The 72,089-nt window shown below is 44.9% G+C and overlaps 1 protein-coding gene across 1 annotated transcript; it reads left to right on the plus strand.

Annotated features, from left to right (window-relative positions):
• The first annotated feature begins 28,644 nt into the window (after positions 1-28,644).
• Positions 28,645-52,595, plus strand: LOC148522961 (uncharacterized). The gene is made up of 7 exons (XM_088473533.1): positions 28,645-28,995; positions 32,122-32,235; positions 44,252-44,308; positions 44,558-44,661; positions 44,706-44,772; positions 48,860-48,976; positions 51,657-52,595. The coding sequence occupies exons 1-7, from the start codon at positions 28,780-28,782 to the stop codon at positions 51,693-51,695; spliced, it is 714 nt and encodes a 237-aa protein (XP_088329659.1). The 5' UTR covers positions 28,645-28,779; the 3' UTR covers positions 51,696-52,595.
• The last annotated feature ends 19,494 nt before the right edge of the window (positions 52,596-72,089 follow it).

Here is a 72,089-nt window from a genome sequence, read left to right on the forward strand (position 1 = left end):
TTAGAACTACAAAATTTATTTACAAAACGAATCAAAAAAAAAAAAACTACTGGCGAAGGATGCCAGACAGCCGGTCAAGGGCCACAAGAAGGCCAATTACATGTTGCCGCATCTGGCCAACACAATCCTCCACCTCTTGACGACGCCTCTGTTCCTCTGTGGGTGAGAAAAGTGTGTGGATTAATAAAACAATAGGGAATCCACATTAAAAAAACAAAAACACAACGAAATCACTCCTAAACCGAAAATAAAAAAAACAAAACAAAAAGGGGGTGCTGGCAAAAATACAAGGCCTATGTACAAATTCACACAGGTGTGATATGTGTATGTTGAAATCAACAGGAAGAGGTAAAGGCAAACTGCTAAATCAACAAAAGTAAACCAAACAAGCACGAATAAAGGCACGACACATGATTACATACAAACAGTTTGTGGTTAAAAAAAATGAGAAAGAAAAACATACCGGGAGCCAAAACGGGAGCTCCGGAAGTCCATCCATGTTCCTCCTCGGAGGAGCCTTCATTCCCCAAAGAACGGGGAGGGGTAATGATGGACTCCGGGGAGGGGGTAATTGGAAGAGGGGTGGGTGGAGGAGAGGGGGAAGTGGGACGGAGGGGAAGGAGGCCCGACAGTTCCGGGAGAGGGTCTGGGAAGGCTGGGGAGGAGTGGGGTATAGGGGAAATATTTGGGGTGGAGTGTTGGCTGGGGGTTGGGGATAGTGGCCGGGAACGCCGTCTGGCCGGACGGTGACGGCGTAGTCTTGGCTGTCCTCCTAAAATATGTAAAACAAATTGAGGTTAGTTTCTGGGCAAATCCGGGGCCCAAATTTAAAAAAAAAAACCAGCAACAAAAAACATGCAAAAAGGAGTAGAATGAAAAAAACAGAAATAGAGGGAAAACATGCACACGCAGATATGAGGACAAATAATTAATAGGACAGACAGGAAAACATGCACACGCAGATATGAGGACAAATAATTAATAGGACAGACAGGAAAACATGCACACGCAGATATGAGGACAAATAATTAATAGGACAGACAGGAAAACATGCACACGCAGTTTGCCCCACAAACACAAACATGAAAACCACAATACATAACACTTACTTTCAAGGATCTGCATGCGAAAGCATGCCAGCAAGCGGGGCGTTCGCCGTTGCAGGTCTGACCACCTGCGCTCAAGCTGCCCGATGTTGCGGCGTGAACCCATCGACCGCAGGCGGGACCGTGCCTCCGCATACGCGGAGCGCTTCTGCCGGTTGGTGATGGGTGGAGGCTGGCTGGTGATCCGCCTATCCATCACCTCCGTAAGCACCAGCAGCTCGCGCCTGGTGAATGCGGAGGCTCTCATGATGGCAATGGAGTTTTTCATACAAAACATTTTTGATAAAGTGTGGCCCAAATTTCTGATTGGCTAATGTATTTTGGAAATTAACAGGAGCAATTTTATTGGTTAGTGTATGAGTCATGTGTTCAACAGGGCCAGAAATCTCTGGAGAGTTCTGATAGGCTTGATGCAGTGACATGCGTTTGCAAATTTAAATAAAGAAATGAACCCCGGAAAATATGCGGGGATCCACAGCAATAGAACAATTGTTTAATTGTGGTTCACATGTTTTTTGAACAATAAAAGCGAATGTTCCATCCGTACGTATTCTGCGGGTAAACACAAACACGGACAAGAGTAAAGTTTCTTGCATTGTGTTGAAAAAAAAAAAAAAATGAATTAATTGATACATTGATTGGCATGATACGATTGAGGGAGGTAGGCAGAATAAAGGAGCAGGTCATCGACATCTGACAAGGCCACTTCCGGTTTCACTTGTGCGTGCGTTCCCTTCAAGCCATTTCGGGGATGTACGCTCGCTATTTCGCACGCTCGTTAGTTAGAGGAGGGGTCGCCTGAGTTTAGGGAGGAATTTTAGATGCGAACGAAAATACGAGCGAGCCATTGAATTTAAATAATTTTGTACGTACGCCTAATGTACGTGTGCCCGCTTGCGAGTGGGTCTGAATGAGGGCCAAGGTGCGTACACACTGGGCGATTAAAGGGCAATATCGTTATCGTTCAGTCGTCCACTTTATTATTAACACCAAAACGATGAACGATAATGACGATGCGTGTTCCCGCAGGTCGTTTGTCATTATCGGTCATCGGGTAAACATGCAGGCCAACCTGACGATATCATCAGGTTGCTGCATGTTGGGGAATGGGGGAGAGAGCCCAGCGCTGAACGATATCGTTAATGATATCGTTCAGCGGGTGTGCTCAATGTCATGAACGACATTGAGCACACCCTGCCGGGGACACACTAGACGATATCGCTCAGGGAGCATATAGACTACCCAGCTGGTGCACAGGTGTAGTCGTTACTCACTAACACATTTGAAAAGATCCACAGGTGGATCTAATTATTTCACTTATGATTCTGTGAGGAGACCTGGAAAACATGCACTGTTGGTAGCTCTCGAAGACCAGGGTTGGCGTACCTCTGTTCTAGATAATGATTAATCTCATACCTCCATACATGACCTAATCCAGGTGGGATGAAGCGCTCTATTCCTGGACTTCCCTCCTAGCTCATGATTGCCATCACCTGTGGTGAACTACATAATTGACTGCAAACATAAATAAAGCGGGAAGTCCAGGAACATAGTATTTTGTAAAGACCCACTGTATGTTAAATATAGTGGACCTTTACAATTACAATTTAAACTAATATAAATAACCGGTCAAACTGTATATACTGTATATATGACCAGGTTACCCATTCTTTGCACTGGTTTTCTAGATTATTTTTTTTTAGTTCTTCATTTACAAAGTATTCATATATGTAATTTCAATATTTCCCAGTAAACAAAGTGATGGGTTCTTTCAAAAGGGGTGAGGATGTGTAGTCTTCAATCTAGTTCCAGCGCGGGCAAGGGTGGCCGCATCTATTGACTGGAGTTGATCGCTGCACCGCTATTTTTCATACCCGCGGGACACTGCGGCCTTTTCATCACTCTTGGCGCGTGCCCACAATGCACGGACATGCCGTGCTGCCCCGAAGCTCATCCCTCTCGAAAGTTTTCACTCTCTGTTAATAGATGCCGTGCGAATGCGTATGGCATCTATTCACTGGCGGTGATCGCTGCACTGCTATTTTTCACACCCGCGCCTGTGTGTGGGCACAGCATTTGGCATATTGTTTTAGTGGGGCACCACCAAAAGAAACAAGCCTAGCAGGAACGCTAAGTCACCTAGATGAGGTGGGCAGGCCCATAATTATGGCCATTTTTATGCTAAGATCCTCTTTGATGCAATTTAGCAGAATTCTTATCAGGAACGCTAATGAGCATGTTCACTTTGTTGCTGGGTGACCCTGCAGGTGACGTACACCTGTCCATGTGAGATTTCCTCAGGTAGATCCCAGTCACTCTGTAGGACTGAGACTGACTGGTAGTAATGGCAAAACAGCATGATGGGAAATACCAAATGCTTGACCTAAAAGAGGTAGTCTCTGGGCATGAGTAGTATGAAAACATACTGTCCCTTGGCAGAGTGTGTTAGTGAGACTTCAAGCAGTTTGTTGAGTTGCAGACCTGTGGAAGTTATGCTGTGCCAGTCTTCACTGCGCATGCCCCCAAATCAGGTACAGGCGATGCAGAGTCATGCACATTCCAACTGCATTTACACTTGTAGGTAAATGAAGCAAGGTACTGTAGGTGTATTAAAAGAAGCTACTTTCACACAGTTGTGGCTCTTGATTTCAAAAATGTATTACTTATTATTTGATATCATGGTAGTTGTTATTTTATGACTCCAGGCTGACATCCCATGTGTGGTAATAGTAGACAATGGGAAGGGACCTGAGGGAACAGTGACGTTCCTCCTTAAGAAAACATTGGACGCTTTTCACCTCAGCAAGTGTGATTTTTCCTGCAGCTCAGCTCTCTTCCATAAACTTTTTAACTATCTCTCTTTTACATGAGAATTATGATACATACAGTATACTACATGATTCAGCGCTGGATTATGAGACAAGATCTACCCCGTGAATAAAAAGTTGGTCTTTGTGCCCTTAGTTAAAAGAACAATTAGCATGATATGATAATTGCAGTTATGTGTAAAACTGTTAGGCATCCAAAGTCTACCATGGTTCCCAGAGAATCGGGTACTGACGAGAGAGATAACTGTTGGGCTATGGTCACCAGGAGCTACAGAGATGAAGACTCTTCAATTGTTGATGTGAGCATAGTAACCAAAGCGATGTTGGCATGCAAGTCTTAACAAATACCATCAGCCAGAGACTGATGTTTGTGAGTGTGTAAACTCTGACTGTTATATGCATTTTCCCTTAATATAGAGCAGGATATGGGGCAAACAAGGTGGGTGCTCTCCATGGGGCGTGGTGTTGGGAAGCAAAATGTTTTTTTTACCCAACAGTGGATGAGTAGAAAGACAGAAGAGGTTAGGTGGACAATCGCCATATCCCTGCTCTTATGTTCTCTTTTCCCTATTGTATGAAACTGCAAATTTGATGGCACTTTACAAATAAATTATAACAATTATAATATAGAGTAGTCAAAATGTGTTGACCCATAGAAGGGAACAAAGCACCTGTTTAAAAAAGCCTACCAGCCCCCCTCATAATCCCCTCTCATGACTTCTATCGTACCTCCTTATCTCTTCCCAGTTCAGCTCCCAGTATACCACCATTCCCTTAGACTGTATGTTCTCATGGGCAGGGCCCTCTGCCCGCTTGTTCTCATTCTGCACTTTCCACGGTTCCAATTTGCCCTCCTTCATTCAGCAGCTTTGATCCTGTCTCTCTGCTCTCACAGCGTGCTGGGTCACTGACTGATGTTGTTACTACCTGTCAATAGTTGTTTTTTTTACCTCTGTACTGGCTGTTTGAATATATTGTATTATCAGTGTGTTCTAGTACAATTTGCCTGTAGGCTGCCATGAACACTTTGTGGTGTCATGTAAATAATAATAACAACAACAAAGGTAACTTGTCTCTACAAGGCAAATGTTGAGGGGAGGAAAAGTGGGGGGAGGCGAGGTTGATTGTGTATTGTAGGTGGACGGAAAAGCTGGTGGTCTGTATAGAGGGAAATGTGGGAAAGTTTGGTAGGAGACTAGGAGAATGGATTGAAAATTGAAGACAAGTCGGTTGTTCCCATGGATAAGTCAAGGAAGGTGACCTCAAAGGAGAAAGGCAATGGGCCAGTTGTCTGTCCCTATAAGTTGTTGAATGGTTTAATGCACAAGGTATGCGTACCCGTTAACCTGGCAAGGAATGTCACAAGGAAGTAAGGTAGTTGCCTCCTAATGGGTAAGGAATTGGGGGAGGAGGCAAGATTAGGAATGGTGTATTCTCCATAGGGGAAACAAGTAAATTAAATGGAAGAAAGGGATGAAATGTAGGTAGTCCATGTAAATGAGTTTATGTGGGTGATATCAAATATGGGTGTAAAATTGGGCCAAGGAGATAATGTGGGGTTACTGAGGAGCAAGTTAGTCATCATCATTATTGCGACTGTAAAAGTTTACATTAAAGCAATGTGGTTGACTCCGCTGAGGGGAACACGGTACTGAGGCAAAAACAAGATAGGTAGTCTAAAAAGGTAGAAGTGAAAGGTGGTATTAATTGAGTGGAGCAAAAATATATGCTTCCCAAATAGGGAATAGGTCAGGAAGAAAGATTTAGTGATCTCTGATTGATTATTTGCTCTTTAAAAAAAAAAGTCTCAAAAGCAGTGGTGTAAGGCTGGCAGTCCTGAGATGTGCTGAGAATAAGGTGGGTGTAATCTAGAGGTGGTAAAAGGTGTAGGATAAGGCGGATTGGGGGTATATAGATCACCTGAGTGTGAAGCCAGTTGGATTGTTTCTATATATCAAGATATAAGGGTATGAAAGTTAGGTGTATACTACCCAGCAGATGTAAATAGATATGTAAATGATGCCTTTGGTTGAGCTAAAGCGGATCTCTACACTTGCAGAGATCAACCAAAAAGTGCTTGGAGGGGAACTAAGTTCCCCTCCTTGCACTGTTACCCAACACATGTGCCCTGTAGTTCCATTCGTACAGCATTCTGGGGTGTGGTTCCAGAAGTGATGTTGGCAGTCACAGACTGCTGCATCACTTGTGGGGGTTCCAGGGAGTCAGGGGAGATCTGTTCTGCACAAGAGCAGAATGGATCTCCTCTGGAAAAGCCGGGGGATTAAGCAGGCCATTGCATTTGCATGTGATGCAACGTTGCCAGCTGAAGGACTGCTGGCTGCAGTCGCATCACATACGACATTGTCAGTTAACTGGTTAATTAGAGATTAGCGTGAAACCCCATGTTTTGGTTTTGGTTGTGGCTAAACCATACTCAAGTGTTATGGTTCAGTTTTGGTTTTGTATTTTTCTAAAAAGTGATAAAAATAGCTAAAATCATGTAACTTGCATTAACAACATCATTAATTTCCAGTCATTTCGAGTAAATTTTGACCACCTCTCAGCACCTGAACTCACGAGGGAGGGACTTAAATGCTATCCAATACACACAAGATCCGGTTTTTAGAACTGAGTTCCGACCTTGGGAAGAAGACCTTAGTCGGGACTTGGTTCTACAGGAAACCCCAAAGTGGACCGAGCTGGGACTTGGTTTGACTCGGATCCCAAAGTTCAGATGTGTTCGGTTTTCAGCAAAACCGAAACTCTCATCTTTATTGTTAATATTAGAGATGAACGGGTTCGGTTCCCAGAGAACCGAACCCACCCGAATTTAGCATATCTGAGTCGGATCCAGGCAGGCTCGGAGGTTCCCGCCTTACTCGGTTCTCGAAACCGAGGCAAAACAATAGAGACGGAAATCTTGCAGTTTGCGAGCTTCCGTCTCTATGATCAATGAAGTATATAGGGACCACGCGACAGATGCCATTTCACTCCGGCTGTGGAGACTGAACAGGGAAGGTGGGTAGTGTAGGGCTGGGAGAGGTGCTTGTGCTATCTGCTGTGTTCTGGGCTGGTGTTGATCCATTCTGGTCTCTGGTCATGGTGCTGTCACTGTGCTGTCTGCTGATCCATTCTGGTCTCTGGTCACGGTGCTGTTACTATCACTGTGCTGTCTGTGCTTATCCATTCTGGTCTCTGGTCACGGTGCTGTCACTGTCACTGTGCTGTCTGGTGATCCATCAGGGCTGTCTGCTGTGTCCTGGGCTTTTGCTGTGTCCATCTCTGGGCCCAAGTTCTGGATTCCAAGAAAAAAAAATTAAAGTGTCTTTAAAGTTTTTATATTTTTCTGTGTGTGCATGCATCGTTAACAGGCTTAACCACAGTAGCGCACAAGAGCCAGCCAACAACGCACGTTGCAACCTTGTGCTGCCCGCATACAGTTGTTCTTAAAAAAACAAAACAATAAAAGTGTCTTATTTTTTTCTTGTTTGTGTGGGTGGGTTTTCACCTTAACCACAGTAGCGCACAAGATCCAGCCAGTAACGCACATTGCAACCTTGTGCTGCCTGACTCCATTCATTCTCAAAAAAATAATAATAGAGTCATATTTTTTTCTTGTTTGTGTGGGTGGGTTTTCGCCATAGCAGCAGTAGTGCACAAGATTCAGCCAGTAACTCACGTTGCAACCTTGTGCTGCCTGATTCCAGTCATTCTCAAAAAAAAAAATACAATAAAAGTGTCATATTTTTCCTTGTTTGTGTGGATGGGTTTTCGCCTTAACTGCAGTAGTTCACAAGAGCCAGCCATCAACGCAAGTTGCAACCTTGTGCTGCATGACTACAGTCGTGATCAATCGTTACTCTGGGGCCAAGTTCTTCTGGAGCTGACAAAAAATATAAATCATCAATTGTCATTTTTTCTAATATTTTTGTGTATGCGCACGACTCCACGTGTGTGAATTTTGTAACCGCACCTTGGCTACACTATTGGTGACTGTGACACTGCTTGTAGACTGCATAAAAAATATGGAGGGCTGTCACGTGACCGGAGAGCAAGGCCAAAACCACATGTTTTAGCTGCCGCCAGCAGTGCAAGGCCATCAACTTCCTCGACCTCTAGGAAGGCCCATGCCCCAGGGCTTAAGTCACGCCATCAATATGGTAAAGCAGGTTTTAGTGAAATTAAGGAAAACAATTGAAAGGATATTTGCTTTAGATAACAAAAAATTGACAATATGCCATTCACTACACAAAGCGACAAAGAAAAGATAAGGCCTTGACCTTCTTACTTTATGAAGAAGACTGCTGATTCTGATAGCCCTTCTGCTTGTAGTAGTAGTGGTGGTGGTCCAATTAAAAATGTGAAAGTTGTTAAGACAGCTCCGGAAAAACCAACTGTGTGCCCTAAGAAATCTAAATCACAAATCCCCGCTTAGAGTGCAAGTGTATCCGTGGTTGCCATGTGTGAGCCCGACCTAAATATTAGTGTACTGGAGGATCCTCCAAGTTCCAACATTTGTGTGCCCTCTGTAAATGTGGGGGAGGGCAGTCAACATCTTGCACACGTAATCATTGAGGATGCTTCTGTGGAATTGCACATGGAGGAAGAGGATATTTTGGTGGATGAAGGCGCTAAGGATGATGAGGATGTTGATGATGAAGATGTTGGTAATGAGGATGTTGATGCCAAGGATGTCCTTTGTGTATGTAAGGCATCAGCTGTTGCCCATACTTTGAAAAAGCCAAAGCCCATTGTTGTCGTGCCGGGACAAAAGACAAAAAAATCTACTTCTCACGTGTGGAATTATTTCCATCCTGATCCGGACAACAGTTGTCAAGCCACATGTGCCTGTTGCCATGCAAGAGTGAGTAGAGGGAGGGACCTAAACCACCTAGGAACCTCCTCCTTGTTATGTCACTTGGAGTGTATTCATCAAATATCAAAGTGTACGTCGCCAAGTTCCAAAACTCAAAACGTAACAAGTCCATTGTCACCTACCTGCTCCCTCTCTGTGGGATCCAAGCGCCTTCGATCTCCAACACCAACACCTGCATCATCACCTACATCCTCATTCATGATCGGAAGTAATTTAAAAAAACAATTGAACAGTCCTTTGATAGAGGAAGTAAGTATAACAGTGTGAGGTTCTGGTTTTGTTGTGGACCCGGGGTGGTGATAGGAGCAGACACAGAATCAAATTTAAATGAAAAAGTGGAACTTTTAATGAGTGACTTGGTAGACATGGGAATGGCAAAAGAAAAAGTCCAGGTATAGCACTGAAGTGCACTTGATAACTGTAGTGAAGTAAATGGGAGAATGTCCAGATAGTGACAAGAAGGTACAGTCTTGATTGACCCTCTCAGTGGATCCATTGCTTTGTGGGTGATAAGCCGTAGAAAAATTAAGTTTCACTTGTAGTACAGAACTTTAGGCTCTCCAAAATTTTGCTGTAAACTGAACACCACGGTCAGAGACTATCTCGGCAGGAAGACCATGGAGACGGAATATGTGTTGAATGAACAGGTGAGCTAAGTCAGGAGCAGCAGGCAGTTTCTTTAGGGGTATGTAATGGACTATTTTGAAAATTGGTCTACTACGACCCAGATGGTAGTGAACCCTTGAGAGTTCGGCAGATCCGTGACGAAGTCCATGGAGAGATGCATCCATGGACGTGATGGAATAGGTAGTGGCAACAACTCACCAGCCGGAGCCTGACATGAAGATTTATGCTGGGCACAAGAGGAACATGAAGAAATGAACTCCAACACGTCCGCTTTCATGGATGGCCACCAATAGCCTCTCTTTAAAAATTCCAAGGTCTTCTGAGTACCTGAGTGACCTGCAAAGCGAGAGGAATAAGCCCAGGTGAGGAGCTGCTTCCTTAACTCCAGGGCCACAAAAGACTTCCCAGTAGAGGGCTGTAACTGTAAGGTGGCGAACACTCTTGACTCCAAGACAGGGGTATTATGTTGATTCTCCGATTTGTCATCACAGAGGAGGGATCTGGACAGAGCCTCTGCCTTTTGATTAAGGGCTCCAGACCGAAAGGTCAGAGTGAACTGTAACCGAGCTAAAAATATTGCCCTTCGGGCCAAATGAGGACTCACTCACTGGAGATTCTTGAGGAAGAGGAGGTTCCTATGGTCTGTGAAGACAGTGAAGGGAAGCTTAGCCCCTTCCAGCAGGTATCTCCATTATTTTAATGCCAACTTCACTGCCAAGAGCTCTTGTCCACCTATAGCATAATTTCTTTCGGCAGGAGAAAATTTCTTGGAGAAAAACCCACAGGGATGAACTCGATTGTCCTCATAACACTGGGATAGAACTGCTCCCACGACCTCTGATGACTCATCCACTTCCAATAAGAAAGGCCAATCCAGATCTGGTTGTCGTAAGACTGGAGCAGAAATAAAAGCCTGTTTTAGAAGCTTAAAGGCAGTCTATGCCTCATTTGACCATAGGGCAGGATTAGCGTCTTTATGGATCAGGGTGGTAATGGGAGCCAATAATGATGAGAATCCCATGATAAAGCATCTATAGTAGTTGGCGAACCCAAGCAGTCTCTGGATGGCTTTCAAAGTTTGAGGTCGGGACCAATCCAAAGTCACCTGCACCTTCTTGGGGTCCATTTCTAGACTGGAGCCAGAGATGATGTAACCAAGTAATGGCACACTGGGTACACCAAAGACACATTTCTCCAATTTGCAGTAAAGGTGGTTCTTTCTTAGACAGGATAATACTTCCTTCACATGTTCATGATGTTTCACTACAGAAGACGAAAAAATCAGTATATCGTCCAGGTAGACAACAACTGAGACTTACAACAAGTCCCAGAAAATCTCATTAACAAAGCCCTGAAAAACAGCAGGGGCATTGCACAACCCAAAGGGCATCACAAGGTATTCAAAATGTCCATCTCTAGTATTAAAGGTGGTCTTCCATTCATCACCAGCGTGAATACGGATGAGATTATAAGCCCCTCTCAGATCCAGCTTTGAGAATATGATGGACCCCTTAACTCTGTCGAACAACTCTGTGATCAGTGGAAGTGGATATCGATTCTTGACCATTATATCATTAAGGCCCTGGTAGTCTATACAAGGTCTTAGGCCACCGTCCTTCTTGGTGATGAAAAAGAACCCAGCTCTGGCAGGAGAGTTGGAAGGTCGAATAAAACCTTTCGCTAGGTTGTCCTGGATGTATTCGGACATGGCTTGAGTCTCAGGCAAGGATAGAGGATAGGTGCGACCACGAGGTGGCATCTTGTCAGGCATCAGCTTGATTGGACAATCCTATTCTCTGTGAGGAGGTAAGACATTCGCCTGTTGTTTGGAAAAAACATCAGAGAACATCTGCTACGCTTTGGGAATAGCTGGAGATAGTAATGAAACTGTCTTCCTTACAGGTCGTATCTTGTGAAGACATGATTTCTGACAGTCAGTTCCCCATTAAAGAATCTGCATTGAACACCAGTCTATCCTGGGATTATGCTGGCGTAACCAGGGTAGTCCTAAAATGATTTCTTGGGAAGTCTCAGGTATCACTAAGAACTTTAAAGACTTGGAGTGGAGTGCCCCAACACGGACTAATACTGGTTGAGTTTCCTTGGTGCCCACTCCTTTAGCTAGAGGCCGTCCATCTGTAGAGGTCAGGGAAATTATGTGATTGAGAGATGAACAAGGAATCTGTAGTTTATCAACTAGGCTGGAAGTCATGAAGTTTCCGGCTGCTCCAGAATCTAATAGAGCAGAAATGAAGACAGGTTTAGGCTTGAGATCTAAAGCTAAGGAAATTTTGAAATCTTTAGTATTTGGGTACGGTCTCATAACTCCTAACTTGATGTCCCCAGAATCAGTTAGGAACAGGCGTTTTCCCGATATACGGGAGCAGGAGGCCACCAAGTGACCCGAATCTCCACAGTATAGGCAGAGGTTTTTTAGTATCCTTCTCTGACATTCCTCTTTGGAGAGATGGGTTTGGTTCACTTGCATAGGCTCTTCATCCATAGGAGAAGGGGGTGAACGGTTAGGCAAGGGAGGAGTAAATTACCTTTGCTGGTCAGTTCTGTGCTTTTCAGCCTGACGTTCTCTGAAGCACAGGTCAATTTTGTTGCAGAGTGAGATCATCTCATTTAAATTTGTAGGAAGCTCACGGGTGATCAGATCATCCTTTAGTCGGTCCGAAAGTCCATGCCAAAAGGCAGAAGTTTGGGCCTCCTCATTCCACTTAAGTTCTGATGCCAAAATTTGAAACTGTATGGGATATTGGCTGACAGGACGGGTCCCTTGTCTCAGGGTCATGATACTGGACGATGCTGACACAGTGCGTCCAGGTTCGTCGAAAATCCTCCTGAATGATGATACAAAGTCCGCATAGTTATCCAGCAGCGAGTCTGAACGCTCCCAGAGTGGGGAGGCCCAATCCAAAGCCGAGCCGGACAACAGAGACACAATGTATGCCACTATAGTTCTAGCGGTGGGAAAGTTATCAGGCTGTAAGGTAAAGTGTATATCACACTGATTCAAGAAACCACTACAGAGCTTAGGATTGCCGTCAAATTTGCTTGGCATAGGTAGGTGTAAACGGGGAGATACCCTGTTCCCTGTATTACCAGGCACAGGAGGAGGTGTAGTTGCTGATACCCCAGGGGTGGATAACGAGGTTTGCAGATTATCTTGTCATTTAGACATCTCCTGTTAAAACTGAGCCATTTGGTGCTGCATAGTTTCTAGGTTTTCTAAACGGCCAGCAATACACCGGAATAAATCCACTCCAGACTCCTGTTCCATGGCCAGATCCACGGGGCCAGTGCATACTGTGAGGTTCTGGTTTTGTTGTGGACCCGGGGTGGTGATATGAGCAGACCCAGAAGCAGATTTAAATGAAAAAGTGGAACTTTTAATGAGTGACTTGGTAGACATGGGAATGGCAAAAGAAAAAGTGCACTTGATAACTGTAGTGAAGTAAATGGGAGAATGTCCAGATAGTGACAGGCAGGAACAGTCCAGTTTGCATGTATGGTGAGCTGAAATGAAATGCAGGCAGAGGTGATGAAGTCCAGCTGGGTGTAAGTGAAGGCAAGGTGCAGGGAGACAGCAGGCTCAGGTACTCAAGCAGGGGAAAGGTAAATGGAGGGTGCAGGGTAAGTCCAGCAGGATGGAGCAGGCAAGGTAAAAGGCTAGGTAGTGTTTCCAAGGAGACAGGTAAAGCACAGGTACTCTCTCTCAGCTGTAGCTGAGAAAAACGTTGCACTGGCAAAGGCCTCGCCAGCCCCTAGTGACAATGTGCCTGCACAGAACCACGCGCAGCCAATGTCCCTCGCCAAACACCAGTGCCACCGCCAGACACCCCCCGCCATAGTGACCTCACAGGTGTTACCCGTTGACCACCATGCCGAGAACCCCTGGCCATGGCAAACAGCTGTCACCCAGTTTCACAGCGGATCACCGACGCCATGACGGCTGTGCTAGTATTAGATGGTGAAATAATAAAAAATGAGGCTGATAGTGTGGAGGAAGTGCAAAAGGAGGATGAGGGGGAAATTTGTGTCCTATCTGACACTAATGTGGATGTTGATGATAAGGATGTGGTTTGCGTAAATCAGCCACCAGTGGTAGCAGTTCTTGCTAATGATAAAAAGAAAGCCAGAAAATCAATGTCTTGGGTGTGGAATTATTTTAATGTAAATTCTGACAACAGTTGTGAAGGTATCTGTTCCATTTGTAAAGCCAAAATTAGCAGAGGAAGGGACGTTAACCATCTAGGCACCTCCTCCCTGTTACGTCATTTGCACCTAGTTCATGCAATTTGTTTAACAAAATTATAATTTGTAAATTAATAACAAGCAGTCCAGTATCAGCTACCAGCAGTTTGGACCATAACATGCAATCTCCACCACCAACACCCTCATCATCAACCTCCTCCTTAATAATTGAAGGTAGTCCTTCCAAAAAATGTTTTGTGGGGCCCAAACAAACCAAGGAGATCAGCCATTAAAGTGTCAGTCCTAGTGGCTAAAGTGCTAGGTTTGTTAAACTGTGCATGTCCTTTTTAATAACCCACATAAGAGTGGGTGGGAGGGACAATTCCATCTTGCACCTCTTTCCTTTACATTTGGCACAATTTGGGGTATTGCCGACTGACATTATTATAGTTTATTAAACTGCCATCCTGTCTGCCACTGCTGTGTGGCAATGTTTGTGCTGCTGCTCTGTTGCTTACTTTAGCCAGCCAGCTCACTGCAGCCTTTGACCTATATTGGTGAAAAATAGTGAAATCAATATTGTGAGCTGTGAGGTGGTGAAAAATGCCTAGAAATGCCTAAAAATGATTGTTATTAAGGTTAATAATACTGTAGGAACAAAAACAGACCCACATTATGTGGTTTTAGCTGTTTTTATGATTTTTTAAGAAAAAATCCAGATCCAAAACCAAAACACGAAAAAAAACACGGAGGAAATATACACATAATTCCTACACATGTTAATACGAAGTTGTGATTTTAGCACTGTGGACGCTCCGTAGCCAAGTGCACACATCTACAGGCGATTGTGAGTCGTATGCAAGTAATTGAACACTCCACCTGTGGCTGAATTGGCATAACTGGGTGGTAACGGGGGAATTCGCATGTTGGCTACACTGAGTGAGGGCATATCATTATTATGCAGAGATGTGTATATGTAGAGATCAGTCTGATTACAGATGGATTGCACCTTGCACCTGCTTTAGGGATAGAGCGAGTATGCACTGAAACTAATGACATCTATTTCCACAAGCGGTTGGCTAGGGCCTGGGCGGTCATATAAACTCACGCAATTCCACAACTGCAAATATATCCACAAGTTCCTTACTTCCAATGCGAGCATAACTGCTACCGACTTGCGTGCCAGTCTAACTAGTTTCATTTGTATTCAGGAAGGTGCAAAATAAATGCAAATGTATCATTTCATTTCAGTGTTGCTTTTATTTGAGGCACTTGTTTGTATAATCCTGATTTCTGATTTGGAAATGTTAATTGGGTTAGATACGGGATCCCGATGGTCAGAATACAGACATTGTCAGATTTCTGTAAGTATTATAACCCTTACCCTAACCCATATCCTAACATTAGCCCATCCCTCCTGCAGCCTCACCCTAACTCTCCCATCCCGCAGCCTAACCCTCCTCCCAGTGCCTCCATCCTCCCCTAGTGCCTAACCTTAACCCTCCCACAAACCCTAATACTCCCCTCCCGCATCCTCACACTAATCCTCCCCATAACCTTAACACTCTTCATGACCCTAACCCACCCATCCCGCAGCATTACCCTAACCATCGTCCTAGTGCCTAACTGTCCCCCTAACCCTAACCTAACCAATCCCGCAGCCTAACCCTAACCATCACCCTAGTGCCTAACACTCCCCCTAACCCTAACTCACCCCTCCTGAAGCCTAACTCTCCCATCCTGCAGCTTAACCCAAACCCCCCCTTTCCACAGCCTAACCCTCACTCTAGTGCCTAACCCTAACCCTCCCTCTAACCCTGTCACCCCTAATACTTACCTCCGCAATCTGTCGGGATTCTGACTACATCCCGGTTAAATGATACCAAATTGTAACTATAAAATTTTTTCTTATGAACTTTAGCATGAAAAAAATATGGTTACAGTTCACTTTCTTTTGATTTCAATATAAAATCAATTTGGGTATCTTTTCTTTCAGTTAGTAGGTCCAGGAGCGTACCTATAATGGGTGCAGGGTGTGCGTGGAACACGGGCCCCTGGGTCCAGGGGGGCCCCGCACCGCATACCCTGCACCCATAATATTACTTATCTCTCCAGAGTCCCACGTCGACGCTGGCGTCCGGCGCTGTAAATGGCCGCGACTGCCATTTTCCTGTCGTTTGCGCATGCGCAGTACAGGGAAAATGGCCATCGCGGCCATTTTCCCGGTGATCTGTGCATACACTATAGACTCTGGGCACACTCTAGTGCCCAGAGTCTATAACTCCAGCGCTGGCTACGCACAGCTCAGTGCACTGCCGGCCGCTGGGCGGAGAGCAGCTGGCCCGAATAGGAGACTGCACAAGGCCCCCCTCATCTCTACTAATGCCCCTGAGTAGGTGTAATAGAGAAACCAGGGGTATGGTTGGAAAACAGTCTTCTGTGGAAATAAAAATCTTGGTGATGCGATTGGTGTGGGTGCTGCAGAAAAAAATGACTGGCAATGATTATAACATGTGGTCAGAGTAAAAGTGTTACAAGACTTGTGACAGTAAAAAGTGTCACAAGGTGTGAGAAAAAGCCTCAGCAACGATAGGGTTAAGGTGCCTCCTGCACACACCTCTTGCACTTCCTATCTGTTTAAAACTTGCTTTTTCCTGTATTCTGATTCCTGCACCACGAGACAGCGAGAGGCACAAATACATATTCTAGTAACCAGAAGGAGACCTAGTTGAAAATGTAAGTCTACATTATACTCTCCGCATTTAATACCTAGCATTCAGCACATGCACAGAATGTATCTGATCAGTGACATTATATAACAGGACAAAAATAGTGGATGACAGCAACTCTTGGCAATGGTTCCACGAGTGTTGCTAGTTAGCGCAGCAGTCTTACCACTGAAGAGTAAAGCTGGGCACACATTATATGATGTTTTGAACAATTTGCCCAATTCCGACGGATCGCAGCGACAAATCGTTCAAATTATCAAGTGTGTATGCACTATGCGCACCCCCGCGGCATCGTCCATCGCATCTTCAGGTTGCCCCTACATGCTGCTCGTCAACGATTTTGCGCAAACTGTGCAGCATGTACACACTACTGGATGACCAGGCGATGTGTTAATGTTATATAGTTAATGATTGAATGACCAAACAACACACGATATATCGTTTGGTCCTTTGGTAGATTGCATAGTGTTTATGCAGTACTGTATATAGTTGGTCTGGGAGTTCAAGGGAAATCGTGACAACCATTGTGTTGTTTGCTCATTGTCTAATGACATTTTGAAAAGTGTTCCATGAAATATGGTCCTTATTGAGCGTGTGATCATGTGTTTCATAGCTGAAATTGTTCTTTAGGTGTCCAGAGACCAAACGCACCACATATCATAATCAAGTGATGGCTGTCATCTTAGTTCTAAATATAAACTAAAAATTCAACAAGTTGTGAATTTGGAATGCATGGAATGGTGTTGCAAAGGTGGATTTTGCAGTTTCTATAGCTGAAAATTTACACGTCTCTGTTACAGTTAAATCGACGTCTGATTTTACCACAATTTTGCTCATCTCAGGTGGGATCCTAATAAGCACGAGGCAACAAGATACTGATTAAAAAAGGGTCCTTACCATAGGCAAACGCAGGGGGGTTTCCGTCTGCCTGGAAATCCCCCTCCCCAGCCCACACGATTACCACAATAAAAATAGTAATATAATACAATTTGACTAGTGCTGCATCTAAAATAAAACATTCAGCTTCTGCAGGATGTACCTACTGCCACATCTAATGGATTACTGTGATCACTGGTCCTGTATAGGCTGGAATTATGACACACAATTCACTTTGTATGTTACATTTTACAGCTGGATAAGTGCTAATTCTACCCTCTTCATGGACTGGCCACGCTCACTCTAAAATCAAGCATTTGGAAACCCCCCCTCTAGAAATCCTGCATTGGCCACTGCTTACAAAGCAAATAAAAATGTCAAATTTCAAAATCATATGTAAAAGTTGTGTGAGTCTGTTATGCTGCAATACAATTTACATTGTGCAGATAAAATGCTCCCATTGTTAGTGAATAGCTTGTTACTGTTTAAAGTTTACTGTGTTGCTCTAGGGTGTCACACTTCTGTAGGGGTATGCAGTGGCGTCTCTACCTTTTGATGCACCCGGTGCGGGTAGGAGTGTGCAGGTTAACCGTAGCTGGGGAAAGGGGGCGTGGCCCAGATGTGCGGGCTGCCCCCGAGGACCAGTGTACTTGTAGTGCCAGCTCCCTCACTGTGACAGGAGCCGAGTGCTGCACGTAATTTCTGTCATTCCTGGCTCCTGTCACTGAGAGCGAGTCTGCACATTGGTATACACTAGGGGTGAGCGGGTTCGGATTTCTGAAATCCGAACCCCCCCGAGCCCCCCCGATCCGAGTCCGATCCGAGTCAGGCTCGACTTTTCCCGCCTGACTCGGATCTGAAATCGAGGCAAAACGTCATCATCCCGCCTTCCGAGTCTCGCGGGTTTTGGATCCTATATAAGGTACCCGCGTCGGCGCCATTTTCTCACTCGGCTGTGGACAGTGAAGAGGGAGGGTGGGAGTTAGGGCTGTGTAGTGTAGTGTAGTGTAGTGTAGTGTAGTGCTGCTGTTGTCCACTACTTCAAAGTCCATAGGGGCTGGCTGTGTTGTGCTGTGCTGCTGTTGTTAATAGGGGCTGTGTCCACTACTTCAAAGTCCATAGGGGCTGGCTGGACTGTGTTGTGCAGTCAGTTCTCCATAGGGGCTGTGTCCACTCCAAAGTCCTGTGCAGTGTCCCAGTCCTAAAGGAGTGCTGTAGTGTTGTCCAGGGGGTGCTCTGTCCATCAGGGGTGCTCCCCCCAAGTGCTAAAAAAATAATATATTTTCTGTGTTTGTGAATTGTGTGCGCAGTAGCCGCACGTGCATCAACAAAGTAGTGCCAAGCGTGCGCCTGTGTCATAAGTAAAGGGCCGGCTGGCTTGACCGTTAAAGGGTGCTGTAACCCCCGAAAGTACACTCCAGTCCAAACCAAAAAAAAATTATTTTCTGTGTTTGTGAATTGTGTGCGCAGTAGCCGCACGTGCATCAACAAAGTAGTGCCAAGCGTGCGCCTGTGTCATAAGTAAAGGGCCGGCTGGCTTGACCGTTAAGGGTGCTGTAACCCCCGAAAGTACACTCCAGTCCAAACCAAAAAAAAAATTATTTTCTGTGTTTGTGAATTGTGTGCGCAGTAGCCGCACGTGCATCAACAAAGTAGTGCCAAGCGTGCGCCTGTGTCATAAGTAAAGGGCCGGCTGGCTTGACCGTTAAGGGTGCTGTAACCCCCGAAAGTACACTATAGTCCAAACCAAAAAAAAAATTATTTTCTGTGTTTGTGAATTGTGTGCGCAGTAGCCGCACGTGCATCAACAAAGTAGTGCCAAGCGTGCACCTGTGTCATAAGTAAAGGGCCGGCTGGCTTGACCGTTAAGGGTGCTGTAACCCCCGAAAGTACACTCCAGTCCAAACCAAAAAAAAAATTATTTTCTGTGTTTGTGAATTGTGTGCGCAGTAGCCGCACGTGCATCAACAAAGTAGTGCCAAGCGTGCGCCTGTGTCATAAGTAAAGGGCCGGCTGGCTTGACTGTTAAAGGGTGCTGTAACCCCCAAAGTACACTCCAGTCCAAACCAAAAAAAAAATTATTTTCTGTGTTTGTGAATTGTGTGCGCAGTAGCCGCACGTGCATCAACAAAGTAGTGCCAAGCGTGCGCCTGTGTCATAAGTAAAGGGCCGGCTGGCTTGACCGTTAAGGGTGCTGTAACCCCCGAAAGTACACTCCAGTCCAAACCAAAAAAAAAATTATTTTCTGTGTTTGTGAATTGTGTGCGCAGTAGCCGCACGTGCATCAACAAAGTAGTGCCAAGCGTGCGCCTGTGTCATAAGTAAAGGGCCGGCTGGCTTGACCGTTAAAGGGTGCTGTAACCCCCGAAAGTACACTCCAGTCCAAACCAAAAAAAAAATTATTTTCTGTGTTTGTGAATTGTGTGCGCAGTAGCCGCACGTGCATCAACAAAGTAGTGCCAAGCGTGCACCTGTGTCATAAGTAAAGGGCCGGCTGGCTTGACCGTTAAGGGTGCTGTAACCCCCGAAAGTACACTCCAGTCCAAACCAAAAAAAAAATTATTTTCTGTGTTTGTGAATTGTGTGCGCAGTAGCCGCACGTGCATCAACAAAGTAGTGCCAAGCGTGCGCCTGTGTCATAAGTAAAGGGCCGGCTGGCTTGACCGTTAAAGGGTGCTGTAACCCCCAAAGTACACTCCAGTCCAAACCAAAAAAAAAATTATTTTCTGTGTTTGTGAATTGTGTGCGCAGTAGCCGCACGTGCATCAACAAAGTAGTGCCAAGCGTGCGCCTGTGTCATAAGTAAAGGGCTGGCTGGCTTGACCGTTAAAGGGTGCTGTAACCCCCGAAAGTACACTCCAGTCCAAACCAAAAAAAAATTATTTTCTGTGTTTGTGAATTGTGTGCGCAGTAGCCGCACGTGCATCAACAAAGTAGTGCCAAGCGTGCGCCTGTGTCATAAGTAAAGGGCCGGCTGGCTTGACCGTTAAAGGGTGCTGTAACCCCCAAAGTACACTCCAGTCCAAACCAAAAAAAAAATTATTTTCTGTGTTTAGCCGCACGTATATATCAAATCGATATAACATAAATGGAGGACCAAACTTTCTCCGATAAAAATAAAATAGAGAAAGATCAAGAACCATTTCCTCCTAGTGCTGAAGCTGCTGCCACTAGTCATGACATAGACGATAACATGCCATCAACGTCGTCTGCCAAGGCCGATGCCCAATGTCATAGTAGAGGGCACATACAATCCCAAATGGCAAAGTTCAGGAAAATGACCTTGAAAAAGACATTTAAATCAGCTGAAGAGAAACGTAAACTTGCCAATATGCCATTTACGACACGGAGTGGCAAGGAACGGCTAAGGTCGATCCCTAGTATGTTCATGACTAGTGGTTCAGCTTCACATGACGATGGAAGCCCTCCTCCCACTAAAAAAATCAAAAGAGTTAAGCTGGCAAAAGCACAGCGAAGAACTGTGCTTTCTAAGAAGATATCACAAATCCCCAAGGAGAGTCCAAGTGTGGTGGTGGTTGCGATGCCTGACCTTCCCAGCACTGGACGGGAAGAGGTGGCTCTTTCCACCATTTGCACGCCCCCTGCAAGTGCTGAAAGGAGCACCCACAGTCCACTTGCTGATATGCAAATTGAAGATGTCACTGTTGAAGTACAACAGGATGAGGATACTGGTGTAGCTGGCGCTGAGGAGGAAGTTGGCGAGGAGGATTCTGATGGTGATGTGGTTTGTTTAAATCAGGCTCCGGGGGAGACAGTTGTTGTCCGTGGGATGAAAAAGCCCATCACGGTCATGCCTGGGCAGAAGACCAAACATTCCACCTCTTTGGTCTGGCAATATTTCTATCCAAATCCGGACAACAACTGTCTTGCCATATGTACCATATGTAAAGGTGAAATAAGTAGGGGTAGGGACGTCAACCACCTAGGAACATCCTCCCTTATACGGCACCTGCAGTGCGTTCATAAAAAGTTACTGTCAAGTTCAGAAACTTTGGCTAAGACCGTAAGCAGTCCAGGGACACCTAAATCCCGTTGTCCTGTTGTATCCAAGCGCCTGCAAACCACACCGTCAACTCCCTCCTCGTCAATTTCCTCCTTAGTCAGGATCGGAAGTAGTCCTGCAGGCCATGTCACTGGCATGACTGACTCTCCTATCCGGGATTCCTCTGGAGGATCCTGCATTGCTACGCCTACTGCTGCCGCTGCTGCTGTTGCTGCTGCTGGGAGTCGTTCATCATCCCAGAGAGGAAGTAGGAACACCACTACTTTTACTAAACAATTGACCCTCCAACAGTCCTTAGCGAGGAGGATGAAGTACGACAGCAGTCATCCTGAAGCAAAACGTATAACTGAGGCCTTGACTGCTATGTTGGTGTTAGACGTGCGTCCGGTATCCGCCATTAGTGCAGTGGGATTTAGACAATTGATGGAGGTAGTGTGTCCCCGGTTCCAAATCCCGTCTAGATTCCACTTCACTAGGCAGGCGATACCGAGACTGTACAGAAACGTCAGAAAAAGTGTCCTCAGTGTCCTGAAAAATGCCGTTGTACACAATGTCCACTTAACCACGGACATGTGGACAAGTGGAACAGGGCAGACTAAGGACTATATGACTGTGACAGCCCACTGGGTAGATGTATCACCTTACGCAGCAACAGCGTCACCAGTAGCAGCATCTCAGAAATGCCAGCTCGTTACAAGGCAGGCTACGCTGTGTATCACCGGTTTCAGTAAGAGGCACACCGCCGACAACCTCTTAGAGAAACTGAGGGAAATCATCGCCCAGTGGCTTACCCCACTTAGACTCTCCTGGGGATTTGTGATATCTGACAACGCCACCAATATTGTGCGGGCATTACATCTGGGCAAATTCCAGCACGTCCCATGTTTTGCTCACACAATAAACTTGGTGGTGCAGAATTTTCTGAAAAGCGACAGGGGCGTGCAGGAGACGCTTTGGGTGGCCCGAAAAATTTCTGGCCACTTTCGCCATTCAGCGACTGCGTGCCGAAGACTGGAGCACCAGCAAACACTCTTGAACCTGCCCCGCCATCACCTGAAGCAAGAGGTTGTGACGCGGTGGAACTCAACCCTCTATATGCTTCAGAGGATGGAGGAGCAGCAAAAGGCCATACAAGCCTATACATCCACCTATGACATAGGCAAAGGAGGGGGTATGCACCTGACTCAAGCGCAGTGGAGAATGATTTCCGTGTTGTGCAAGGTTCTCCAGCCCTTCGAACTTGCCACACGTGAAGTCAGTTCAGACACTGCCAGCTTGAGTCAGGTCATTCCCCTCATCAGGCTTTTGCAGAAGCAGCTGGAGAAAGTGAAGGAGGAGCTAAGACGGAGCGATTCCGCTCGGCATGTGGGACTTGTGGATGAAGCCCTTCATTCGCTTTGCCAGGATTCCAGGGTGGTCAATCTGTTGAAATCAGACCACTACGTTTTGGCCACCGTGCTCGATCCTAGGTTTAAAGCCTATGTGGTGTCTCTCTTTCCGGCCGACACAAGCCTGCAGAGGTGCAAAGACCTGCTGGTGAACACACTGTCAGCTGAAGCGGAACGTGACACGTCAACGGCTCCTTCTTCATTTTCTCCTGCAACTGGGGCTGCCAGGAAAAAACTTAGGTATCCTAAGCAACCCGCTGGCGGTGATGCAGGGCAGGCAGGACCAAGTTTGGACATCTGGTCCGGACTGAAGGACCTGGCAACAATTTCTGACATGTCTACTGTCACTGCATATGATACTGTCACCATTGACAGAATGGTGGAGGATTACATCGGTGACAGCATCCAAGTAGGCATGGCAGACAGTCCATACCTGTACTGGCAGGAAAAAGAGGCAATTTGGAGGCCCCTGTACAAACTGGCTCTATTTTACCTGAGTTGCCCCCCCTCCAGTGTGTACTCTGAAAGAGTGTTTAGTGCAGCCGGGAACCTTGTCAGCGAAAGGCGTAGGAGGTTGCTTCCACAGAATGTGGAGAAGATGATGTTCATCAAAATGAATTATCAGCTCTTCCAGGGAGACCAGCCTCCAGAAGGTACAGAGGGACCTGTGGTGGTGGATTCAAGTGGGGACGAGTTAATACTTTGTGAGGATGAGGATGTACACACTGAAGAGGGTGAGGAATCGGTGGATGAGGAGGATGAGGATGACATCTTGCCTCCATAGAGCCAGTTTGTGCAGGGACACATTAATTGCCAGCTTGTTTTGTGGGGGCCCAAACGAACCAATCATTTCAGCCACAGTTGTGTGGCAGACCCTGGCGCTGAAATGATTGGTTTGTTAAAGTGTGCATGTCCTGTTTATACAACATAAGGGTGGGTGGGAGGGCCCAAGGACAATTCCATCTTGCACCTCTTTTTTTTCTTTGCATTATGTACAGTTTGGGGCCTAGTTTTTCAAACTGCCATCCTGTCTGCCACTGCAGTTTCACGCCTAGATGGGTCACGTGTTTGTGCCGCCCACTCGTGTCGCTTAGCATAGTCATCCAGCTACCTCGGTGCAACGTTTTGGACATAAAAACACTATTGTGAGGTGTGAGGTGTTCAGAATAGACTGGAAATGAGTGGAAATTAAGGTTATTGAGGTTAATAATAGCATAGGAGCAGAAAAACCTAAAAATTCTGTGATTTTAGCTGTTTTTATGCTTTTTTAAAAAAAAATACAGATCCAAAACACAAAACCCAGAACCCAAAACACGGAAGGGTGGTTTTGGCAAAACCAATCCAGATCCAAAACACGAAGAAAGATCCAGATCCAAAACCAAAACACAAAACACGAAAAGTGGCCGGTGCACACCCCTAGTATACACCCCTCGGCGGGTGACACCACGGTGCGGCTCACACTCCCCTTGTGATGCCACTGGGGGTATACAAAATGTTGACATTGAAATGTTTGACATCAGGATGTCAACATGGTCTGAAAGTCACTGTGGTCAAAATGTCAATAGTGAAAATGCCTAAATTCACAATATCAACATGGACATAATGTTGTTATTGTCATAATGTCATCAATGTGAATGCCGACATGCAAAATGTCGACAGTCCTTGTTAGTGTTAGGTTTAGAAGTTTAAGTTTAAGTTTAGTTTAAGTTAGGTTTATAGGTTTAAGGCTATGATTAGGGTTAGGTTTAGGGTAAGGCTATGCTTAGGGTTAGGTTTAGACTGCAGTTAGGGTTAGAGTTAGGGTAGTGTTAGGACCATAAAATTTATATCCATGTCGACATTCTGGTGTCAACATTCTAAATGTTGACATTTTGTACCACATCCTTTCTAGAAACTCCCACGAATGTCTTCTGTAAGAAATCAGATTTACCTTCACATAGTTAGGGATATATTTACTAAGCAATCGATTTTCATAACCCTTGATTGTTGCAGATTTTGCCTACTAGATTTAAAAGGGCAATACTATTTTAATGCAAAACACATTTAATGCAAAGCAAATGCCTCATTTTGCACTTACAATTATTATCTGCAAAAATCGTGGGCTTTGAAAATACATTGCTTAGTAAATACCCTTTAAGGTGCTTACACACTTGGCGATGTGCTCACGATCCGACATTGTGTCCGATTTCCCCTTGAACTCCCCCCAGCAGTCATGGGCATGATTTGGTGTTAAAAACTGTCCAATGTGACAAACGATCTATCGTGCCTCCTAACTATTCCTGTGCATCGTGACTGAAATTGTCAGATCTGCCCTACAGCACGGCAGATCTGAAGATGTGATGTACGACCTGCGGGGATGTGGGCATATTTTACACGATTTGTCGTCACAATGCGTCGGAATCAGGCAAATCGTGTAAAATATCACTAAGTGTGTAGACACATTTAGTCTTTGAGTGACTTAAAATATGTCCGAGACTTTCAGTTCTTTTCAAATAAATGTCCTCTCTGAAATGTAAGAATTTCCCAGGTAAAATGATTTTCTGTCTCATTACCACAGCATACTATTCTGAAAATGATTTCTTCAAAATAAAGTCTGACACCATGCTAATATACTTTACCGTTGATGTAAATTTATATATGTAAGGAAATAGAATATTAAAAGACGTTATTCACACAAAAAGGAGTAAAACAAAGATTTCACTATAAGATTAGAAGTTAAATAAATGTATATACACTAAAGTGCGTTTTTTTAGAAGTGGAGATGTTGCCCATAGAAACCAATCAGATTCTAGCTATTATCTTCTAGAAGGTGCTAGATAAATGATAAATAGAATCTGATTGGTTGCTACGGGCAACATCTACACTTGTAAAAGCTTGCACTTTAGTAATTATACTAGAGATGTGTGCCGACCCCCGTGTTTTTATTTTGCTTCTGGATCTCTATCTCCTCTTGTTTTGGATCTGCATTGGTATTGCCAAAACTGCCCTTGGTGTTTTGTTTTTTGGTATTGGATCTATATTTTTTCTAAATTTTTTTTATAAAAACAGATAAAATCACATAATTTGGGCCTGTTTTTGTTCCTACTGTATTATTAACCTCAATAACACTTATATCCAGTAATTTCCAATCAATTTTGACCACCTCACAATATTGATTTTTTTAATCTAGTTTAGGGCCAAAAGATTGCATCCAGCTAGCTGGCTGACTAAGCTAAGCGACAGCAGTGGACGGCTCTAACATGTGGAAGTTCAGCTTCCAAGTTCCAACATGGATACAGTGTGTTATACAGTGTGGGTTGGATACACCAATAGTGCACTTACTGTGACAGCAGTGTCGGCAGTGCAGGATGCTGGTGGTGTCCTCAATGCGAGAGTGCCAGTGGTGTCTTCAATGCGGAAGTGCCGTCGGTGTTGGCAGTGTGGTGGTGTTGGCAGAGTCGGGGTCCTGGCAGTGTCCTGAGTGCATAGTGCCGGCAGAGCGGCAAAGCAGGGGTGCCAGCGGTGTCCTTAGTGCAGGAGTGCTGACAGTGTCGGCTGTGCGGGGATGCCCTCGGTGTGGGAGTAGCAGCATTGCGGGTTCGGTGACGGCGTCCTCAATACGTGGGGCAGTAGTGCTGAGGTGCTGGCAGTATCCTTAGTGCAGGGTGCAGGGTGCCGGTGAATCAACAAAGCAGGGGTAACAGAGGTGTCCTCAGTGCATGTGTGCTGACAGTGTCGGCAGTGCAGGGGTGCCGGTGGTGTCCTCAGTGTGGGAGTGTCGGCAGTGTCAGCAGTGTGGGGTCACTGATGGTGTCCTCACTAGGTGGGGCTGCAGTGCAGGGGTGCTGGCAGTATCCTTAGCGCAGGGTGTCGGCAGAGTGGGGGTGCCAGCAGTGCCCTCAGTGCATGAGTGCCAGGGGTGTCCTCAATGCAGGGTGCCAGCAGTGTCGGCAGTAAGAGATGCTGCTAGTGGGGGATGCCGGTGGTGTCAGGCAAGGACGGCATCCTCCTAAATCCTAACTTTCTGAGGGCTTAACGCTGATTGGCTGAGAGCCGTGACAGACGGCTCTCTCAGCAAATAACTTTAAGCAAGCTCAATGCAAAACCTCGTTATCCGATAGCAGGATCGCGAGGTTTTGCCTCGGAGTGGGATCCGGGGCAGGCAAGGAGATCCGAGCTGTGACTCTGATCCCCTCGGATCCCAGAAATTCGGGAGGGTCCGGTTCCCGGAGAACCGGACCCGCTCATCTCTAATATATACGCCTTTATAGGATCACCAAACTCTAAGGGAAATTAGCTTTTTACATGTAAACAATAAATGATGATCAGTAAAATTGACAGTATTGATCAATTGATTAAAAAAAGAAAACAATAGAACAGGATATACAGTATGGCCAAAGCTTACTGCTTATTATTATATGAATCTCCATTGATTTGTGCTTTTTGCTGTGCCCACCGAAAGCAGGGTGACATTTATACCTTGCTAGCAGGGGTGTCAAAGACCGTTGCCTGTGTCTATTATTGTGTTCTCTGTGAGTTATTTAAGTAAGCCACTTTATTTTGTGTTCTAGATACTTGCTTGTGTGTACAATCTGTACCCATGTTCGCAGTACCAGGGGCAAAGCTGCAGAATAAGCCTGGTATAAATCTGGTAGAGCTGATTTTGGTGCTGGAATCCTCACCTTTTGGCACCAGTAGAATACAGTATGATGACATATATATAAACAATTTGCTAGCATCAAATCTAACCACAGAAATGGATATTGTAGAAGTGACTGAAGGGTCTATGTACTAAGCCTAAGAGAGAGATAAAGTGGACAGAGATAAAGTACCAACCAATCAGCTCCAAACTGTCATTTTTCAAACACAGCCTGTGACATGGCAGTTAGGAGCTGATTGGCTGACACGTTATCTCCGTACACTTAGGCCCTGATTCAGATCAGCTCGCAGGGTCTGTGGGCATTTTATTTATTTTTTTTCGTCTCATGCCGCTCGCAAAGCTGTGGGAAACCTCCCACAGCTTGTGCGAGCGGCCTGGAGACCATCGCGATTATCGCGACCATCGGCCTTGCGACAAGATCCTGTGGTAGGGTCTAAGCTGCCGCACAGGAGCAGGAAGTCCACTACTGACAACAGTAGTGATGTCAGTAGGGCCTCCCACAAACGGCAGGCATTCCTAAGGGAACGCCTGCATTTGTGCAGCCACCCCCCTACCTGCCTACAAAACGGGGCGAGCTGTCACTCACCATCAACAGCCGCCCCGTCTTGTAGCGAGCCCCGTAGTGACTGAACTTCAGTCGCTCTGTGGGGCTCGCGCATCTGCACGCCAGGCGCGGCGCATGCACAGTGACTGACAGAATGGGGCATCTGTGGGTGGTGGCTGGGGCAGGTCTCTGTAAACTAGCGCAGGCGTGGCTGGGTGTTTTTATACCAATTTAAGGGCGTGCATAATTAAAGTGGAGCGTCATTGTATACATCACCGTTTTTTTTGTTTAACTGAAGCATTCACTGTGCTTGAGGTAGCCTAGGGTCTACCTCAAGCACTGCATATGCCTTCGATGGTTCTCGATGTTACTGATAGTCTTATACAATTTCTGGAGATGACGTGTGCTGCGAAGGGAAAGGGGGCGGCATTAGACCAGCTTGCGATTGCTTAGATGCCACACGCTAAGACATAGAGGGTGTCCTTAAACCATGCCATGCGATCGCGGGATTTGCATACCCGACCCCTTTCGGCTGCGTGCGATCGCTGCATTGTGTCCGGGTCTGAATCGGGCCCATAGACCTCTGAGTGAGATCTTAAGGGCCTCATTTATCAATGAGTTTTATCATTCACAATCACGAGTGATAAAACTCATTGCGTATGATAAATGGTGCTTCAGCCAATCAGTTCCCAAATTTAATTTTTCAAACAGATAACAGTTGGGAGCTGATTGGCTGAAGCAGCATTTATCACACGCAACAAGTTTTATCACTTAATGCTAAAACTTGTTGATAAATGAGGCTCTGAATCTTATATTCACATTGAACTTCATTTTGATTTCACCTTCTGATTCTCTTTCTTTCATGCTATCCCAGTCATTATATTGTGCTCCGATTGCCTTTGTACAAACCCGTTTGTCCATTCTGAAATAGATTTTTCTTTAATGTTTGCTTCTGACATCTCCAGGGTGTCGACCACTGCTGTAAAAAACAATGTGAAGGTCTCCTGGGAAACCCCTAAGAGAATGATGATAAATGTCAACACTTCACAACACTCCTCCTCTGATGATCTGCTTGAAACCATTGGGACTTGGAGAGAATCTCACAATGCCTCTACCTCCGCTAGTGTGACACCCACTGCAGTCCCTGTAGCATTTGCGGTAAGATGCCCTCAATAGCAAATATCATCCCATGCCATAAATGAAATTACCTCTGCAAAATACATTTTAACAAATAACTCATGTTACAAATATTCGCTGGGGAGATTGGTTATCATATCCATATCAACACTAAGTACATGTGTGGGCACTACTACAAGGGGCATTGCATAAGGGGCATTGAAAAATTATTGAAAACAAGGATTGTCAAAAGTCCCACTAATAAAAAATTACAGCAAAGTAAAAAGATTTAAAAAAAATTATATTAGGAAAATTATGTAAATTGTGTATTTTCAATGTGCTGGGCTCGCCCCCAGTGTGACACAAGGTCATGCTCCTGCAAATGTCATACCAATGGCCTGCGCACAAAAATGGGACATGGCCTTGTGACATGGAAAATATACAGAAGTGTCCTTACTTACAAACATACTGTAGTAACTGAGACGCTCCTAGACCAGTAGCGTAACATATTTTTCTTTTGATTTTGCATCCTAGTCGCATTGCAGACTGGGGTAAAGCCGCTCACAGTGTCCTAGATACACTAAATTGCGACTTTAACTGCACAGGAATTGGTTTTACACACCTACAAAGTCGTGCAATCGGTATGGGATGCCAGCAGTTAGGATCCTGGCTGTCAGAATCCCAAAAACAGTAGCCCTCTTCCTACCCCTACCCTAACCTTCCATCCCTGGTGCCTGAACAACCTCCCTCCTAGTGCCTAAACCTAACCTCCCCCTCCCCGCACCTCCTTAAGGCCTAACCCTAAGTCTCCCCCTAGTGCCTAACCCTAATGCCACACCCTAACTCTCTCCTCCACCTCGCTACTGACGTTCGGTATCCCGGGATGTCGGCGCCAGGATTGTGATAGGCGTAGGGATTCCGGCGCTGTTAGTATCAGTACCGGCATCACGGCCGCCGGGATACTGAATGTATCCCCAAAGTGGCAGATGAAGCACAACGAAACTTGACATCAGGAAAAGCCATGCGTCAGAGCTCTTTTTGTACAGATTGAAACTCAGTCACACACAGATGTGCAAGTATCGCACACCCCATCAATCTGTGTACGCTACCAATGTATTCTTGTCACTTATATGTGTTTTAATTATGGGAATAAGATGCACATTGTGAGCGAAAAAAAGCAACTCGGCGTGGCAGATTGCACGGGACACGGTACGCCAAGATGGGCTACTTTGGGGACTGAAGCTACTGTACAAAAGGACACATATGTGTATGTATATATATATATATATATATATATATATACAGACCAGGAGGTGCGGCACTCACTGACCAATATGAAGATACACAGAGGTGAGCCAGATGATAACATTTCAGTTCTTTATATAACTGTTTTCTGAAGACAGTTATATAAAGAACTGAAATGTTATCATCTGGCTCACCTCTGTGTATCTTCATATTGGTCCGTGAGTGCCGCACCTCCTGGTCTGTATCTCTATATTGTGGGGGCACCCGGCAAAGTTACTTTTATTCTTTGATGAGTGCCGGTCCTGTGTTGCTTATATATATATATGTGTGTATATATATATATATATATATATATATATATGTGTATATATATATATATATATATATACTGTAAATATATATATATATATATATATATATATACACAGTGCGCTGGTATATAATGGTATGGTATACCGGCACTTCAAGCACCGAGCCGGCTGCTGCTTGCCACCTGCCGAAAGATCTAGTGCTATGGATGGAGAGACAGCACCACAGCACCATTTTGAATCTCATGGACAGTGCCAGATTTCAAATGACAGCGGTGCAGTGCCGCTGTCTCTTCATGGAAGCCTGCTGGGCAGAGCACCAAATACACATTGAAATGATAGTCTCCTCATCATGTTATCCCTCATCCTGTGACTGAGACTGCTGGAGGGACACAAGGGGGAGGTAAGAGGCTGCAGGGGCTTTACTATGGGGCATAATGTTATAAGGGGCATTACTATGTGGCATAATGTGTAAAGGGCATTAATACTAGGTGGCATCATTTGTACTACACATTTTCTACAGGGCATTACTGTGTAGCATCACTTGTAAAGGGCATTACTGTGTGTGGCATAATGTGTATAAGGGACATTACTTTGTGGCATAATGTGTTAAAAGGGGCACTACTACTGCACAGAATAATGTGTTATAAGGGGCATTACTATTGTGTTGCATAATATGTATAAGGGGTACTATGCTGTGATCCTCTACACTGATCAAAATGGGGCACGTCTTAAGGGCATGCCCCTTTTGGGACTTTGGCCCTGATTCAGACCTGCTCACTGCCAGAGGTAGCTTGCAGGTCTGAAGGGCATTTTTTTTTTTTTTAGAGTCCGGCCTCCAGGCCGCTCGCTAAGCTGTGGGTGACCACCCACAGCTTTAACGAGCGGCCAAGTGATGGTTGTGATGGTTGCGACCATCGTGACCATCGGGGTTTGCGACGAGACCCTTGTGGTAGGGTCTCGTGTGCCGCAAACCCCAGTAAGCTTCCGTCTCTAATAGAGCCGGAAGCTCACCACTGTCATCACTCATGATGTCAGTGGGGCCTCCCCCAAATGGCAGGCGTTCCTTTGGGAATGTCTCCATTTGGCCAGCCACCCCCCCCCCAGACCCGCCTACCAAACGTGGCGAGCTGTCGATCAACATCGACAGCCTCCCCTTTTGAATGCGAGCACCGGAGCGAGTTATTTCTCGCTCGCTCCAGGGCTCACGCACGGGCTCACGCACGCACAGCGGCATGCACACTGCCCGGCTATTGACCCGCTTGTGAGAGCTATGCACTTGCGAGTGGTCTGAATCAGGCCCTTTATTTTATACTATGTATAGATTACAATTAAATTATAATATGTTACATATAACACTCCTATTCCAGCATTATTGCTACAGGTATATAAAGTCAGTCTCAATGGGCCATGTGTAAATTGGCACTGTGCTTACCCTTACAAAGTAATATTACTATCATGTGGAATTATTTCACATTGATGCTATAACTTGCCTGGTGCCGTGGCTCATCATAAGGTTTAATTAAGCTTCGTTTATCTTGTGAATATGATTAGAGCCTCACAACGCTCTATAACAATAGGCATAAGATGAATAATGTTTTCTTTATTTCTGTAGGGCTTTCACTTCACCTTTGGTTGCATCTGTACCATGCTGGCTGTCACTGTCCTCATAGTAAAACTGCCACTGACTATTTACTATGCAAACACACTTTTTTGGGTGGGGATTCCGGTAAGTAAAATCATATTCTCTTTCCTATCCTGGTCAGTCATATATTCCAACAGCCCACACTCTACAGTCCACTCATTTTTCCATGACGCAAGGTGCTAATCCACCTTCATTTCTATTACCAGAACACAGGACTGACATACCGTAAGAATAATGAAATTGATAAGAAGTCTGATGTAATAAGCGTTGATACTGTAAATGTATGATATGGAAATCCAGTCAGCAGCAGTGCTTGAAATGGGAATTTAGAAGTGGGGGCTAAAATTTTTTTAATAGAACGGCCGGGGGGTGGAGGCTGCCTCAGGTATGAATATCTAATAACCTTTATACCCATATATCGCTATTTAGCATTGCAAGTTGCACAAGAAATAATTGCTGTCCAGACTTTGAGTGTGATCCAAAGCACAAAAAGATATTATTACAATAAAAGAGTATTACGCGCTTTGATCTAAACAATGAGCGCAAAGGATTATTAAATACATAAGGTACAGTCGTTACATACACATGCGCACCGGTCCCAGTTACAGTCATCAATCCAGAAGCTTGCGATCATAGGCTATATACCCTAACAGATCATGATAACAACAATGTAGACAGACAAACATAATTCCATTGGTTTTTGCTCTTGGTCTTTCTACTGCCCCGCACTAAGTGTCTGACAAATTTGTAGCAGACAGCATAACCATTACTCTATCTTCCAATAATCCAGTCAGATGTGATCTGAAGAACTGAGTTTATTATTTGATAGAGGAACTTGCATAGAAATGATAAGTAATGTGGTAAAACTGTAATCAAACAATAAAAAGCGATTACTATATGGGAATGCAAGGCAAACATATACATAACATGGGATATGCAAACAACATGAAACATACAGTATGCAAAGTACAGGCAGCAATGTCACATAGTACAGCTAACATGCATAACATAACTGGCTAAGCAGATCTATGGCACAGTTGAAGCTTAGAACTCACACTCGTATGCTGTAGCAGGTTGAGCATATGTAATGATGACTGTCTGGGACCATGTGAAAAGGAAAATGGCTGCTTACAGCTCCTTTAGCCCAGAATGCATTGCTAGACTGTTATGGAATGTTAAGAAGGACAAAATAAATCAGATTTAAACTGCTGCTGTCCTGACCACTAGGTGGGATTGCTAATGTGAATTAGTGCAACATAACAAACCCTATGTTGAAGGCATGACACTCCCCTTCTGGTATCATTGATACCTCAAATTTAAACTCTAAGTAGGTAACAATAAGAATAGTTCAGACACTGGTCTGAGAGACAACTTAGTCTCTCCTTGCTTACAGATCTTGACCTCGACCTTACGAACTTTTTCATCCTTGCTCGGGAATGTCTCGGTGACAATACTCAAAGGCCACTCATTACGTTGTGACTGACAATCTCTGACAAGCACAATGTCACCAGGTTTTAGGTTTGGTTTGGCAACTTGCCACTTGATCCTTGGCTGCAGGCTAGAGATATATTGTCTTTTTCACCTGTCCCAAAAGGTGTTTGCTAGGCTTTGAACTTGCCTCCATTGTCGTTTGAATAAGTCTTTATTGGTGAACTCTCCAGAAGGAGCATAGATAGTTCCGGTCTTCTGAGTAAGAAGAGTAGCAGGAGTAAGTAGAAGCGGATCTTCTGGGTCATTAGAAACTGAAGTCAAAGGTCTGGCATTGACGATAGCTGAGACTTCAGCCATGAAAGTTGTTAAACTCTCGTGAGTAAGTCTTGCAGTACCTACTTGTAGGAATATGGAATCAAGGATTCTGCGTATGATGTCAATCATCTTTTCCCATGTACCTCTCATATGAGAAGAATGAGGCGGATTGAAAGTCCATGTACAACTTTGCTCACTGAGGTATCTCTCTACACCTTTAGTGTTGATGTTTGAGTGAATTTGTAGTTCTTTGGTTGCGTAAATATTTTGACAGTGATGCCAACCTATACATTCAGTCACTCTTAGAAATGTGGCACGTTTAAATGAACAGGCTGTATGAGTTAGGCAGATAATTGCTCTAAGAAGTGATTTCCAAGTTGAGAATCTTTGGAATCTGTGTGGCTCAAGTTGACAATGTGAGATCATGGTATGGATCGTTGTCACAGCTAGTACAGCAGCACAAAGTTCTAGCCTGGGTATGGTATTCTCTGGAAGTGGTGCTAACTTCACTTTGCCCATGACAAACCCAATATGACACTGGCCTTTAATATCCACAGTTTTAAGATATGCAACAGCGGCAATTGTTTGCATTGAAGCATCAGAAAATACACATAGTCTCTGGTTTTTTACTTCTGTAGAAGGCACAGGAGCATATGAACGTGTAATATAAAGGTTGGTTAAGGTGGAGAGAGAACTTTTCCACTCCTCCCACAAATCTCTTTTCTGAAGAGACAGTGGCGCCTCCCAGTCATATGACTCACAGGTTAGGTCTCTGAGCAAGGCTTTACCTTGGATAGTGACAGGAGCAGCAAATCCTAAGGGGTCATACAAGCTGTTTATAACGGACAAGACACCTCTGCGGGTATAGGGTCTTTCCTCACTGTTCACTTGGAAGGTAAAGGAGTCAGATTTTAAGTCCCATAAGAGTCCAAGGCTACGTTGAGCTGGTGGAGAATCAGTTCCTAAATCTAAATCCCTTAAGTCACTGGTATGATCTTGAGAAGGGAAGGCTTCCATCACTCTTTTGCTGTTGGAAGCTATTTTGTGAAGCCTGAGATTTGAGCAGGCAAGCATTTCCTGAGCTCTCTTGAGGAGGAGATTTTAAACAGTCATCTACATAGAAATCTTTTTCCACAAGTTGTCTAACATCAGAACCATACTCTAGCTCGCCCTCTTGAGCTGAACATCTGAGTCTGTAGATGGCAACTGCAGGGGAAGGGCTGTTACCAAAGATGTGTACCCTCATGTGGTACTCTGCAATATCTTTAGAGGGGTCGTTGTCTCTGAAGCAAAGGAATCTTAGGAAATTCCTGTCACGTTCCCTCACGCGGAAGCAATGAAACGTTTGTTGAATGTCAGCTGTGAAGGCAATAGAGTCCTTACGGAAATGTATGAGTACTCCAAGGAGTTTGTTGTTAAGGTCTGGTCCCATCAGGAGAACATCATTTAAGGAGATGCCTTCGAACTTGGCACTGGAATCAAACACGACTCTGATCTGACCTGGTTTCTTTGGGTGGTATACTCCAAACATTGGTAAGTACCAGCATTCATCTGTGTCTTTAAGAATGGGAGCTACCTCATCATGACAGTCAAATATTTTGTCCATGAAAGAGAAGAAGTGATCTTTCATTTCTGGCTTCCTGTGGAAGTTGCGTTTTAGTGAAGAGAAACGTTTAAATACTTGTTCTCTGTTGTTAGGTAGTCACCGTCTGTGTGTTTGAAAGGGTAGAGGTGCAACCCAGCTGTTGGCATCATCTTTGACTTGTCCCTTTTTCATTATTTCCAGGAATAGATTGTCCTCTATGGACATTACAACTTGGTCATCCCTTTTTGTTCTTTGGAAGACTGTGCACCCCAAAAGTTCTTGGTACAGTAGCTGTCACAGATGTGGTTGTCACTAGGAGAGTCTATGACAGTGCAGTGTGGTAGTTCCTTTATGAGGAAGTGATTGTGACATGGTTGAAATAGAGAAGGGCGTCCATTTTCTAAAGTACAGGTAAGCATGCTGTTGACGGTAGCTGGTTTATGCACATTTCCAAGACATACTTCTCCTATTATGACCAATCCTAGGTCTAATCTTTGAGCATAAGGAGCATTGTGTGGACCATTAATCTGACTTCTGACTTTGTGGACTCGTAAGATATCTCTCCCAATGAGTAGAATTATCTGGGCTAGAGGGTCCAGTTCTGGTATCAGATGTGCTATACGTTTCAAATGTGCATGATGGATAGCTGTGTCTGGTGTAGGGATTTCAGACCTATTATCAGGGATCTCATTGCATTCAGTGATAGTGGGTAAGGGACGGCATGTCTTTCCGTCTAAGGAGACTTGAAAGCCAATTGCTCTTCTCCCCATTGTCTCAAAACTCCCTGCACAAGTCCTTAAGGAGTATGGCGTGCTGGGTCCTTTGATGTTAAAGGTCTCAAAGAAGGTTGATCTGGCTAGAGACTTGTTACTTTGGTCATCTAGGATTGCATAAAGTTTGACAGCTTTCTCTGGTTGGCCGTTGGGGTAGACTCTGACTAAACAGATTTTGGAGCAAGATTTGCCACTAATAGTGTCTTTGCTGACTTCAGTAAAGTGAAGTTATCTCTGGTATGACTGCAGTAGTGTCTCTTTGCTCCACACTGAACTCCCCGCCATGCTTTCTGTCACCATAACTGTGTTGTAAAGTCAATGGGGAAGGTCCAGGGTGTAGAGCTGTGTTGTGTTCTGTGCTGTGACATTCTATGCAGTTAACACTAACCTTACAATCCTTGGCAAGGTGGGTTGTAGAAGAGCAGCACTTGTAGCAGATGCCGTTTTCTCTTAGGAATGCTTTTCGGTGCTCCAGGGACTTTTCTCTGAAAGCTCTGCATTTCAGGAGAGGATGCGGTTTGGTATGCAGGGGACACTGCTTGGCAGGATCTTTATCTTTGTTCTCTTGACTAGTAGAATAGGTAGACCTGTGGGAAGAATCTATATAATGTACATTAGTCTTGTGAACTGCGACAGACATTTTGTTGGGGTTAGGTAGAATAGGGGTTGAGCTAGTCAGGGTAAAGGCAAAACTAGGATTATTCTTGGTCTTAGCTTGTTGGTGCACGAAGTCGACAAAAACAGAGAATGGTGGAAATGGTACGTTATGCCGCTACTTATATTTGGAACCATGGATGAGCCATTGCTCCTGCAGATTGTAAGGTAGCTTTTGCACTATAGGATTAATGCCTCTGGCTGTGTCGAGGAAGGCAAGTTCTGGTAAGTCTCCCTCACACTTGGCTGCTTGAAGCTCCATTAGTAAGTCACTTAATTCTCTCAGTCTCTGATAGCTTTTGTTAGGTAACCTAGGGAAATCATCAATTCTTTTGAATAGAGCACTTTCTATTATCTCTGGTGAGCCATAGCACTCATTTAATCTATCCCAGATCTTTTTAAGGCCATTCTCAGGGTGGTTAATATTGATCACTCTTAACGTTCTAGCTTGTTCAGCGGATTCATTCCCAAGCCATTTAATTAAAAGGTCTATCACTTCGCTATGTGAAAGGCCTAACCCTCTAATTACATTTTGGAAAGAGGATTGCCAGACTCTAAAGCTCTCAGGGTGATCATTGAACTTTGAGAGTCCGTTTGTGACCAGCTCACGGCGAACAAGAAACTTGGCAAAGTCTAATGTGTCTTGATTAGCTCTAGGAGATGCTGTTTGTGCATTAACATGGTGAGTAAATGGTGCGTGGTCATACTTTTTAGGATTGTATAGTTCCTGTTGGCTTGTATTGTACCACTTTTGTGTGCGGGTAGTTGTGCCTTTGTTGTAGTTTGGTGATTCAGACACCTGGTGTGGGGGAAGGTTGTCCCTCATGGGTTCCCTGTGTCTAGAATTCTCTTGTTTGCACGTTTGCAGTTCACTGTTGACTAGTGGGGGCGCTGCATAGTGTGTTTGGCTTGTTTCACTGATGAAGTCTGAATGCATGCTTTGTACTGATTGAGGTTTGCTACTCATTTTGGATGCTTGATTGACATATTCTGATGTGCGTTGCAATGAATTCTGCAATCCAAGCTCTGCATCAAGCACATTGATCCTCCTATATTAAGAAGTTCTACAGACTCTAAGAATGCTGCTTCAGCCATAGCAGCTGCTGCCTCCTTCTCTGCATTGAGCTTCTCACTAATTGCTTCTAGGCGTTTTTCTCCATATCTCTTTCTGCATCCAGACGTGTTCTTTCTGCATCCAGACGTGACCTCTCCATATCTCTTTCTGCTTCCAGACGTGATCTCTCTATTCCTTTCTCTGCTTCTAAACGTGATCTTTCTATTTTCAATTGGATCTCTTGTTCAGCAAAGGTGGCCCGCACTTTTGCTGCTTCCGCTTTTGCGCGTGCCATTATGGCTGCATTGCTGATGGATAAAGATTTGGAGGAACTAGAGACTTGGGACCTTGTTTTGTATGAAGATGTCGTTTTCTGTGACATGATGATGGAATGGAAATGCTTAACTGTTTAGAGGCTGCTGTATTGTAATGTGCAGATAACTGAGCTGACACTGTAGCAGGTCTCTGAGTAATCAGGGTCTTGGGACTGTTGTTAGGTTGTTTGACTGTGCAGGGACTGTTGTCTTGCCATATGCAGGTGGCTGTACTGACAGTGTGAAATTCCTGTGTAGTCAATGGTGGTACTCCTATTGCTGAGCTGCAATGGTTAGACTGTATAGAAACTTTTGTGCTGTCATATGCAGATAGCTCTGGCAGGCAGTGTAACAGATCTGTGAGTCAGTATGTGTTCCACTTGCTGACAGCAAATGTTGCTGACAAAGTCAGATATATGCATCACACACTGGGAGCATCCAATGTTTTACTGTACTGCCCCGCACTAAGTGTCTGACAAATTTGGAGCAGCCAGCATAACCAATACTCTATCTTCCAATAATCCAGTCAGATGTGATCTGAAGAACTGAGTTTATTATTCGATAGAGGAACTTGCATAGAAATGATAAGTAATGTGGTGAAACTGTAAACAAACAATAAAAAGTGATTACTATATGTACATGGGAATGCAAGGCAAACATATACATAACATGGGATATGCAAACAACATGAAACATACAGTATGCAAACTACAGGCTGCAATGTCACATAGTACAGCTAACATGCATAACATAACTGGTTAAGCAGATCTATGGCACAGTTGAAGCTTAGAACTCACCATCAGATGCTGTAGCAGGTTTAGCATATGTAATGATAACTGTCTGGGACCATGTGAAAAGGAAAATGGCTGCTTACAGCTCCATTAGCCCAGAATGCATTGCTAGACTACTATGGAATGTTAAGAAGGACAACATAAATCATATTTAAACTGCTGCTGTCCTGACCACTAGGTGGGGCTGCTAATGTGAATTAGTGCAACATAACAAACCCTATGCTGAAGGCATGACAGTCTTTGTAGTACGCTGTAGTTCATAGGACAGTTCACTAGGGGTATGTCCAAATTCTCCAGATTACATTGTCTTTCTTTAATTGATTTAAACTAGATAGAGACACTACATTACAGTGTATACATTCTAACTAATAATTTCCTATATTCCATAACCATCAAATGCAAGATGCGACTCCCTCGCTGATAGATTCAGATATCTGAAAATAAACAGTGTGTCAATTTAGTACCAAACATTCCATGACTATCATGTTGTATACCATTAATATCAAATACATACATTTTACATCATAATTAATAACTCCAATATGAACCACAATGTGCAGGAACCTTTTATGAGTGCGTGTATATTTATGGTTATATGTAAGTATGCGTTGTGTGTCTTCATTCAGTGTAAAAAGGTGCGCTATGTGCAGGGTTTGTGCTACAGTGCAAAACATGGTCTGTATGTGTTTCTATTTATAATTGCAACTGTATATATATATATATATATATATATATATGTGTGTGCACGCATTGTGGATACCCATGTGATCGTTTAAGTGTATATATACATATATATATGCCAATATATTAATACATATATATATATATATATATATATATATATACAGTGGTCGATGTGGGAATTTTTAAGTGGGGGTATGGAAAATTTAAGGCTGTACCCATGTACATGCTGAAGGTGCTTGCATGTCGTCCCCATGTCCCATGCACGCCCCCATGTCATCAATGTAGTGTACCTCACTGAAATACCCCTTATACACATTATGCCACACAATATATAGTGCCCTTATAACACATTATGCCATGCAGTAATAGTGCCTCTTATACATTATGCCACACATTATTGCCCCTTACACATTATTCCACACATAGTAATGCATCTTACACATTATGTCTCACAGTAATACCCTTTGCAAATGATGTCATGTAGTATTAGTGCCCCTTACACATCATGCCACAGTTAAGCTCTTGCGCAGCCTTTTACTGCCCCGTGTCCCTAAAACATCCTATAACCTACCTCTGATGAGCAACCAGCAGCAGCATCTTACCTCCCAGTCAGTAGCAGCAGGTGTACAGCACCACTGCGGCCTTGAAACATCAGCTATGTATGCAGGGGTTGGGTATGGGATGCCGGTGCTCAGTATCCTGACAAGGTTAGGACACTGATACCTGCCGATAAGTATCCTAACCCTTCTCCTAAAGCTAACCCTACCTTCCTGCAGCCTAAACCTAACCATCCCGCTAGCAGCCTAACCCCTCTCAGCACAGACCGCCGCCTTCCCTCACAGCACAGACCCCTCTCAACTCTCAGCACAGACCCCCCTCACAGCACAGACTCCCCTCACAGCACAGATCCCCTCTTTCTCACATCACTGACCCCGATCACCTCTCAACACAGACCCCCTCTTTCTCACATCACTGACCCCAATCACCTCTCAGCACAGACCCCCCTCACAGCACAGAATCCCTCTTTCTCACATAACTGACCCCTCTCACAGAACCCCCCCTCACAGCACAAACCCCCTCTTTCTCACATTTATTGACCCCTCACCTCTCAGCACAGACCCCCCTCACAGCACAGACTCCCCCCTCACAGCACAGACCCACTCTCACAGCACAGACTCCCCCCCTCACAGAACAGACCCCTCACAGCACAGACCCACTCTCACAGCACAGCACTGACCCCTCCCCCTCACAGCACAGACTCCTCCCCTCACAGCACAGACCCACTCTCACATCATTGACCCCTCCCCCACACAGCACAGACTCCCCCCTTCACAGCACAGACTCCCACCTTCACAGCACAGACCCCCTCTCACAGCACAGACCCCCCTCTCACAGCACATACCCCTCCCCCTCACAGCACAGACCCCTCCCCCTCACAGCACAGACTCCCCCCTCACAGCACAGACCCCTCACCCTCACAGCACAGACCCCCTCACAGCACAGACCACCCACACACCACAGACCACCCTCACACCAGACTCCCCCCTCCCAGAACAGACCCCCTCTGACAGCACAGACCCCTCCCCCTCACAGCACAGACCCCCCTCACCACAGACTCCCCCCTCACAGCAGACCCCCCTCATCACAGACTCCCCCTCACAGCACTGACCCCTCCCCCTCACAGCACAGACCCCCCTCACAGCACAGACCCACCTCACAGCACAAATACCTTTCCTGACATCACTTACCCCACCCCCTGCTCAGACTGCTGTCCCCTTAGCACTGGGTCAGGAGCACCTTACTCTGCTCTCAGCTCCGCCCAGAGCCTGATGTCGGAAAGATCCCTCCAGCACAGGGGATAGGTGTCCTCTCGCTGGCCGTGCAGGTTTGTTCTCTCGCCAGGTCTCCAAAAAGATGGTGGTGGGCGGGCAGCATGAGGGCAGTGTGGCGGTGGGTGGGCCAGCGGCGGGTCAGTGAACAGTTTTGCCTATGCAGCGGTGGGTGGGCCAGCGGCGGTCACGAGGGCACAGCCACTTATTGACGGCCCGGAATGAGGAGGAACGTGGTTTCCACGGAAAGAGCACAGCACAGAGCACCGCCATCATTTCTAATCTGGGGCTGTCCATTAGCTAATTAGCTTGTGGATCGGCAGCCAATCGCGAGCCTCCGCTGCGGCTGCTCCTGATTGGCTATCTGTCCATGAGCTCCAATTAGCTAACGGACAGATTAGCCCCAGATTAAAATGATGGCTGCGCTGTGTGCTGCGCTCTTTCCATGGAAACCAGTTTGTTCTTGCAATCCTTTCTTTTTGCAAGAACAAACATCTTCATGGCGGGCAATGGGATGCACAGCAGGGCTCAGTGCTCGAAGGAAGTGCCGGTATATCATACCGCTGCATACCGGTACACTTCGAGCACTGTATATATATATATATATATATATACATACATAACTTCAAACAGTAATATTACTTCTGTCTGAACTAAAATAATGACAGACAATGGAGTTTGTCCTGTTCACAGGTTGAGCAAGTTTTGGCAAACAGTCTGATAATTTTAACAAAAGGCTTTCCTATGTTTATTCAGAATACAATTGTCAGTCCATCTTAAGCACATCAGCATGGGACACAAGTCTGACAATTGTTTCTAAATCCACTCTCTCTGAGCATATCTGTGTCTGTGTTATACTACAATTGTCACAGACATACTGTTTCTATATGCTAAGTAAACACTCACAGTATCTTTGTGTATTCTTAATTATTTGTCACAAACATGTCCACAAGACTTGTCTGTCATCACTGAATATATGAAATCTTTAAAAATATATTTATATATTTGTATCCGTGCACAATTATTATATATTTTTAACAGTGTGCAGTAACACGGCAGATGTACACAATGCTAAAATAGCACCGTGCACAATGATATTATACCGACTACACCAGATGGCGTTGTGCAGACAATGCAAACATGGCATCTTCAGATATTAATTTTACAATTTAGGTCTCAACCAACCATCCGGCTTCAACACTGGCCCCCAGTAGTTTTTTGGGATTATGATAATATGAGATTAATCACCAGCTTCCTAGCAGGTAAAGGCCAGTCACTTAAGAGTCTTCCGAACCTATATAGTGGATTCTCTGCAATTGGGAACCTCTGAAGAAATTGATCCTCCCTGGGCAGATGGTGACTTCAGTCGGTATTCACTTTCCACATAGGAGATCACATGGTCTGGAAGATGACAGTTTGCGTAGGAATATAACCAATGTCACCATCATATAGCAGAGGTTGAACCAGATTATCCATAGTACAGAAGTGTTGGTGCAGAACAAAATGTGAACTTCCCTGATCAAACAATTTTATATTATTAAACTGTATTTGCTAATTTGTTACCATTTGTTCCAGTACATTTTCTTAAGAGTTGTTGCCTTAATGAAGGTCCCTAAACCTTTTCTTTTTAATCCTGTCAGTTGTGAACAACTTCATTCTGTTCTTCCCCCAATGTGTTGCTCCAGCCCCTTTCAGTCTCTCCAGCCCCCCAGTGTCTCTTCATCTGCAGCCCCCTGTGTTTCTCCAACCTCATTCCCCTGTATCTCTCCATCTGCAGCACTTCAGTGTCTCTCCAGCCCCCAGTGTCTCTCCAGCTCCAACCACCTTCTTTCTCTCTAGTCTGCAGTGTTTATCCAGTTCCCCAGTGTCTCTCCAGCTCAAGTCCAGTCCTTTCTCTCCAGCTCCCTTCTGTCTCTCCATTCCCCAGGGTCTCTCCAGCTCCATTTCCCACATCCCTCTAGCTCCAGTTTATAAACCCTTATCTTCTTCTTCTGTGTCTTCTGACTGCTCCTTATCGTGTTCATGCCATGGCTCCTCTACCTTACAGAGGTGTGGTGTGATGTCATGATATCATGCGGCTGACTGTGATAAACAAAAATAACTTAATTGTACTGACCACTATGCAGGAAGATTCAATGACAGTGACTGCTGACTCCCTGGATCTCGTACATGTCTGCACACTCCTTATTACTGCATCGGCATAGATAACAGTGCCTGGAAATGGAGAAAAAGAAGTGGCAGCATACTGCTATATGCCACCCCACTTCAAACACTGGTCAGCAAAAGCATTTGTACATTTACAAAGTACTCCAAACAGGGTCTTTACAGGGGCTACCACATCTCAAGATTATGTGGCCATGCCTCCTTTAGCAGCACTACATGGGGGCCAATATTAGGTTATGGTCGAACCCCTACAAACTTCTCTACACCCACACACTTTTGATCACATCCCTTGGGGACCAAAATCTCTCCTGATGGCCCACATCAGTTTAAAAGTGTTGTGTGGATATTTTCTAAGTAGTTTTACAGTCCTCTAGTGAGCTATGACAGTTGACTTGTTTAAAAGTGTGAAAATTTATTTTCTTGTTACTTCGAGATAGGATAATTTATTGCATTTGGCATTTTAAAATACCATAAAATTACTGTTTTAAAACTCTTGTCCCTCTTTAGTTCATTATCTCTGGAACATTGGATGTTGTGGCTTACAAATGGCTGAGAATATTTTGGGTAAGTAGACCTTAGTTTCTTTTACTATATTTACTATATGTCTCATTGTCTGTCTCACAGAATGCTTGATACTAGTGATGAAATAATAACATATTTCCAAATTAATTAATTTTAGATTTATGTATCTTTGATCAGCAGGTTCAACTATTAATACAACACTTGTGGTTGTCGGTTATGTTTTTATCATTGATGCTTTCCCTGTCTATAGCCTTTGTTTTATTTTCAGAAATATTCTTTTTCTCCCAACAGGTGTCGCTCTCCTTTATCTCCCACTTGCCGAGTTTTATTGCTTCCATCCCTGGTATTGTATTTATTGATGAAACAATGCGCCAAGTGTCATGGGAATATAAGTGGGACAACTTCTGTAAATATGAAAGTGAGATCCCTTACTATAACTCCAACTCCAGTATTATGTCATGAAGCTGTCTTTGATGGAGTGCAAAGATAAATTTATGCAAATGCAGGTGTGTATCTATGTATACTGTGTTTGTCAATGGAAGTATTAAATGACACATAAAGTAGACCAAGGTGTAAATTTACTAATACTTCTAACAAGCAAAAAGTGGAGATGTTTCTCACGATATAGTTATCATTCTCCACAGTGTACTAGATAAATAATAGCTAAAACCTGATTGGTTGCTATGGACAACATTTTTTGTAGTTACTATACCCCCAAGGGAGTGCATGTGTTTCTCCAAGAGTGCAGGCCAAATCTGAAAATGTCATTATGGGCATATCATCTTTTTTTATATAATAAAAACAAAAAACAAATGCTCAATTAAATACAGGGGAGCAACTCAAGTGGGTGAAAGGGGGGCTGTTGACAGGGCTGGTTCTAGACCTTGTGGAGCTCAGGGCGAGAGTTCTCATTGGCGCCCCCCCCCCCAAAAAAAAAGAAATAAATCAGGCAGAAACAAACGAGGGTATTTTTCTGAGCACGCTCCCGAATAGGGGGTGTGGCTTTGTGACACGCCCCCTGATCATCACTTTAGGAAACAAGCCCAGCAGAAGGTGGATGCACTGCCATGCACAATGACGTCGTGCCCAGCACCACTGGCATTCGGGGAGACTGGGAGTGATTGGGAACAGTAGCACAGTTTGTGAATATGGCACCGCCAGCATTTGTATGTCATGCCACACAGAGCCCATTCATGTTATTCCACACAGTAGTACTCCTTATACCATCTTATGCTTGCTTGGGTGTTAGGAGACTACACCCCTAAACACGGTACAAGGCTAATTTTTTACCCTATCCTGTGGATTGTGTTTTTATATGTTGATGTGGGAATAAAGTTTGTTTGAACGTACTTCACTATACAGAAACTTTATTTTCTTCTCGTTCACATGATCTTTGGAATATTCATTAAAGTGTTATCCTGGGTCATAAGAAGATCTGAGACAGTAAAATTGTACAAGAAACGTTGGTGACTGACATCATCGGATCTATTCCCTATATTTTAAAGAAGAAAACTTGGTGACTTAATCTAGTGACGCAAGAATTATATCTCTATATATTTGTGTGACTTTTATCTGGAGGAATAGAGACTTCTCCTATGTAGTTCTTTGCAGCCTGAATAATTTATGTGAAGCGCTGGTGCATTTTCTATTTTGTTTTAAGTTTGTAGGTTGTACCTTGATACCGGTCCATTGCCAGCAGATTCTGCACACAAAGCTTACATCAACTGGGGCCACTGTGTGGCATAATGTGAAATGGGGGCAATGTGTGGCATAATGTGAACTGGGGGCACTATGTGATAACGTGAACTGTGAGCACTCTACAGCATAATGTAAACTGAGGTCACTACAGTGTGGCATAATGTGAACTGGGGCACTGCATGGCATAATGTGAACTAGGGCACTTCTATAGGGCAGAAAATTATCTAGGGCACTACTATGTGGCTTAAAACTAATTACTGTATGGCTCTATAGTGGGATATAAACTGAACAACAGCTGTGGAGAGAGGTATTTCTCTAGAAGCATTTGGGTCCCCTTAAAAATGTTGCTTAGGGGCCCACAAAGTTCTAGTTATGCACCAGGTTACATTAAAGCTGTTTATCAAAAATTACACGATGGGGCTTATAATCTGAGTTTGAGCAAAGCAAAAAAAAAAAAGTAAGGGACTGTGGGCCTGATTCAGACCCGCTCGTGAGCGCATAGCGCTTGCAAGCGGGTTGATGGTGGCCCAGTGCGAACGCGCGGCGAGTGAGAACTTAGGCCCTCATTCAGAGCCGTACGCTCTGAGCAGAGCGCACGCTCAGAATGAGGGCTGTCCTCCATAACTATGGAGCGTCCTCCTGGACGCTCGTATAGCTGTGGGTCACCACCCACAGCCTATACGAGCGTGCAGTTTGATGGCCGCGATGGTCTTGACCATTGCGACCATCGAAACTGCGTACAAAAGCCTGTGGTCGGGGTTTTCAACCACAAGGCTCGGAGTGATTTTGGCTCTATCAGAGCCAAAATCACTCCCACTGACATCACTAGTGATGTCAGTGGGCCGGCTTCTGACGGTAGGCGTTCCCTTATGAACGCCCCCGTCAGGGAGGCACGCCCCCGGCATGCCCACCAAAGGGGGCGTGCTGTCAGTCAACACGCCCCCTTTGAAGAGACACTACGAGCGAAGGAAAATCCTTCGCTCGTCGCGTCTGGCGCATGCGCACGACGGAGCTCCCTCCGTCGTGCGCAAGCTCAGTGCACAACATCAACCCACTTGCGAGCGGACAGCCGCTCGTGAGTGGGTCTGAATCAGGCCCTTAATTCGCTCCGGGGCCGCAACAAAACAGGGCGGCTGTCGATGTTGATCGACAGCCCGTTTTGTCGTGATGTCAGTAGTGGATTGCTGAGACCCTACCTTCGGGTCTCCTCGCAATGCCGATGGTCACGATAATCGCGACCATCGCCAGGCCACTCGCACAAGCTGTGAGCGGAAAAAAAAAAAACGCCTCTGAATCAGGCCTTGTATTTGGCACAAGCCATATTTCAATTCAAAAAGTGCAACTAGATTTGTCTTTGTTTTTTTCATGCAGAGTAAATAATGGCTGCTTCTACATGTGTTGTAGCCCACCAATGCTGTATAGTTTTATTTTTACACTGCAATTTATATATGCTTTTGGACTCGTCCCTCTCAAATCTATAAGTCCCTCTGCACATTGTACATCTCCCTCACCTGTAGTGCAACATGGTTTGCCAAGGTGCACAGTTAATCTTTTTTGCTTTGCTCCCAACTCAGAATCAGGTCCTATATGATGCAAATGACAACACCATGGCCAGTACTGCAGTGCCACAGTGGCTCTTGTAGCCCTAGAAATGCACATTTATGTGCTTTTCTGCATATAGAGAATATCTTTCTTTTGATCTGTTTCTTTTTAATATAAATTAGCTCCACATACATATTGGGCCTGATTCACAGTTGTACGCAAACCCGATGGTTTACGTACATCTCTGATGTTTGGAGATCTCTGCATTCGTAAGACCCGTAATGCACATTTGCAGATCTATGTCACAGTGCTAAGGTTCAGCATTATTGACGTGCTATAGCTTTAGGGATGGGAAATAGGTGGTGACGGGCAGCGTTACAGAAAGTGTGGGGATGTCGTCCCTGTTTTTAGTTTATGCCGAGGTCAGTGGCTGCGTCCTTGGGTTACTTAGATGTAATGATGGTCACGTAGATGATCTGATGCTGCGTCTTTGGTTGCAGCAGAGAATCACAAAAGGCGGTAGTGGGCAACTTTCTACTGCAAACGCCTTCTACTGCTTTTACATATTTTAGCATAGCAGCTGTGTACAAAGACGCAGCTGCTGTGTGAACCAGGGCCATAACTAGGGTAGTGCGATATGTGCCATAACACAGGGCACCGCAGGGTGGGGGGGAAAGTGCAGTTCAGGCGTGTCAATTTTCTGTTAATAATCATTCTCACTCATAGCTTGTTCATCTTATATCCCTGGTATCTCCTGGATGCCCCTATATCATCCCTGGCTGAATACCGCTCCATCAGTCACATCCTCTTTTATTTAACACACACATTTCAAAATACAGTCATACCCAGGACTCGAACATATCACCTCTCACATAGTAGTCTTACACATGGAGCTATCTGCCTCACAATTTCTGATGGCAGCCCTGAACACAGTGGTACAACAGGATCGGTACCCCTTCACCATCGTACAGGACACATCAGATTTGTCATGGTCTTTCCCTGTGAGGCCACGGTCCTTTTTCAGAAGTGTGTCTTACATCCCTTTTTGAGAAATTAGGGGCACCAATGCACCAAAAAGTCTGGTTATGGCTTTGGTGTGACCTGCGTTCAACTCTGAATCAGGCCCATAGTTAATTAGAAAATCCAATATCTCTGCATGTTTGAAAGTAAGAATAGTAGTGGGAACTGCCATACTGATTTCTTGGCCAAGTTATTATCAATAATAGCAGCTGTAGAACCATAAGACGTATGTTATTAGATTGTATTTTTGCATCTTACTTTGCTAGTCATTTTTGTTTGTTTTGTTTTTAAATAAAATGTCCAAAAGTCAATATTCTGCACTATTATTAACAGACACTCGTGAATGGGCTGATGATCATGCTGAAAGTCCTTGTGTCCTTTGGTCTTGTCACTACTATCATTTCTATCGCCTATAGACTGAAAAGGTGTTGTGATTGCTGCTCATACAAGGTAGGTGTCAACATGACTTTGCTGAGTGCACAGAATAAAAACATTGTTCTATGAGGTGCACAGACAGTGGACACTAGGCACTGCAATGAGCAAACCTTAGCATGTGATCAATGGAGGATACCAGTCACATAGAAAACCCTGAGTATAACCACATTATCAGAGACCAGGAATTAGGAAGAAGTGCCATGGTTACTGTCATGGATCAGTTCTTGAAAATTCCAGTGCCAGTAACTGGTCATGATCAGCACTCACTTGGGTCTGCATGATGTTCATCACCATAAGAGAACAGCAGTGGCTTACAGGGTGCCATTCCAGGCACCATGCAAGCCCCATGCAGATGCCACGGGGCAGAAAGGGCACCGCTTCCAGGGCTCTGTTGCCTGTGCAATGGCACCGCTTGCATATCCCTTTAATGGCCCTGGTGACATTAGTGTGATATAGAGTTAATAGGAAAAAAAACCCACCTGATCTGTCTAAAACTTATTACACAGCCTGGTATCTCACACACTAAAGGCCCCCATACATCAGCAATTGATTGCAGCAATCGTGCAATTTGTAATCGATTGTGTATAAAATCTTTCCCTTTTTCAATCGATTGTGGCAATTCTGCAATCTGCAATCGATTGAAAAGGGAAAGATTTTTATACACAATCGATTGCAAATTGCACTATTGCTGCAATCAGTTGCTGATGTATGGGGGCCTTTACTATTAATTCTCAAATTCTGCCACCATATAAGGTTGTTTTAAGATCTACTCACTCCAAGCTGGAAGCCTTAAGTTCTCATTACACATCAACAATTAGACCTTAAGTCAGACCCAGTATTCATTACCAAAATAATAAACATGTAGTACAGATATGTAGCATTGATTAGCCAAATTCAGAAAAAATGGATACGATAAGAATCACAAAGTCCAAACTTATTAAATGAAGTTTAATCTGGAGAGAAAAAAACAATACCTAAAGGAAATACAAAAGAACACTTAATAAAAAGGGCATGGAGATGCAAGAATAAGGAACACTCCTCCAATATCAGATTGGCTCTCAAGAATCGTAGACTTCTATATGTTTCTCATGCCAGTGTATCTCTATCCTGGGCTGTCAGATGTGGTCAATTGTAATTTTTTTGTGTAGACGAAAATTAGTCAGTATTTCACTTGGCAACAGCAAAGATTCCTGAAGTGGGAGGTAAGAATGCTGTCACTAACGGTAGGAATGTGTAACTGTAACTAGGCTAGCACCATAACATTTGGAAACTTAGGGGTCTATTTACTAAGCAGTGTTAGGAGACAGAGTGAAAAGTGATAAGTAAGTGATAAGGTGTTTGAAAAATGACATTTGGGAGCTGATTGGCTGGCACCTTATCACTTTCTTATCACTTTTCATTCTGTCTCCTAACACTTCTTATATAGGGGGAATCTTAAGCCTGCCTTAAACATGCAGAAATCTCTAGGAAATGGTGCCAGCACCTTTTTCCCAGGGATTTGTGCATGTGCAGTAGACAAATAATAGGAAATGGCGCTGGCACCATTTTTCCTGGAGACAGGCACATGTGCAGTAAAGAAAATCACAGAGATATGCCATTTTCCCAGAGATATGCACAATAAGACTCTGGGTCTCATTCAGACCCGGTCGCACTCACCGATGCGCTCACAAACGGGTCAATGGTCCCCACAGAGCATGCACATGATGGAGCCGGAGCTGGAGCTCTTGAGTGACAGCTCGCCCCGTTTGATGGGCGGGCCGGGGGCGTGCCCGGCCAAACAGAGGCATTCCAGTCGGAATGCTTGCCGTTTGGGGGCGGCCCCACTGACATCATTGATGATGTCAGTGGGGAACTTCCTGCTCAAACAGAGCAGGAAGTTCCCTGGGGCTTACGAGAGCCCAGACCCAATCTTAGGGTCTGGTCGTAAGCCCTGATGGTCGCGATGGTGATGACCATCGCAACCATCACCCTGGTCGGTCGCTAGAGCTGTGGGTGGTAACCCACAGCCTAGCGGTCGACCAGAAGGCGGCACTTAAAAAAGTAAGTGGCCGCCCTCATTCAGAGCGATCTCTTGCAGCAAGCGATCGACTTTGAATGAGGTCCTCTGTGCCAGTGCCTACTTGGTGTATGTGCCAGAATGAGAGGGACCTGCAAGGAGACTGCAAACGGGCTCTTAAAAATGCCATATGACCGCAAACTGAAAAGCATAAAGCCAGAGACCATGTGAAACATTTTGCACTGGAAAGTTCTTCAGCATTATACCCAGCAGCTGCTCCTATTGTACCTGTATCTTCTGGGGAGTCTGGTCACTGGTGCCCACTGCTGGACCAGACTGAAATGTGGCCTTGTGCGGGATTGCAATCCCATGCATGCACACAAATCAACAAGCAGGCTTCTGGGGACTGCGTCACCTGCAGCCCATATAAGTCGGATTGGGGTGACGTGATAGATTGGGGAGTGGCTTCCCTCTGGGACTGCCTGTCCAGCTGAGATTAGCAGGAAGTGCTTCCAATGGGAAGACACTTCTAGGCAGTCCCTGCAGGTGGCAAGTATTACTGGGGGGCTGCAGCCCTGCAACTCCTAGGTAAGATCCACCACTGATAACTAATTTTTCTAATCACTTTGAACTGTTGTAATTCAATACAAATATGTTATTATACCTATCATAAATCCTATTGTTTTGCTTTTCTAACAGGAACCTGAAGAAACGGATGATTCCCTGCAAAAAGTCTGATGTAGCAACTGCGTAGAGTTAAAATCATCCTCCAGCTAACACTATATGACCTGAACTGTACTTTTACTGCTGATTTCTGTCATATTCATATTTATCTGTATTGGGTGTGGTGTATACGGTCGACATTTATCAGGTGCATACTGCTGAAATGTTGACATAATATAATGTTGACAGCAAGTCCCTGGTGGTCTAGTGGTGATTTTCCTGTTCCCGGCAGCAGCAGCGTCTTCAGCGGTGGTTTCAGAGCCAAAGAGCAAGTCCAGCGCAGACAGAGCAGTGGTTCCAGTAAGTATTCTCCTCCTATCCCCAACCCTAATCCCTAACCCTAGTGCCTAACCTTAGCCCCACCCCCGAACCCTAACCCTATCCTCTCTCTAGTGCTTAACCCTAACTCCCCTCCCCCAGAAACCTAACCTAGTGCCTAACCATCCCGTGCGGCAGCCTAACCCTAATGTCAACATTCTGAGAATGTCAGGATTGTATATGTCATCAGTTCAGATTTCAGATTTGTAGACATGTCGGTATTCTGAGGATGTTGCTATGGTGCCAGTCGACATTTGAACAATGTTGACATATTCTCAACGCTGTGATGTCGACAATATGATTGTCGACATTGAGAATGTTGACCTTATGACTGCATTCAGTATAATTAGTGCTATGTAAAGGTCATGTGTGAATTACCTGATTGGTAGCTCATTTATTATAGCGGTAATACACCCAATGACTGCTTTGAACATTCAGTTTGTCAGATTGTGGGGAATGTGCTCTCACCAAATATTGTAATATCAGTTTATGGACCTGACAGCTGTCACCTTTTCCATCTTCTCCTAAAATACTCCTGATTAAACCTTTATTTCTGTTTCAAATAAATCATGAGTGTAAGGAGAAAGCAGGACTGTCTCTATGTCCAGTGTTACATTTGTACGTTTATTGTTTAATTGGTATCTTTAAATGTGTTTTCCCATTTTCTACCTGGTTGGTGCAGAAATAATCCAATGAAACGTAAAGACCAATGCCCAAACTCCTAAAACTGGAAAACAAAAAATGTGTGGTTAATGTGAATTCCCAAAATATGCCAACCCCATCATATGACGTTCAATAAAATATCTCTACCAGGGAGCAGATTTCTTAAAGAAGCGAAAAGCCCTCCTGCCAGATGGTAACGCTGTATCTCTGGCTACAGATGTGTCCTCATACACCCATAGGTATATTTACTAAAGTGCGGGTTTTTAAAAGTGGAGATGTTGCCCAGAGCAACCAATCAGATTCTATTTAACATTTATCTAGAACCTTCTAGAACAGTGGTGTCAAACTCTGGCCCTTCAGCTTTTGTGGGACTACATATCCCAGCATGACCTGCCACAGTTTAAGCATGCCATAATAGCAAAACTGTGGCACAGCATGCTGGGATGTGTAGTTCCACTGCAGCTGGAGGGCTCGAGTTTGACATCACTGTTCTTGAAGATAATAGCTAGAATCTGATTGGTTGAGAGGAGCTGGTCGACCTAGCTCCTCTCATCAGAAGGGGGAGCCTCATCTACTCTGTGGTAGCCACCTTGACATACTAACAGGGGCATATTAAGAGAGGAGGTAGCCCTTGTGCAGTCTCTGTCCGGGACCCTCTCCTCTCTACCCGGTGGCCGGCAGCGCACTGAGTGCAGCAGTAGATTCCCAGAGTGCATGCAAAGGTCCCCGGGGGAAATGGCATGGAAGCCATTTTCTCTGGAGTTTTCCTACTGTGCAAGCTCAAAACACAGAGAAGATGGTCGCGGGGGCCATTTTCCAGGTAATTTTTACAGAACTGCTACAATCGACGCAGGACTCCGGAGAGGTGAGTGCTGAATAAATGGGTGCAGGGTGTGCGGTGTGGGCCTCACAGGGCCCCGGGCTCCATGTGTATAGCACATCCTGCACGTTCCTGCGTATTAAGCGATACATGTACCCATAAAAACTAGTGCAAGAACGCATGGTTCATGATGTTGCACAAGGAGAAGATTTTGTAACTTGTTTTTATTTTCAGAAGTCTGGTAAAACAAGCCTTTGGGGAAATTTTCAGTTCTTGTATTTTCGAGTCAAACTGGTTCTTGTCACAGGTGACTGGAAAAGGAAGTATATTCTCACATCTATATAAGGTGGAAAGATAACCCATGGAGTTTGCATATGAATGTTTACTTGATTTAGTAAATGTGGAAATAAAAATGTGGAAAGTCCCACAAAAGGCAAACAGCATGCCTTAGGTGCAACTAAAGGGTAAAATAATAAATAGAAAAAATTATCGTCCAAAGGACTAAAGATTCACAAGACCTTACTAGGTGAATCATCCAAAATAACAGTTGTTTGCAGAGGATTTCATAAACTGTGGACAGAAGGAATTAAAATAACTTTTTATGGAGTGAGTCACGTTCCTCGGAGGGGGTGTATTGCACTTCTGGATTACTAGGTCTCCCCAAATGGATCTGTAGAGGTGTTTTAGGAGGAGTCATGTAATGGTACCTAGGCCATTTTGTCCTTTTATTTCATTCTTGAATTGAAAGGTAGTGTGCTTCCCCTTTGAAGGTTGGAGGGCTGAACATGTGGCTCTTGAAGTACTGTATCAGGTTTCCCATCACTGTTGCATATAGCGAATAAGTATCCCAGTACAGCGACTTTAGAAGTGATCTCCTTGTCCAGCTAAGAGGAAACTTGGAGATGGAGTTTTTATTAAGAAGAATGAACATCATGAACATCAAAAATCCTATATGATGTAATACAATATAATTTTCCCTTTCTAACTGTTTAATAGTAAATAGTTAGGAATGGATATAGAAAATAATTCTTAAAATAGCACTTTTCCTCATTTCTATGAGAGTTCTATTTAGTGTTGGACATTCACACATTTGTTTGAAATCTCCAAAATCAAGCCTTCCAGCAACAAATATATGTGACTTTAGTCAGAATCCCCTATGACTCAGAAGGTCTATTACCAGCCAAGTCATACATGAATGCCTATGAAATGTCTATGCTGTAAAAAATGGATATCCCTTAATTGCACGAAACCTGCCTACCCACTATACACCATGAACAAGAGTGTCACTGGAATCGGTATGAAATACCGCTGACAGATGAGCAGAGCCCGGCAGCAGAAGCCCGACAGCCCTGGAAATCCTGATCGTTGCTAATGTAAGTATATACTCAGTGGCGGGCTGGGCCGGGGGGCAGGGTGCCATGTGCCCGTCGGGCCGCAGCGTCATGTGGGCCGCGGGCAGTCTGTGTCACTGTGACACAGACTGCACCGCGTGTGTATCGCTGACTGGACGGAGTTCGGTCAGCGCTACACAGCACAAACACACAGCCGCCGGCGCCGGCAGCTGTGTGTTTGCTTTAGCAGCTGATGAGAGTCAGACAGACTCTCATCGGCTGCTGCTCCCCCTGCCAGAGCCGGACATCTTCCGGCTCCCGCAGTGGGTAATGGGAGTGACGCGTCACTCCCATGACGCGTCACTCCCATAATGCAAAGCGGCAGACGGAGGAGCTGATCTCGGCGGTGGGACAAGGAGCAGGAGCGGGTGTCAGGTAAGTGGGTTTTTTGTAATTTTTTTATTATGTCTACTGCGGGGGCGGGGCTACTGGGAGCACTACAAGGGGGGGACTCCTGGGAGCACTACAAGGGGGGGACTACTGGGAGCACTACAGAGGGGAATACTACTGGGGGCACTACAAGGGGGGGACTCCTGGGAGCACTACAGGGGGGGAATACTACTGGGGGCACTACAAGGGGGGGACTACTACTGGGGGCACTACAGGGGGGGACTACTACTGGGGGCACTACAGGGGGGGAGTCCTGGGAGCACTACAAGGGGGGGACTCCTGGGAGCACTACAAGGGGGGGACTCCTGGGAGCACTACAAGGGGGGGACTCCTGGGAGCACTACAAGGGGGGAGGACTCCTGGGAGCACTACAAGGGGGGGGGACTCCTGGGAGCACTACAAGGGGGGGGACTAATGGGAGCACTACAAGGGGGGGAATACTACTGGGGGCACTACAAGGGGGGGAATACTACTGGTGGCACTACAAGGGGGGGACTCCTGGGAGCACTACAGGGGGGGAATACTACTGGGGGCACTACAAGGGGGGGACTCCTGGGAGCACTACAAGGGGGGGACTACTACTGGGGGCACTACAAGGGGGGGACTCCTGGGAGCACTACAAGGGGGGGACTCCTGGGAGCACTACAAGGGGGGTACTCCTGGGAGCACTACAAGGGGGGGACTCCTGGGAGCACTACAAGGGGGGGACTCCTGGGAGCACTACAAGGGCGGGACTCCTGGGAGCACTACAAGGGGGGAGGACTCCTGGGAGCACTACAAGGGGGGAGGACTCCTGGGAGCACTACAAGGGGGGGACTCCAGGGAGCACTACAAGGGGGGGGGGGACTCCTGGGAGCACTACAAGGGGGGGAATACTACTGGGGGCACTACAAGGGGGGGAATACTACTGGCGGCACTACAAGGGGGGGACTCCTGGGAGCACTACAGGGGGGGAATACTACTGGGGGCACTACAAGTGGGGGACTCCTGGGAGCACTACAAGGGGGGACTACTGGGAGCACTACAGGGGGGGAATACTACTGTGGGCACTACAGGGGGGTGGAATACTACTGGGGCAACTACAAGGGGGGGACTCCTGGGAGCACTGCAAGGGGGGGACTACTGGGAGCACTACAGGGGGAGAATACTACTGGGGGCACTACAGGGGGGGAATCCTGGGAGCGCTACAAGGAGGGGACTCCTGGGAGCACTACAAGGGGGGGACTACTGGGAGCACTACAGGGGGGGAATACTACTGGGGGCACTACAAGGGGGGGACTCCTGGGAGCACTACAAGGAGGGGACTCCTGGGAGCACTACAAGGGGGGCACTACTGGGAGCACTACAGGGGGAAATACTACTGGGGGCACTACAAGGGGAGGACTCCTTGGAGCACTACAAGGGCAGGACTCCTGGGAGCACTACAGGGGGGGAATACTACTGGGGGCACTACAATGGGGGTACTCCTGGGAGTACTACAAGGGGGGGACTACTGGGTGCACTACAGGGGGGAATACTACTGGGGGCACTACAAGGGGGGGACTACTACTACTGGGAGCACTACAAGGGCAGGACTACTACTACTGGGGCACTACAAGGGGGAGACTACTACTGGGGGCACTACAAGGGGGGGACTACTACTGGGGGGGACTACTACTAGGGGCACTACAAGGGGAGGGGACTACTACTAGGGGCATTGCATAGGGGGGAGAGGACTACTACTAGGGGCACTACATAGGGGGGAGGGGACTACCACTGGGGGCACTGCATCGAGGGACCACTGCTGGGGGCTCTATATAAAGTGCAATAGTGGGGGTACTGCGTAGGGGGAAGACTACAACTGGGGCCACTATTTAAGGGGCACTGCATAAGGGTTACCACTACTGGGGGCACTATATAAGTGGCTTACTACTGGGGGCACAAGGGGCACTGCATAGGGGGGATCACTACTGGGGGCACTACTCGAGGCCTGCATAAGTCCCCCGGGGGAGCCTAACCCTAACCCTCCCCCCTAGCCTATCCTTTCCCCTCCCTACATCTAGACACCCGGCATTTCACCCTCGCCGGGATATGACAGTCGGGAAGCCGGCTGTCGGTATTAAGGCAGCCGGCTTCCCGATTGTATACCGTGTCACTACACTCCACAACAAGTGGAAGAAAAGAATACTCTGGATGTGAGATTACGCTAGCAATCATTATAAAACTTATGTGTGACATAATTCATAAATTGAAGAATACTCAATCCTTTAAGTAACTTGGTATGACTGTTTTGAAAGGATTTCTCCAATTGCAGCCACAATATCATAAAGTCCTCTTAGACACATGAAAAAACAAGAAAAAACAAAATAAAAATATTGTTTGTAGCATATATGTGACCATAAAAGATGTATTATAATTACAAATTCCTATGAAATGAGGTAATGATGATACGTGGTATAGATGGATGGAGTACCCCACTTACAGTATGGTGAAGTGTAGCTAGACACATATATCTCCAAAAAGCAATATTCATAATTACACGATGTATAAATGTCTCTCTCTCTCTCTCTCTCTCTCTTTTCCAGGACTTATCCAATACAAAACTTTAATATGTGCCAAATATCGCCAACGTTTCAGGATCGCGCTGGACCCTTTCCTCAAGGCTGGCACGCAAATGAATCAATACATACAATAAAGCAGTTGCATTAACAATCTTACCATAAATAGCGTCCTTCCTTGATGATGGAGCGGACCAGGGCAGGCGCAGCCACTCACGCGGCACCAGAGTCCCCCTCTAATGACGTCACTCCCGCGTCCATCGGCTGCTAAGCAACCGGTGCACACCTCCGGAGACGCGTCTCCCCGGCCCACCACCAGCTGTCAATGAAGGAAAGTCATGTTTAGATGGACATGTAGCTCAAAGTGTCAGGATTAAGTTAAATCACAAGAGCTTTAAAGAATTAATGGCTATATAAATACTGATGTGCACTAAATTAACGCATGATACTACTCAGGCTGAAAACAAAACGGTGCAACCACTGGCAACAAGTGGCAAAAGTCTATAACACAACACAGTCTCATTTTAAGGTATATCATCTTAGACTGTACATATGAGGCTAGATCCTACAGAAAAACATGTAGAGGTAGTCTTTCCTTAAAACCCCCTGGGTGCATAGTGTTTAATCTATGAATCCACATTGTTTCTAACTGCAACAAACGGCCACCTCTGTCGCCCCCACGTGATGGAATGGGTACATGATTGATAATAATGTGTTGCAAAGAAGCCAAGGAATGTTTATATTGAAAAAAATGCCTGGCTACATGCTGGTCCGAGGTATGTTTCAATAATGCCGCTTTAATGGCCGAATGATGCAAAGCCATTCTCTCGCATACTGTCCTCATAGTCTTGCCCACATATCCCTTACCGCAGGGACACGTAATAAGATAAATCACAAAAGATGATGTACAAGTGAGTACAAAATTGATCATATATTCCTTCTCATTCTGAGGATGCTTGAAAGTCGATCCAGTTAGCATATGTCGGCATGTAGTACAATTGGCACACCGATAGCAGATAGCAGAAACTACTTTATGTATAACGGCAAGTTTTTCCTATAGGTATCCGGCTGTGCCATGGGCAGCAACGTAGCTCCGAGCTACGCAAACATTTACATGTTCCAGGAAGAGAAATTGATGTTTTTCGACAACCCAGACACCAGCAGTAACATTTTAATCTATATGAGATATATAGATGACTTGTTTATGCTTTGGACGGGTGGCAAGGAATCATTTGAGAAGTTAATGCATTCGATTAATAGCAGAAATTCTCCAATGAAACTCACTTACCAGTATAGTGAACATGCTCTCAATTATCTGGACGTCCAGGTTACCTTGCAGGATGGACACATAGTGACAGGGATCTATTCGAAATCTACGGATCGGAACACCCTTTTGTCGGCTTCTAGTTTTCACCCCAAACCTCTGATTAAGAGTCTGCTAAGAGCAGCGAGAATTACCAGCGACACCTCGGAGTTAAAAGGAGTTCTGGATAAAATTATTGGCAAGTTTGTAGTTAGGGGGTACAATCTATCGACATTAAGGCAACAAAGAGAAGAGGTCCTCTTGCTCAATCGTGGAGACCTATTACATACGTGTCCTAAAATCAGATCGGATGTCATACCATGGAAACTTGAATACCAAACCAGCAGTCCAGTGGTACAGAGTCTTCACGTGCCCTATGGCCCATAGTGTCCACCGATTAGGACCTGAAGTGTTTCAAAAACAAACACCCCATAGCGTGTTTTACACGCGGACGAAGCATCAAGGGCACTGTAGTACATACATACATTACTGGTTTTTCTGTTACTCAACAAGATACAACATGTTTCAGAATCAAGGTTCCCGGATGCTATCGGTGTGCCAATTGTACTACATGCCGACATATGCTAACTGGATCGACTTTCAAGCATCCTCAGAATGAGATGGAATATAGGATCAATTTTGTACTCACTTGTGCATCATCTTTTGTGATTTATCTTATTACGTGTCCCTGCGGTAAGGGATACATGGGCAAGACTATGAGGACAGTACGCGAGAGAATGGCTTTGCATCGTTTGGCCATTAAAGCGGCATTATTGAAACATACCTCGGACCAGCATGTAGCCAGGCATTTTTATCAATATAAACATTCCTTGGCATCTTTGCAACACATTATTATCGATCATGTACCCATTCCATCACGTGGGGGCAACAGAGGTGGCCGTTTGTTGCAGTTAAAAACAATGTGGATTCATAGATTAAACACTATGCACCCAGGGGGTTTGAATGAAAGTACCAAGAACCTTAATAGCAAACCATGTTTATTGATAGTTTATAATATATATATTTTGTTATTCAGTATTCTTAGTGCTTAGAGTGTGCATCTGCATTTCCCCCCTTTTTCTGCTGTGCCTGAACCTAACCTCCCAATAGTGCCTAACCCTATCCCTCCCCCCAGTACCTAAACCTAAACCTCCCCCTAACCCCTGATACTTACCTTCGGGATGCCAGTGGTGGGAATCTGAAGCCAGGATCCCGACACTGTCGGGAATCCGGTGCTGGTAATTCGACCGTCGACATCCCACACGCCGGGATGCTGACTGCCTCTTGCTGCAGGTTGGATATGGCCCACTGCTGTCATATATAGTGCATCACAATATCACTAACTTTGTGAGATCTTCCTGGCAGCTCACAGTCAGCAAAGGCTGGAATTCTAGAACCGCGGTGAGCATTTATACAGTATTTATTTCAAACAACAGCATGCTCAAAAATAATTGTAAAATACCTATACTGTATGTTTATTTTAAAATTAAATCACTTTAGATGGTAACTAAAACATTAATCAGTAAATAAGATAAATCAGTTATTAGTCCAAATGTACTGGAAAAATATTTTACCCTGTAGATGTTGCTGTACTCCAACATGATTTCTCAAGAGCTGAGACTTAGGGGGTGATTCAGCTGCGGATGCAGAGGCTATCACAGGTGCTAACATGTTAGCAGCTGCAATATCTGTAATAGGGTAAAGCAGCAGGAGACGTCATACATCCTGCATGCATTACTGATCTGAGCTGTGTCCTTGGATGCGGCATTGAATCATCTGCGCTACCATCATCTGCACTGCTAAATCAGGCCATTAGCCCGCCTTCTTCAATAGCCCATGATGTTCATCTCCTGGTTTTATTGTGTAGAGACTATATACAGCTATAGCCATTTTTTGCTAATACTATACTTTTACTGCCAGTGACAATGGTGAAAACTTACGCTGCTAGGTTCTGTCCAGTGGCAAAATTTACCTAAGCAGGGCCGACTCTAGGAGTGTTAGAACAGTGCGGTTAAACAGGGGCGCCACCCATTGGGGGCGCACCCCTCCCCAACATCCCGATTTCAGTGGGACAGTACTGTCCCGTTGTTCCACCCATGGGCCGAAGTGGCCTCCGGGTGGAGAAATCGGGAAGTTGGGGGCTCCCACCGCCGCTGCTGTTTGATGGTGCAGGACCCCAGAGTCTGAATGGATGCTGCGTGCGGCATCCATTCAGTGATGAGAGAGGGCTGGGGGAAGCCCAGCTAATGAGGCTCCCCCCAGCCTGACGTTATTTGGAGGCGTGCCATGTGGGCACGCCTCCAAATAACATCACTTAGGGGCGTGGCCTATGGTAATTAGACTGCGCCCCCATTTTGGGGGGCTGGCACATGGTGCTCCGAACCCTGGAGCCAACCCTGTACCTAGGGATTGCAGGCTTGTAGCGCTCCCCTTAGTATAATGCACACCCCAGCAAGTGAGGTGCTCCAGTAATGGCTTTGCATTGAAAGCGCTCTCTGTTGGATGATGAGCGCTCTGGAGCTGGCTCCATCCATATGCAGACAGGTAAGCGGACTCTAGAACCTGCCAGAACTCACCAAGCAGCCTGAACTCTGACATGCACTACAGCCCAAACTCCCTATCATTCCATGAGACCAGATGTGACTACAAGGGGTACATTTACTAAGATTCGTGTTCGGTTCGAGATTGCCCGAGTTGAAACTCGATTATCAGCGCTGTAACTCGGGTGATTTTATGCTACTGAAATTCTCAAATTAACCAAGAATCGTGAAAAGCTGTAATCGTGTTTTCCGATGGTGTGTGTGATCGACTGCAGCCAAACTCTCGCGAACAAGCAAGCTTCACATATCAGTGAGATATGTGCAGGCTGCTTGTGTGTTTTAAAAGGATATAAATGGTTAATGTTAAAAAAAAATTATGTATGGTCCCCCCACAAAAAGTATAACCAACCCCGGGCTCCTTAGCCAGTCCTGGTTCTAAAAAAACGGGGGAAAAACTAGTAGGGTTCCCAATATTTTAGGAACCAGCACTGGGGTTCTGAGCCAGTAATTGTTTTAAAAATAGGGGAAAAATTGCGTGGGGTTCCCAATATTTTTAAAAACACCACCGGACTCAATTCTAGCCGGGGTGTAATGCCACAGCCAGGGGACCCTTTCATTGGGTTACCACTGCGATTGCAATTAACACCCCAAGCTAGTCAGCCCAAGCCAGGGATCTCAGGGGAGGTGGGGGACACCCCCAATAAAGGGATCTCTCATGAGCACTCCAAGCTTCCGCTGAAGCCCTGATCTCTTCCTTGCAACCCTGGCCAGTGGGTGCAGGGATTATAGTGGTGAAAAAAGAATGAAACAAATGGTTTTTACAGTGGACCTATAGGTGCCAGTATGCCTGCCCTTAAGTACTTGTGAAACTGCAAGTGCCAGCAGGCAGCCAGCACCCGTACCACTGTAAAAAAAATAGTTAAAAAAAGACAGAACACACACTGTAGATTTTACAACGTTATTACACACCTAACACACTCACACACCTTCAACCAGATGTTACATAACCTTTGTCCAAGTAGAATTCCCACGGGTTTAACTGTGAAACAACAACACTACTCTCCTACCTCCTGGTGTTAAATTGGTCGCCTTGTCCAGTAGGGTCCAGGGGCATTTGTAAAACAACAAACCAAGTTCCCGCTCCATGTCAGACATCTATACAACATTGAATGACAGAACAGCATGTTTCCTGTCATTCACCTGGGCTGCCAGCCAATCAGAGGCCGCTCTACAGTTAGCGGCCACTGATTGGCTCTGACCCACGTGCTGTTGACTGTCAACAATGTGGGTAAGAGCCAATAAGCAGCCACTAACTGTAGAGCAGCCTCTGATTGGCTGGCGGCCCGGGAGAATGACATAAGACACACTGCTATCATTCAATGCGGTATAGATGTATGTGATAATACATACATCTATTCATGTCTGACATGGAGCGGGTAGTCAGTTTGTTGTTTTGCAAAGACCCCTGGACCCTACTGGACAAGGGGACAGATTCTATGCCAGGAGGTAGGTGAGTATAGTTCTTTTTCAGTTTCATGGGAATTCTACTTGACAAGCGGGCGTGAACATCTGGTTGAAGGTAAGTATGTGTGAGTGTGTTAGGTGCGTAATAAAGTTGTAAAATATATGGTTTGTGTGTTCTGTCTTTTTTTAACTATTTTTTTTACAGTGGGGGTATGGGTGCCGGCCACCTGCTGGCACCTGTAGTACGGGTTAGCATCTACTATCTATCCGAGAGTTGCGACACTAGGCTGCGAATAGCAGAAATCTCTTCCAAGGGAAAGCCACTCCCCTGCTAATTGCCAGTCCTACCTGGCTTCTAGCATTCCTCCCAACTGTCCCACTGCTGTGATGTAGAGCAGCGGTGAATGGATGCCAGGTGCATGCACGTGGCATCATTTAACGCCAGGAGGAGGCTGGATGTAACCCAGTGACTGGCGGATGGTAAAGTTTTGCATCTAAATTTCAGAATATTGGGAGGAATGGCTTTTTGGGCCTACAGCAGAAGCAGTCCCTAGAAGCTGGAATGGGTTTACTTGCACGTGCGCACACCTCAGCCCCTCTGAACTACATGGGTCCCGCTGCTCCTGCCCCAGTAGTGTTACTGCATTTGCGCAACCTTTGGTCAAGCATGTGCACTGTGAAACCTCTGTCCATTAGAAATAGCATGCTAATGAGGATGCTTTAGCTATCAGAGTAAAGCTCCAAAAACCTTTAAGTTTTCAGAGCTCTATAAATAGCACAATCCCAATTTCCCCATACATTGTTTTGGGAAGGTAAGGTGTGATGACATTGCAGGGTTATTGTAGGAGTGGGCTGCTTAAGAATCAATAAACATATCAATGTAGAGGCAGATTCACTATCCCCATTACTAAACTTCAGATGTTGGTAGACATTTCAGATGTTTAAGATATTTCTTTGTGATATAAGTAAGCAGCATTAACGTTGGGTACACACTATGCCGTCCGTTTTACGATATATCATTCCAATGCAGATTATATCATGTATCATGCCCGATCATGTGTGCACAGCAATCATTAATCGCATCATCCTATCTGCTGTGCTGCACAGCAAATGGAACGATGCAATGAATGACGCCATGCTGCTAAATTCAGCATGGAACGATATATTGCGTGGTTGTACACAGGATCATTTAGAGGGCCTGATTCTGACCCGGTCGCAAGCACTGAGCGCTCGCAACCGGGTCCATGGTGGCCCAGAGCGCATGCGCACGATGGAGCCGGCTCCGTTGTGTGCATGCACGAGACCCGGATAGCGACGGGCAATCCGTTGCTCCAGGTCTCACACCAAAGGGGGCGTGCTGTTGAAGTTGAGTGACAGCACGCCCCCTTTGGTGGGTGGGCCGGGGGGGTGGCTGCCCAAACGGAGGTGTTCCCATGAGACGCCTACCGTTTGGGGCCGGCCCCACTGACATCACAAGTGATGTCAGTGGAGAGATTCCGGCTCTGTTAGAGCCTAAATCTCTCTGGGGCTTGCGGCAACGAGACCCTACCACAAGGGTCTCATCGCAAGCCCGATGGTCACGATAGTCTTGACCATCACGACCATCATCATGGCCACTCATTATAGCTGTGGGTGGTTACCCACAGCTATGCGAGCGGTCAGGAGGCCGTTCTAAAAAAAAAAAAGACCGGCCCTGATTCAGAGCGAGTGCTCTGTCAGAGCGACTGGCTCTGAATCATGGCCAGAGTGTTTGGCTGGTGCAATATATATCGTTCCAAGCATTGTGCCATCGCTGGGTGAACACATCATATAGTGTGTACTCAGCTTAAATGACTAAATTATTAGAAAAAAGCAATGATCGTTCTAGCTAGAGTAACCACTCAAATACCAACTGATATGTAATAGGTTGCAAACCTATTTTCTTTTACTATGTTTTTAAATAAGTCATGCTCTATATAGTTTATTATAAAGTGATTAGCGCAGACACCTTATTTGTACTGTTGTTTTTATTTTAGGGTAATTTGCAGGTATCCCTCTGGTGTCAGCAGCAAGTCCCTATATTAGACAACACCTGAGTGATTAGCGCACCAGTTTTTCTCTTTTTCATGCTCTATAAACATCTAACTATAGTAATTTATAAAATACACAATTTTAATTATAGTGCAGAACTCTTATGCTAGATACACACTGACAGAAATATTGGGCGATCAATTGATCAGCCAATATATCTGCTGCCCGTCGGCCAGTGCGTATCCTTGATATGTTGGCGAACGTCGTCATGCACCGATATATCGCATTGGCTGTGCTGCACAGCCGATGGACAGATATGTCTGCAGACCACCCGTCAACACACAGTGGCAGCCGCGGGGAGGGGGGTGGGACAGGCAGCCAAACACAGATGATGGCCATTCGGTGTGTATGAACGACCATCATCTGCACATATATCTGTATAGTGTATACCCACCTTTAATCTTTTTCTTGTTTGTATGGAATAATAATAGGTGCAGTTGCTATTACATAAGGAGTAACATACTCTAACATTTCTCTCTGGACCATGAAGCCATTCTCTGATGTAAGGTAATCTAATATGATCTTAGATGCAGTTATACTTACACCACTTCCTCAGACTAGCAACCCTTGTGGTTACATAGAATTTCCTCTTATCTGTGGTTTAATAATTAAATTAGATTAACCCGAGATCTCTTCCTTTTTACAGTTTATAGATATGAGGTGCAATAACTACTGTACAAATGCTGTAAGCAGAAATGATTGTTCTCACCTGTGTATATTTGTATAGAACCAATGCAGTTACAATAAGAAGTCTCAATATCTTTTTGGTCCAAACAGATATGGTCACATGACATATCAAAAAGCCTCATTGTATTTCAGCTACACACTACCATATATGCATTATTATATATGCATTATATACATTTGGTAATGCAATTCAAATTCCATTCACTAAACCTAAAATATAAGTTGGTTCAATGAAACAGTTACAAATAACATTTACAAATTATATATATATATATATATATATATATATATATATATATATGGTTTCAGGAATTTATTACAATTAAAAAATCTTTTGGATAAGGCTGACCTCCACCTTATTAGTGCAGATTGGATAATATAATAGTAATCACAAAATTAGGTTTTGAGTTTTCAAGATCTTCATTTTAACTTCTATTCAGATAGCAGATCATAGCGAAACACATGTCAAGATTTCATCAGGACCGCATAATCACTCAAGACAATATACATACACAAAACATACATTTACCCCACCTAAATACCCACATGCACTGAAAGGTCCATCCTCCCCGCCGCGCGGCCGCTCAGCGCCCGTCCCACACATCTCCACTTCATTTCTGGTCGCCACAGGAAGCGTCACCATGGTAACGCATAAGCATGCGTTCCATGCCACACTCCCTGCTCTCCACGGGTGACCTCATAGTGCGCAGTACCAGCAGAGGGGCATCCACAAAGGGGAGATGAATCACAGTGCCAAAACAACAATTATAAAACTATGGTGATAACTTTAACAAACCTACTGAATATAGCAAACCCACAGAGGTAATATAAAAGAGCATTCAATGCAAGACTAACGATATACATTAGACAACTGTATAGAATCTAAACAAGGCTATTCCAATTTAATTTTTCATTCAAACCAAAGGGAGAAATAGTATTTAATCTCATTATCCATTTAGATTCTTTAATCAATAATAATTTTGCACGATCACCACGTCTTAATGACAGTGGTACATGATCGATCATAAAATAGCACAAAGATGACAGACTATGACCAGCCGTATTTATAACTCTCTGTGCACCGGAGTATCATTTGTTTATATGTTGATATACAGCTATATATCATTTGTTTATATACAGCTATAGCGAGCGGCCAGGAAGATGGTCGCAATGGTCAAGACCATCGCGACCATTGGGCTTGCGACGAGACCCTTGTGGTAGGGTCTCGTTGCTGCAAGCCCTAGAGTGCTTTCGGCTCTACCAGAGCCAAAAGCACTCCCACTGACATCGACAGCACGCCCCTTTTGGTATGAGACCCGGAGCGACGGTTTGCCCGTCGCTATCTGGGGCTCGCGTATGTGCACGAAGGAGCCGGATCCATCGCGCGCATGTGCACTGGGCCACCATCGACCTATGCGCTCGCAAGCGGGTCTGAATCAGGCCCTTAGAGTGCTATCCCTGCGGGCTCCCGACTATAGATATACAGTAATTAGTTAGACAATGTCTAGATAGACACTAGATGTTAGACATTGAATAGTTAGACAGGGACAAAAGTCAGACACACTAAAGTTAGACATGTAAAAAGTTCGACAGGTTCAAAAGGTCGACAGGGTTAAAAGTTTGACATGAAAATGGTCGACACAAAATTGGTAGACACATGTTTTTCTTTTCTTTAGGGTTAGGTTTAGGGTTAGGCACTTACTGGAGGGTTAGGGTTAGGCACTTACCAAGATAGTTAGGGATAGGCCAGGGGTGTCTTAAGAGAGGAGGGGGCCCATGTGCACTCCCCATGCAGGGCCCCCTCCTCTCTCTCCGGTGGCCGGCAGCCGACTGACGCAGGTAGCCAGCCACCGGAGCTTTAGTAGACTCCGGGCACTAGAGTGTGCCTTGAGTCTACTGCGCATGCGCAGAACACCAGAAAAAAGGCCATGGCAGCCATTTTTCGGTGTTCTGAGCAGCGCAGACACCCGATGTGGGACCACGGACAGGTACCCAATTAGAAACTTTTGACACTCAGTCTGCCACCCTTTTGGCCTCTTTTAGAGAGCAAGGTTATCCAGAACATCTTTTGGATAAAGCTCTAAGAGATGTTAGAACCATGGAAAGATCTTCCCTTTTACAGAATACCTACACAACCAAAAAGAAATATAAGAACAATCCTACTGGAGATAACCAGACTCATAGAGACCTGGCCTTTATCTCCAAATATAATAGCCTTTCTTGTGAGATAAAGAAAATTATCAACAAGAACTATGAGATTTTGAAACATGATGTATTTTAAAGACATGTATTCCAAAGAAACCTGTGGTAATTTATAAAAAGAATAAGTCTTTAAAAACATTATTGGCACCTAGCTTCCTCAAACCCTTAGAAGATTGCAATACAGCTACAACAACAACAAAAAATTGGTTACAAAACAGACCTAAGGGTTTTTTCAAATGTGGGAAATCTAGGTGCACTACCTGTCATCATGTTTCTAACAATACTAAAACTGCATATTGTATTGGTGAAGATAGGATGTATGAAATTACACATACATCAACTGTGACTCCAAGTTTACCATTTATATGTTGAAATGCGATTGCAGTTTGATATATGTTGGTCGAACGACCAGGTCCCTCAAGCTTCGCTTTATGGAGCAACATCAAAACATCATTAATAAATATTTAAAACAGTGTTTTATGACATTTTAGTGAAATACATGGGGCAAAACCTGATTGTTTGAAATTGGTTGGTTTACAAACTATTGCATACAACAGTGATTTTCAACCTTTTTGAACTCGCGGCACACCGAACAAGATTTTAAAATTGCCAAGGCACACCATCTGTCCCCCATGGAGAAAAACACTCAAATTGGTCCCCATGGGGGGAAAACACATTCATAAGCCTCCCCAGAAATCAAAATTAAGCACATTGGCCTCCATATAAAACACATTTGCCCCCATTTAAAAAAAAAAAAACAATCACACTGGCCCCAACAGAAGGCAAAATAATACACTGGTCCCCCAGACAGAAAAATAAAACACCCTGGCCCACAAATGATAAAAAAAAAAAATCACACTATCCCCCTCAGAAAGCAAAATAATATACATTGCTCCCACATAAAAAAACACAATTACATTGGCCCCTACAGACATCAAAGTAATATACATTGCCCCCACATGAAAAACACAATTACATTGGCCCCCACAGACATCAAAGTAATATACATTGCCCCCCCCACATGAAAAACACAATTACATTGGCCCCCACAGACATCAAAGTAATATACATTGCCCCCCTACCTGGAGCTCCCTTTCCCTCGATAGCGCTAGATGCTCTTTTTCTGGGCAGATCTGACACCTTCAGTCCATCTGGTGCAGGCTTGCAGCAGCCTGTCACATTGACTGCTCATCAGCAGTGAGCAGTACTGTGCAGGCGGGGGCAGCGATGCGGCGTGCGTGACCTATGATGTCACGCGACCGCGTCTCCATTGGTACGACTCAGGTAGCGACTGAGCCACCTGGAAGAGCTCAGCGCTGCCCGAGCACAAAGTTAAAAGTTAAGCTGCGGGGGGCATCTCCGGGCGGCGATTCTCTCGCGGCACACTTAGGGACTGCTCGCGGCACACCGGTTGAAAATCACTGGCATACAATGTCAGGGGGGGTCCAAGATTTCAAAAACTTTGCAAACAAGAGGTATTGTGGATGTTCAGATTAGGTTCCCTATATCCTGAAGGTCTCAATGAGGGACTAGAACTTAATTCTATCCTGTGAATGGGATTGGTGATACAGCTTCGTTAAAGGACACTATTATATCATCTAGTTCTAACAATTTTTATTTATTTTTTCATAGCTATTATTGTTTTTTTATAATTTATGCATATATTTTATTTTATTTATTTGTTGTTTAAAATAGTTATTTTATAGCATTGGGATTATTTCTATATTTATTAAAGATACATTTGATTATAGTCAATTCAGTCTTCTTTTGTAATAAACTATTTATAAGCTCTTTCTAAACATGTTTATGATAGATTGCCTTCTATATAAATTATGTATGTATATTTTCATGTATTTTAATGTGTTGAATTGTGACTAGACACACTTTTTACCTATCACATTTGGATACAAATGGACCTATTGGATTCAGCTGTCATAAATTAGGTTGATTGGCAGCTCTATTTAAAGTACAATGTGTGGAGTGAGCGGTATATGCCTCTGACGAAGCCGTAGGAGGAGCCATGGGGAAACTCGTCAGTAACTACCGCTGCTATTCATTCGTATGAGGATCATTTCCTACCAGTGCTGACGGCTGCATACATCGGCTTTCCATTGCCAGCAGCCAGGATTTCTTCTTCTCTTGGGGAGCTTTGATTATCACTCCTGCTTGTCGCATGCATAGATCTATCTCACGGGCTGACGGGCTACCAGGCTGCATCTGCCATTGTGCTGACTTCTACACGGCTTGTATTACCGCCGCACCTGCTGCACCTTCCGCACATGGACCCCAGCCACACCGGTGTTACTCGCTACCAGCACGTCTGGTTAGCTGGAGATACACGCGGCATCTACATTGTTCCTTGGAGAGCAGGGACGCTGCTGGACATCCATTCATCACTCAGGTGCGAGCCCTCCCTGATCCATCTACAGGACTCTCCCATTGCACAGTTCTCAGCGCTATACACCTGATTCATTCAATACATTGGGATACATTGTTATTCCGGGACTAGCATTCTAGGAGACCTCCAGTGAGGACAGAAAGCATTTTTTCTCCAGCTTTTTGTCTATTCAGCATTGTTTTTTGGTCTTGATCTTTCATCTTTTTTTTTATTGCATTTATATGTTTAATACAATATAACATTTTCTATCAATATTAAATTTATTTTGTACATATTATATTGAAGGTACTGAGTTCTTGCACCGTGAATAATTTACCACGGATAGGTAAGTCTAAAATAATATGGGTGCAGTGTGTGCGGTACGGGGCGCCCCTGGACCTGTGGGTCCGTGTGCCCCGCATACACTGCACCCATTATTAGGCACCAGAAGGGAGGGTTAGGGTGAAGATTAGGGCTAAAAAAAAATTGTCAGTCATTTTTAGTGTCAACCATTTTCATGTTGAACTTTTGACCCTGTCGACCTTTTGTACCTGTCAACCTTTTTAAATGTCTAACTTTAGTGTGTCTGAATTTTGTACACAGAAAAAAGAAAATTGCCCTCCAGCACACTGCAGATAAATCAAAAATACTTGAATCCTACATGATAATAGAAATTCAGAGGTATTGGTTTACATACATTTGCAAATATATGAATAAGCGCTGGGCCAAACGTCAAGGCTCCGCTATACCAGCGTCCCTAAAATTAAGGGGTTCACGTCCGAGAAGCAAGGCACCCCAGAAAATTCCAGCCAAGGACCACCCCCAGGGCATCACACGAAAAGGGGAAAAAAGGTGATAGTGAAGTGTAAAGGATAGGTATGTAAAGATAAATCAATAAGTGTTAATGAGATGTAAAAGAATTAAAATGACATAAATAATACACAAACGCATAGAAAAAAGTGAAAAAATATTCTATGTGAATTAAGTGGTGATGCCATGAGCAAGGTCCAGCCAGAACAATCACGGGGGCCCCACTCCCAAACGCTCACCCCAAAATAATTATTGCTACATAATAGTAGCACCCACTCTGGGTCATATAATAACAAATTGATGTACTGCATGATAACAGTACATGTATGAGCTGAGAGCTAACTTACCTTGGAGGTACCCCAAAAAAACCTCCACATGGCACTATAAGGATCAGCACCTCCTCCTAATGCTGACTCCTTTCATGCCTCCAGACTGCAAGCAAAAAGTATGGTAGTTGCTCAATCAGCTTAATATACTACAGGTGATTGTAAAGGGCGGGGTTTACACTGAACACAGACAAAAGAAAATTGCCCTCCAGCACACTGCAGATAAATCAAAAATACTTGAATCCTACATGATAATAGAAATTCAGAGGTATTGGTTTACATACATTTGCAAATATATGAATAAGCGCTGGGCCATCGTCAAGGCTCCTCAATACCAGCGTCCCTAAAATTAAAGGGTTCACGTCCGAGAAGCAAGGCACCCCAAAAAATTCCAGCCAAGGACCACCCCCATTATGTCATTTTAATTCTTTTACATCTCATTAACACTTATTGATTTATCTTTGCACACCTATCCTTTAATACTTCACTATCACCTTTTTTTCCCCTTTTC

Source organism: Taudactylus pleione, unplaced genomic scaffold, assembly GCF_031769625.1.
Source record: "Taudactylus pleione unplaced genomic scaffold, aTauple2 ptg000136l, whole genome shotgun sequence".
Classification (NCBI taxonomy): domain Eukaryota; kingdom Metazoa; phylum Chordata; class Amphibia; order Anura; family Myobatrachidae; genus Taudactylus; species Taudactylus pleione.

What these genes read in the sequence shown, in the direction of transcription:
- LOC148522961 (XM_088473533.1), top strand. Translation starts at nt 28,780, where the DNA reads ATGTTTGCTTCTGACATCTCCAGGGTGTCGACCACTGCTGTAAAAAAC. An exon ending in CAGTCCCTGTAGCATTTGCG is followed by an intron (nt 28,996 to 32,121) that starts GTAAGATGCCCT and finishes TTATTTCTGTAG; the next exon opens with GGCTTTCACTTCACCTTTGG. An exon ending in GTGTCATGGGAATATAAGTG is followed by an intron (nt 44,662 to 44,705) that starts GGACAACTTCTG and finishes CTTACTATAACT; the next exon opens with CCAACTCCAGTATTATGTCA.